Source organism: Prunus dulcis, chromosome 4, assembly GCF_902201215.1.
Source record: "Prunus dulcis chromosome 4, ALMONDv2, whole genome shotgun sequence".
NCBI lineage: Eukaryota > Viridiplantae > Streptophyta > Magnoliopsida > Rosales > Rosaceae > Prunus > Prunus dulcis.
The window spans coordinates 19,332,942-19,392,193 of NC_047653.1; the positions used below are offsets into that span (position 1 = coordinate 19,332,942).

Genomic DNA, 59,252 nt, shown 5'->3' on the forward strand with positions numbered 1-59,252 from the left:
AAAAGTAATGGAAACTTTAGATTCCTTTGCTGATTCCAGATTTGGAACTTCAGAACCTCCTGATGAGAAGAATAATTTTCACATTAATTTATGCAGTTGAGATTTGAATTACTAAATTCATAGATTACAGTTAGCCAAAAAAACAAATAACTTAATGATTTATTGTATTGAATGGGTAGAAAGGAAGGGAGTGCCGATGGCTATAAATAAGGAATCATTGCAGAGAACTAAATCACCTGTTTTGGCATGCGATATCAACAAAATACATGAGTTTACCCCCAAAAAAGTAGACACACACACCTCATAAAGTCAAAATGCTAAAAATTGAATATCAGGCAGTTCCCCTAACCCTCTCATCCTTGGGGAGTGCAGCCTTAAAGATTAGATGAAGCATGATGCATATACAAGTAAACAAAAGTTCTCCCGAATAATAAGGTACACATGAACCTACTCAAGTCAAAAATCACAAAATTTAGTGAGCATCAGATAATTTTTTTTTATGAACAAGTCATTGAGGCAGCCAAGAGACACGTGAAGAAACTCATAAGTTCAAAATTTAGAATCAGGAAATTCCTTATAAGCCTCTCATCCCTGTTGGCCACGGGCATAAATATTGGATCAATCATGCAGTATAACTCTCTCTCTCTCTCTCTCTCTCTCTCAAAGAAAACTTGTTCGATGCCCCCAGATTTTGCAAATTATTTCTCTATTCTGTCATTACTCTGCAAATTGATATTTTGTTCCACACATTTGAATTCATTGAGAAGCTAACTGAGCAATAAAGAATTCAACTACAAACTAAACTCTTTTTGGATCAATCATGCAGTATAACTCTCTCTCTCTCTCTTCCCCCCCCCCCCAAAAAAAAGAAAAAAAAAAAAAACTTGTTCGATGCCCCCAGATTTTGCAAATTATTTCTCTATTCTGTCATTACTCTGCAAATTGATATTTTGTTCCACACATTTGAATTCATTGAGAAACTAACTGAGCAATAAAGAATTCAACTACAAACTAAACTCTTTTTCCATTTGGTCTCAGACAGTAGGTAAGGATTATCACCCAACTCCACTTTGGCAATTCCCAGGAAAAAACCTGCTTCCCTGAACAGATTGGACCATGGCTTTGCATCCACAAAACAATGAAGAAAGACATGATTGGCACTTTTTCCCTTTTCCCCAGATATAACACACCAGCTTGGAGACAAGCATGCATTCATTCACTTAAAGTCCTGGACATGACTTCAAGTCCCGTAAGACATGAGGACAACATCCAAATGGATTGTGCAGGAAGCATGTACGAACTAGCTAACCATACCAACAACACATTTAATAATGAGGTCTGGCAATAGATGAAGACGCTGGTATATTTATCAAGTACTAGAGCACCGACTTGGCAGATGACTAGGTATTTAAATTCATGGGAAGAGAGGGTGGCCTACATCAAGCATCCTGCTATCCTGTAACATATTCTAGGCCTACTTTCATTGTGACAAAGATAATGCATGAAGGGGACGTGCAACCTCAATGCCAAAAAACAGAGGAAACCCCAAATCCTTATCTTCAGAAACTGGTCCAAGATTTGTCTTCGCTTGAGAAATACCAGCTGAGGGAAGCGGAGAAGTGTCGGGGGTGGGGGAGGTTGGGAGGTATGGTGGGGCTGGGTTAATTTTTTGTTCCAACTTTTAATTTTTATGTTATTTTATTCTTTTATATATAGGATTTTAAATTTTTTAATTAATTTAAAAATAAAGAACTTTTTTTATTAACTGGAGGCCACATCAGCTGAAAAAATGGGACCTATGTTGCCACGTCAACATTTAACGGACTTGTTAACAGTAAAAGTAGCAGATGTACCTATGTACGTTTTTCGTGAGTTTGTGTATGAATTTGTAGAGTCCTACAAGTTTGGGTTCCAATTTGAAACGACTGTCAAAGTTTGTAGGGTTTATGCAGTTAACCCTAACAAATAATTTACTATGTATTTTAGGTTCATTATCTTTGAGTCTTTCTATGTAAAATGATTAATGTTTTAGGTTGCATGATTCTATCTTTCCACATTTTTAAGTGTATTAATTTGGGTCTTTTAAATGATTCTGTATCAATGACTACAAAGGGAACTACTTTGTAGGGTTTGAAAGTAAGTTAACGGTTAAAGAAATTAAAGTTCTCACTCATATGTGAAGAGTATTTATCAGGTGAGTGCTAATGGCTGGGATGCTAATTTTTTATCTAGTGACTCTTGTCACAAACCGTGGAAGGGCACCTCTAGTGGTTATCCTGCATTTCTTCAAGGCTGTGAGTTTGTGGTTGGTGGAGGAGATAGGGTGAGATTTTGTGAGGATGATTGGTGTAGGGGAGGTGTGCTCAAAGAGGTTTTCCCCAGACTCTTCATTCTGTCCAGTAAGCAGCATTCCAGTATTTCTTCTGTTGTGAGTTCCGGGGCGTATCCCCAGAATTGGGATTTCGGACTTAGAAGGCACCTTACTGTGTGGGAGATTGATGAGGTGACTAGGTTACTGGTTATCCTGAATGGCGTTAGATTGATTCCCTCTAGGAGGGACAACAGGTGTAAGTTGGATCACTCTGGGTTATACTCATGCCACTCTTTTCGTTCCTTCATTCAGGATAATGGTTCTGCAGAGAAGTTCCCTCCTTACCCTCAAATTCCAGTAATTCTTCTATGGCAGGTTGCCATTGGAAAAGTAAATACTTCTGACACTTTGCAGAGGCATCGCCCCTTTATGTGCTTATCCCCACTGGTGCACTCTTTGCATATGGACAGGGAAAGCACGGATCATCTGTTCATTCACTGTTCCTACACCTTAAAGGTGTGGTGGTTACTTCTTCGGGAAGTTAATGCTGCTTGGGTTATTCCTAAAGGCTGCTTTCAGCTGTTATCCTACAAGATTGATGCGCTGGGTAGGGGGAAGAAAGCTAAAGTTCTGTGGGGTTGCTTGGTGCATGCAGTGTTTGGGAACTTATGGTTGGAGCGTAACAGAAGAATTTTTTAGGACTACCAAGGGTGTGGGGGTGGCTGAGATGTGGTATAGAGTGAAGTTTCGGGCGGCTTTATGGGCTTCGGTTACTCCTGTTTTTAAGGATTTGGCTCTCTTCTATTATGCGAGATTTGTTAGCGGTTGTGAAGTGATGTGTTGCTCTTTTATTTTTTCATGGGTGGCCTTTTTGTTTGCTTTTGTCCTCTTTTCCTTTGTTTGTTTTGGTCTTGAGGTTGCTGTTTACTTTTGTTTTGCTCCTGTGGATTCCTAATCCACTTGCTTGTTTCTTTGTTTATCTCTTTGAATTCATAAAGTTTCTATTCAAAAAAAAAATATGTGAAGCATGAGTTGACTAGGAGTGATTCCAAGACACCTTTAGTGTGATTCTAAAGGCTAGTGTGACATGGAACTTTTTTAATTTCTGTATTGGAGTAATTCCAATACACCTCTGGTGGGAAACAAAAGAAAACCTCATTTTGAAACTCTTTGATTTTACTCAAAGGAACTTGGAAATCCAAGGTTACATTAACGGTAAGTAAAAAATCCTCCCTGTCCTTTCCGTACCAGGAAAAAAAAAAAAAAAAAAAAAAAGTGAAATCAAGAGTCTAGTACTACTTTTTGATGAGGTAGGAGCCAACTGCAAATTCAGTTTTGACTAATACTTGTAAGAGGATGGGAACCCTAAAGTACTAACAAAAGAGTTAAATCAGAGTCCTCAAAATCAATATAATCCTATTTGTAACTTGTAAGAGTATATAACCCAAAAAGAGGCAAAAGTCTGAACTTTTTGCAACTTCCAGAGTCCAATTACAGTATCTAGCAGTATTACTATTTGTGAACAGTTTTTTCGGAACCTTTTTTAGGACCATCGGGACACAACCCAAGAACACGAAGTATACAGGACCTAATTATGAGAAGAAACAAATGCAGAAAATAAAAAGAAACAATATCCTCAAGGACCACTCAAATAGACATCTTAACAGTCAACCTCCCAAGTCATGAGTAAGAAGCACCACATAAATAAGTTGTGAGAACAAGCTTCTAAAGAAAAAGAACTAATTTCTGAGAAGTGCTACCTTAAAGACCTTGGGTTCCATAACCATAACAACTATTTCACGATTATCCTCTTCCATTCCATTCAGAAATTCTCTTTCGAGTCGGAGATATAAGCCACGTATTCTATTTTAGTATAAATATTTACTTAGACTGATCTGTAGACGGAGCAGAAAACCATCTCGCTTAAAAGTCTACTTACCTCTAATACAACTGCAAGTGGTAAAGCTGAACCCCTGAAGGGGACTTAAAAGGAAAAAATAGCAAACCAATGGCATTTTAAAGTGTATATGCTAAACAGAACTGCTTATTCTAATACGTTAATAGAAAACATGCAAAAACAAAAGGGACATACGTACCCACTAGATTTTCAGCAGCAAATTTCAGGCAAACGGATTTTAGATCCATAGCAGAAAAACGATCAGCCAAGGCCAGAATATTGGCAACAGAATTGACAGATACATCCTTGCAGAGAACAGATTCACACATCAGGGCAAGCCTAGCTAAGCCATATTTGTCTGCTGCAGCTAACAACTTTGCAGCTAATTTGTCTGATAAAGATGGCATGCAAGATGAACTTGTTACTGAGAACTCTTCATCTTCAATAAGATTATCTGTATAAATGAAGTGCAGCAAAGCCTGCTCGGCAAACATGAAATAAATTATGAAGAAAACCAGGATAAATTGGTAAATTACATCAACTTAAATAAACCTTAGTTATTTCTTCTCGAAAGGCTTTATTTTAAAGAAAAATAACTAATTTCTGAGAAATGCTACCTTAAAGACCTTGGGTTCCATATCCACAACAACTATTTCATGATTATCCTCTTCCATTCCATTCAGAAATTCACTTTCGAACTCAGGAGACCGAGCAGCCAATACTAGCTTGTGAGCATGAAACTTTACGCCACGCACATTGAAAGTTACATCTGAACCTTCCTCATTCTCCAATAACATACCAAAATGAGCTCCAATATCAGACTCAGGGACATCTATGGAGTGCAATCTTGAACTGTCTATTGCAGAAACCACAACACCAACAGTGCAATTAAGCTTCAAGCAATCGTCCTTAAGGAAAGTCGATGACTCAAGCATAGTGCGTCTGAAAAAACGTTTGTAGCCCCTAAATGAAACATAAGCAAATAAGCTTTTTGAAGGGGAAAAAACATATACAAGAAACAAGTTTAAGGAATCTTATGAAAAATCCTTTAGATCATTTCTGGAAGTCTTGCATGTTTTAGATAACAGTGATGATGAACAAATAAATGACAATGCAGATGTTACACGCATTCTCCAAAAGTGCACAGTAGAGTGAAGGAATATTGCAAATATGCATTCAGATGTTTAAAATATTACAATACTTAAATATATAGAGGCCAGAAAATTCCATGTTAGGCCACAATGTGGAACTAGAAAACCTATGATGCATGCAAGGTCAAAAAAATGTCTATGACACTGGAAATAATGATAGTCAAAATCAACGGAATATTGGTGGAAATATCTATATAAATCATGAGAATATGGAAATTTTGAAGTAAAACTTTCAGGAAACATGAAACTATTCAATAATGCACCTATTAAATATGGCATTTAATAGGTGCATTATTGATGGAGGTTGAGGCTGCTGGAGGAGGTGAGATTATTTCCATACAAAGAAGATGCAAGAAGATGGTCCTTAAAGCCTTCAGGGCAATTTTCTTGTAAATCCTACTTAAATCGATTGAAAAACATACCTGGTAGTCCACCTTTTCTCCCTTAAAGTCTGATTTGGAAATCTAAGGTTCCTCCCAAGGTTAAGGTTTTGGCTTAGTTGGTGGTACAAGGGAAGGTTAACACCTGTGATTACTCCAAAGACGTAGGCCAGCATCATCTTCATTACCACATTGGTGTATTTTATGCACGAATTCGGGGGAGAGTGTGGATCATGGTTTCTTAGCTTGCCCTTTCTGCTGGAGGATATGGTTCTTTTTATTTAATGAGATTAATATTTGTTGCGTTGTGCCAAAAGACTGTTTCTCTTTGTTGGGTGAGAAGTTTAAAATATTGGGTGGTGGAAAAAAAGGCTAAATTATATGGGGGGGTGCATGGTGATGGCTATCATTTAGGTTATCTAGTCAGAAAGGAATCAGTGGGATCTTTGAAGATGTTAAGGAGATGGAAATGGAGGTGTGGGAGAAGGTCAAGTATTGGGCAGCGATTTGGTCATCCGTTTCGCCTGTTTTTCAGAATACTTCTCTATCTGATATCATTCTAGATTGCAAAGTTGTAGTGTCTTCATTATTTTTGGTTTCTTAGATGTAATTTGTCGAATTAATGTTCTTTCCTCTTCTATCCCTTGTGGAATACTTGTCTACTTTACTGTACAGAATCTCTTATGAAATAAAATTTCATCTTTTCATTTTTTTAAGAAAATCACCCATTAAATATGTAAACTTAATAACTAATCTATCTACAACAAATATATGGCATGTAAAGTGAAAACAATCCGTGTTGTGGACTTCAAACATAACATAATTTCCTAAGTTAGCTAATTGGTGGACTTATCAAATATGACATAAGTATAATATCCATACTAAAGGCAGCAAGCATGTAATGTATGTGCAATATAATGGAAGTTGTTGTAGTGTGTGAAAGTTATAATACAAAGAGAGAGGGTGAGATGTGAGAGATAATAAAGGGTGAGATACTTCAGCCGTTTTTTTCTAAAACAGAAATATTTTAAATTTTTGATTCTGTACTATTTTATCCTCTTTAATGTGATTTTCCTTCAATGGTTTTCTTAAACAAAGGATTATTTTTAAAATTTCACCAAACTTGAAGTTCTACCTTATGATTATCGTATAGAATTATAGATACTTATTAAACGAAATTAAACTTGTACAAAATTAATTGGTATAAACAAAATTAATCGTTACAATCAATGTGTAAAATATTCATCGATATAAGGAGCTTCCATCGAAATTCCATGTTTTGATGCCACTGATATCAATAAGTGGTGGACTGAGATCACCCACATCTTGATATATGTCACTGAGATATCGATGGATTTAAGCACATTGTGTGAACTTTTAAGATATTCTCAATAGTTTCTGTTCTGGATACTATTCTAGCTATGGCTTAGTGATAGCCTTTCAAAAGAGCCACCCTTAATAAGCAAATTTGGTAGTAGGAATGCTAGCCGTGTACTCTAATCTTGACTTAATTTGCAAATAAATTGTCAAGGTTTGTGTGGCGTAAATAAAAAATAGCAATTGTACACAATAGAATGCATAATGAAACTAATAAGTTTTTGCACATTGATTCAAGTTTGGAGAACATATATGTGTCTAGACGTTATTACCATGCAGACGTTATTACCATGCAGACACCATTGTAAACAGGGAGGAAAGCAAGGAGGGGTAGTAGAAAATACATGGCGTCCGCACGGTAATAACGTCCGGACATCTACATAGGAGAAACTCTGTATATATATATATATATAATATATTATCATGGATGTAGTATTATATGAAATTTACTAGTTTAATTTATGCATTATTGATTTGTTTAGCATTGCCTTAAGTTTCAAGCAAAATATCTTCCCTCTAAAAGTTTATACAAAACCTTCATGTTGTCAAATTAATTTCCATTGTTACCCTAAATTTTACCAATATGTCAATCAAAATAGACACTTCCACTAATATTTTTATCAATATGATTATGAACTGCTGGTAGTGACGTTTTGATTCTTTATTTTAAATATCATAGTAGCTAGGAAACCTTTAAATTAAATGTAAAATCCTGAATCCAATAAATGAAAAATTAGTGAAAATTTATTTGTATTTCTAATGACAATAAGAATATTGGATGAAATAGAATTTCCCTTTCAGTCATTCCATATTCATTACCTTCTTCCTTTAGTGAAGCATGTAAGATAGGTGAACCTCATTAGCCTAAAAACTATCAAGGCCTGACGTGTGACTTCACCTTAATTGAATAATACAAGCCAGCTACCCTCAATCTTCCCCATTGCATACACCAGATTTGTTAATTACATTAAAATTTTGTATTTTGATATTAGGTTCTCGATTGATTACACAACTTATCTCCTCTCCAATTTCCTTGTTTAGAAGATCAAGCCCCTCTCTCACTCCCTAAACCCTTTTTGACTCTTTCATTTGCAACGGAACAATGGCAGCGAAGAAAATTGAGAAACAGTCAATCAATCCTCCTATTCCTTCAATTTATGAAAAAATTGCTCAACTATTTTACATTTCACTTATATCACTTAAAGCACCATGCCCGCCACCGCCTATTCAAAACTCTTTTACCAACCTCCCCCCCCTACTCTTATAAATCATTAAATAAGAACCAATTAAGTACCCTGCCCCCTTTGTTACCTAAAGAGGAAAAGAAATTGAAGCCTCACTCCAATGTGTCAGAGGAGATGTACTGTGTAGCACTAGGTGATTGTACCCATATGTGGTGAGCTGGCAGTTGGTTGTATTAATTAGGAATTGGTTGTGTTGGATTTGTTTTCAACAAGATTATTTTGTGAAGCTATTTAAGTGGAGGTTATGGACACTTGTATTATTTAAAGGCCGAAGTGCAGCACATTTTGCCCAAGTCTTAAATCATTCACAATCCTTCTACTGATTTCAATTTTTAATATATCTTCTTCAACTTCTACCTACCAAATAAGTATGAACAGCATCATTAAAAGATACAAAAAAACTTGTTCTGGTCCATACACACAGACACACACACACAGAGAAAACAGAAACAAAACAAAAAAACAAAAAAACTCAAAACGTCAGATATGAAGTGTGCTCCACATGCATTATTTTACCTAGACAGGCATTCCACCCATCCAACTACTACATACTAAAAAATACAATCACAAATTCACCTTTTCAGCTCATTGTCACCAAATCCATCTCACCCTGCATATACTATAGCGAACACGGGGTTCGAAGACTAAATTCATATGATTTGTAAGTTGCAATACCAATTCAATTATTTCGAAGTGTATGTGAGCACATTACTTCTAAGTCCTAACCTACTTCAAGATGCAAAGTTTGGAAGTCTTTGAATTCTCCTTCTCAACAGTTGATACTTTCAGGAAGTGGTCCAGTAGAATAAATAAAAAGTCTCAAAGGTGTGGGCTGGATAAACCAGTGTAATAATGAGCCTACTAGTCATGCTGTTCCTTTGGAGGTTTTGACATGAAGGAAAATAGAGGGTCCAGTCTTTGGATCTTATAGTATAGGGGATGAACAAGACCGCTAAAGAAAATAAAACAATATATGGTATGGTTCTATCATTCCGAATCAGGTGTTCCACCCCCTGGTACAGTTTGCAAAAGCTTCAGAATTTTTCTCTTATGGAGATCTCCAAATCGATGAAAGTTGGACTTGCAAAGATAGGATGAGGTTCTAGAGCTGAGCTGAGTTTAAATTAGCAATTGCTACATTTATGTAACAAAATGCTTAAATTCCTCTATTTCTTGTAAGTAATAACATCCAACAATCACTACTATCAGAAACAAGCTTCATATTTAAAAATTCCAAGAAAGAAAATATTCGATCTCCAAAAAATTCCAAATAAAACCCAGAACCAATCGAATTATGAACAAAAGGAAAAGCAAAAATTCAAAACTAAACCATAAAAAACTACCCAAAAAAAATACATTTGATACTCACCACATGCTACCTCTATACTTGAGCGTGTAGGGCCCGCTTTCCAGAGAGCGATCGAAATGGCTATGGACCTTGTGCTTGCCATGAGTACCCTGATCAACCAGAGTGAGCTCGAAGAGAGCTCGCACGTCGGTGCCTTCGCTAGCTAGAGCAATGAAGACGGAGACATAGGCGGAGTTATCCTCCGGGTTCTTCCCATCTGGGTAGAAATAGATGGCCCATTGGAAGCCTCCAACGGTGAAAGTCTCACTGGCAATGTGTTTGCCGACGCCAATTCCTTTGGCCAACGAATAGCCTTTGATGACGAAGTTATGGGAGCCGTTGACGGTCTCCGTGACGAAGCGCGAGCTAGAGGGAGAGACCAGAGGGCTCTTGTGTCTGTGTGAGAACATTTGGGGTTAGGGAAGAAGAAGAATAAGAAGAATAGGGTTTGCAATTTGAAGGTAAGTTAGGTCAGTTTGGAGATGGAAGACATCAATTTGTTCGATCGACTTTTGCAGAGAAGAAATTTGATGGTTTTTGTTGTTTGCTGGTAAATGATTTTCTTTTCATTTGCAGGTCTGTTTTCTCGATGAGCGAAGAGTTTCAGGTGAGAGAGAGGGATATGAATTCGCCTATTGCCCAGGGACCTGAAAATGAAATGTATTGTCTTGAATGCCCCGGGAATCTAAATTTTTGCCATCTGGGGCCTGTCATCTACTTTTTTTTTTTTTTTGTCGAATATATATTTAGAACATTTCTTAGAATATATATTTTGTTATATAATAACTGGAATATGTGCGAATATTAAGCTGCACATAAAGTAAATAAGACACAACATTTAACTGGAATACGTGCGAATATTGAGCTCCCCCCGATATCTTCATGATTATCTTTTGGAGCGAAAGTCTTTCTGACTGAGTAAGGGATGTAGTCATCAACAATTCATGTAGTTGAGTAAGTAAATATATTTCCAGTGAGCTATCTCTATGTAAATCATACAAATTTCTAGAGTCCGCGTATCCAATAAAACTCCGGCTATTTGTAAGTTTACTTGAAAAGAAAATGCCCGTATATGGTGTTATGCGGAAATAGCATCAAATATGCTTCACATCATCCCAAAGTGGTGGTGATGGAGCTGAGCTATATCTAGAAAATGCGATGTCCGGTCCAATATACTTCTGGAAAATCCTTTAAGTGCCTATTTGACATTGCTTATTGTTGAGACCCAAAAAAATTCATGATTGGGCCCAAATAAATTACCAGCCCGAAACGCCATTTTATTAAGAAAAGGCATAAAAAAAGAGAGGTACTCGAAAACTTGCCACATGCGAATTGAAATTCATGCGCCATGCTAATTCACCATGCTAGCTCTACAAGCCCATGCCAAAATTAAACATCAAGGATGATAAAAAAAATTAAAGCACGCCAAGCGACATGCCATGCCAAGCATGAAATCGTTGTTTCACACCCAAACACACTACAAGCCTAAGTGGGCCCAAGCCACTCAAAATGCCCGGGGCTTGCTTGAGTGGGTTGTGGTATGGATGGTAATAGGTCGTCATGAGGCCCATTGATGGGACGAGAAATGGAGGTTCCGGGTTGCCTGGGAGCCTCGGGACCCAAGCCCATTTCTTAGGCTCAAATATATGGGTGAGCAAAAAGGGGAAAATAACTCAACCAAAATTAGCCTAGTCAAAGGATAGCCCAACCAAAAGCCCAATGTTTAAATAGCCCACTTATTTAATGAAGTACCTTAGCCCATACAAAATTTCACAATAAGCCACAAAAGCCTCAGCCCTTTGCTAGAAAAATAGAAGCCACGTAGAAGAGGTCTGCAGGATCACTAAACAGAGCTGCTGGAAAGTGCCAGCACATGGGAATGGATCAAGTTCCAAAACAAAACACCAGAGAAACCAAGGGATATTAGCATGTAAGTTATCAGGAAGAGGAGTACCCTTTCAAACCAGCATATACACCCAGTTGTTTTCCTTTATCAGTGCTGGCCCAGGAAAGAAAAGGGAAAGAAGAAGAAAAGTAGCCAAGAGTGGAGCTTCCTACTGAAGCGGCCGCGGGAAAGGGGGTCTTGAGCTCCAAAACTCCTGATTTTGTGCAAATAGATAAGGGGAAATCTCACCCAAATAGGAAAGTCAAGAGAGGAGAGGAAAAAAGGATGGGAAGGTTTGCCAAGATTGGGAAGAAACCATCAAGGGTTTCTTGGGAAAGGATAGTTTCCCGCAGCCTATAAAAGGAGGTCCCCTCCACCTAGCAAAAACCAACCCAGGCTGAGAGAGCAAGCTTCCTCTCTTACTAGCAAAATCCAGTAACCTTATTCACCCTTCTTCTTCGTTCTGCTTTGCTTGACAGATTATTTTCAGAATCTGTCAAGCTGCCGGAAGAAGCGATGTTCATCTTTTACCTCATTTTCAGCCAAGATCACCCTGCAAATCTGGTTTCCCTCATTTTAAACACTCACATTTCTCCTTAAGAAGCCTTATTTTCCTCTTTGGTGCTCAACTCATGCTAACCCTGCTCCCATGCCACAAGCTCTTCATGCTAAGCCAAAATCTTATCTGAAAGCAAGCACAAAACACCTGTAAGCAGCCCTCATTTTCATTGGTGAAGGTAACCAGAACACTTCCTAAGGTTTTGCTGCCCTTCCGAAGTGCTTTTGGGGCTTAATTTTCGAACTCCAGCACAGGGGGCAATTTCAGTGATTTCCCTTTTCTGGCGGCCTAGCCCATTTACAGCTGCCGGGAGAAAAAAGACCCCCACATAAATTGGCGACTCTGCTGGGGATTAAGCCACTATCTTCATCAATGCCTCCAAAGAGGAGGACCAGAAGCAACAACATGACTTCCCAAGATGGGCCTAGCCATGGTGATTCAAAATCAAGGCACAATGCCTCATCCAGAGGAGAGGAACGTGCAAGTGAGGGAGCTTTCACCCTCGCAGACCTTGTTACAGCCATCCATGCTTTGGGAGAGACTCAGAGAGAAATGGCGGAAACTATTAAGGGGCTGAAAAGTGCTGCCAAGCCAAGCGAAGAAAACGAGAGACACCCGCAAGAGGAATCTGCTGCTGCTGCCGGAAAGGGGTCTGAACAAAAGGGACCATCCTTTGTCACCCAAGAAGATGTCATTGCCATGCTGGAAAAGGAGCTGAGTCGGAGTCAGGAGGATTGGAAGTATCTTCCTCAGCCACCATACCCATCAAGCTTACTTCAGCAGCCCTATCCTAAGGGCTATGAGGCACCAAACTTTGTTCTCTTCGATGGAAGGAAGGGGAGCCCGAAGGAGCATGTCAGCCGCTTCATCGATGCTTTAGGGCCACATGCTAGAGATTATAATCTCCGACTTAGAGAATTTTCGAAGAGTCTTACCGATCGTGCTTACACGTGGTATACGACGTTGGCACCAGGCTCCATTCGCTCTTGGGAGGATTTGGCAAGCAAGTTCTGCAAGAAGTATTTTCAGAATGAAGAAAGGGTTACCACCACTCAACTCAATAACACTCGCCAAAAACATGGTGAGGATCCCGTGGACTTTGTGCGTAGGTTCCGGGACCTGGCGTTGGATTGCTATGATGAAAAGGATGAGGAGGCACTTGTCGAAATTTGCATCAGCAATATTGTGGCAGATTACAGAGTCTATTTGGAGAATATTGGCATTAGTCAATTTTCTCGGCTGCTGGAAGCAGTAAGAAGGACCAGCATGTCTGTCAAGCCAGCAAAGACTTGGAGGAGCGATAGGAAGGAGGCACACCAAACATTAGCCATAGATGACAAGCCATCCAACGACTACAATTCACGCAAACGGAAGGATAGGGAGACATATCCGCCGCTACCATGTAAGGATGAAGAGTTTCATGCCATCCTTGATACAATGATTGCTGACGGTGCAATCAAACCTCTTAAACCCTACAAAATTCCTACTAGGGAGGAGAAGAATGATCCTAGGTACTGCCGTTATCATCAATTTGTGGGGCATCCAACTACTGCCTGTCAGAGTCTAAGAAGGATTTTACATGCTAAAATACATGAAGGAGTCCTTGAGCTCCCTTCTAGGAAACAAACAATTGATGAGGACCCCTTGCCGAAACGAAGGGGCAAAGAGGTAGCTGCTGTCATTACATATTCTGAGGATTTACTCGATGATGACGAATTGTGCCACCCATGGAGGAATGACCCAAAGCCGCTAGAAGCTATGTGGGAACCTTGCGGAAACATGGAGAAGGCATACTGGTGCAAATATTCGAAGCCTTCAAGTTATAACACGCCATGGCCGCTCGCTGATGGATGGGATGACGACTCAAGTAATCAGATGTTTGTTCAAGACATGCCGGAAGATTGCTACTCGGGGGCTTCATTGGGACAGCAGGAAATAGCTGCCGTAACATTTCATAATGTTACGGAGGCGAAGCAAGCGTGTTGGGACGTTACCTAAGTCTGAAACAGGGGCCCACAGCTTCACAGGCCCTCCAAAGGAACCCAAAGTTCAAGTCACTCTTTGACCAACTTGGCTTTGGGCCTCAAGCAAGAGAAGCAGCTGCTGTAGCTCTCATGAGCATCTCTGCGGCATCTGACCCTCATTGCTTCACTGTTCAACCACAAAGTTCATTTTTGGGAAATGACAATGCTATCATCTTCACAGACGAGGATATGGAAGTTCCTTACCCGGACCACAGGAGGCCGCTTTATTTGGAGGGGCAGATCAACGATGTGTTTATAAGGAGAGCCTTGGTAGACACAGGTTCCTCTGTCAATATTTTACCCCTATCTGTGCTTACAGCAGCTGGCATTCCGCTATCTAAGATCGTGCAATCTCAAACAAGCATCAGCGGATTTCGGGAATAAAAGTGAAGTCACAGTCGGGTATATGCAAGTAAATCTGAAGGTGGGACCGATTCGAGCACTTACTAAATTTTATGTTGTGGACGTGGATGTGGCTTACCATGCTTTGCTTGGAAGGCCTTGGCTCAACAAGCATAAGCTTGTGGTCTCTACTTATCACCAATGTGTGAAGGGGAGAATTGGGCTGAGACCAGTACGCATACCCGAAAATCAAGCACCATTCAATAAAGATGAAGCTCACTACTCCGAGGCAGAGTTTTATACTGAATGCACAGGTGCTGGAAGCAACCCATCAAAGAATTTCGGGACCTACCTTCCTTCGTGGACTGAGATTCGTGATTTAAGCAATGAAGAGCTTATCGCCAGCATTGACCGAGAAAAAGAAAAGCATCCGGAAGCTAATAATCAGGTCCACCATCATCCCCAATGCACAAAAGTGACGCTGCCAGATGGGCGCACCATGTATCGCTTATGACGGGATTGGGGGCTTAACCGTATTCTACGGGAAAGCCCCGAGTACGGAGGAGAAGCAATGCAAGCAAACAGCCAGGAAAATCGAGAAGACCAGGCGCCCCAGCCTTGTACTTTCCAGGAACCAATGACAGCACCTAAACACATGCAGGATGGATTAACAGCGGTAGCTGAGCAGCTGGAGACAATTGATTTAAGTGATGATTCCTTTGCCCCAAGGCCCATCTCCATCAGCATCCATTTGACAAACGAGGAGAGGGAGGCATTGGTATCTTTGTTGAAGGAATTCCGGGATGTGTTTGCTTGGAGCTACGAGGAAATGCCCGGCTTAAATCCAAGCTTGGTAAGTCATACTTTGAATATTGAGCTTGGTACGAAACCTGTTGTACAGCCGAGGAGAAACTTTCATCCTGAGATTGAAAAGCAAATTAAGGCGGAAATTGAGAAGCTGTTAGCTGCTGGATTCATCAAGCCAATCAAGCATCCAACGTGGCTAGCAAATATTGTTCCTGTGAAAAAGAAGACCGGAGTAATTAGAATATGCACGGACTACCGAGACCTCAACCGAGCTTGTCCAAAGGATGAATTTCCGCTTCCCAACATGGATATCTTGATCGATTCGACCTCGGGTCAAGGCATGCTGTCATTCATGGATGGGTTTAGTGGCTACAATCAGATCAAAATGTCACCCAAAGATGCGGAGAAAACAGCCTTTCGAACGCCATATGGGAATTTTTATTACACGGTCATGCCGTTTGGTCTAAAAAATGCTGGTGCTACCTATCAAAGAGCCATGACAGCAGTGTTTCACGACATGATGGGGAAAGAAGTCGAAGATTATGTGGATGATCTTGTGGTGAAGTCCAAAACCAGAGAAGGCCATCAGGAAGTTTTGAGGAGGGTGCTGGAAAGATGCCGGCTGTACGGATTGAAGATGAATCCAAAGAAATGCGCATTCGGAGTGTCATCCGGTAAATTCTTGGGATTCCAAGTACACCAGCGTGGCATAGATGTGGATCCCGAGAAAACTAGAGCCATAAATTCTCTTGTGCCACCTAGAAACTCAAAAGAATTAAAAAGCTTCATGGGAAGATTATCGTATATTCGACGCTTCATTCCGGGCCTTGCCGCCACTATGAGTGTTTTTACTCCCTTGCTCAAAAAGGGTAAGCCATACGAGTGGAGCAGGAAGTGTCAAGAGGCCTATGAGCAAGTGCAGCAAATAATCACTAAGCTGCCCACCATGAGAGCTCCTATTCCGGGACTCCCACTCAAACTTTACTTGGCCGCAACAAACACAGCAGTAGGGGCCTTGCTTGCTCAAGATGATCACAGTGGAGAGGAAAGTCCTATTTATTATGTGAGCAGGCAACTAAGAGGAGCTGAAGCAAGATACCCGAAGACGGAACTCTTGTGCCTTGCTCTTGTCTATGCTGCACAGCGCTTGCGACATTACTTCCTTGCTCACAAGTTACAGCTCATAGTGAAACCTGACCCTGTAAGATATTTGCTCACGAGGCCAGTGTTATCGGGACGTCTTGCGCGTTGGTTGTTACAGTTGTCCGAATTCGATATCACATGCACCACTCCTAAGGCAATCAAAGGACAAGCCGTGATTGACATGCTGGCTTTATTTCCTGAAGTCGAAGGATCAACTATCTCTCAGGAAGTTTCGGGGGAACTGCCGGAAATGGTTGCTGCCGTCATGAAAGCAGAACCATGGACCCTTTATTTCGATGGGTCCTCCACAATGAAGGGTGGAGGAGCAGGTGTAGTGCTCATTAATCCTGAAGGGCAAGCTACAGCCCTCTCATTCAAGCTGAATTTTCCCTGCACAAATAATATGGAGGAGTATGAAGCTTTTATCATGGGAATGTCCACAGCAAGGGAGATGGGTGTAGAGAAAATTAAAGTTATCGGAGACTCGAATCTGGTGCTGAGTCAGTTGCAAAGGAATTTTGCTGTGAAGGAATCAACATTGGCACCATATCGTACAGCTGCTGAAAGGCTTGTTCAGTCTTTCAAACAAGTAGTGTTGGAACATATTCCGGGGGTTACCAATAGGTACGCTGACGCATTGGCTACTTTGGGGTCAAAGCTCTCATTTGTTGAAGAACAACCCAGCATTGCTGTGATCAAGAAGGATATGCTAGTGATAGAAGTAATGGCTGAAGTGGAGCAGCTAGAGGAGAATGACTGGAGGAAGTCTGTAAAAGAAAAGATAGGTAAGGGAAGTGATATCAAGGAATTAAAAGATTATGTGATCATCTTTGGGGAGCTGTACAGGCGCCTTCCAGGAGGTATTTTGACCCGCTGCATAGGGGCAACAGAGGCACGAGTGAAGCTCCAAGAAGTACATGAGGCCACTTGCAATTTGGAACCAATAATCAGCTTGTATCGACGTTTGCAACGCAAGGGTTATTACTGGCCAGAGATGAGAAAACAAGCAGCTGAAGCACAAGCTAATTGTCCCAAGTGTGCAACGATGCCCTCCACCGAAGAATCATTCACCATCTCGTTTACAGAGGATTGGAGGGCTCCGTACTTGGCATCCTTCATCAATGGAGTCCTGCCAACCAATCCTAAGCATGCTCGCAAGCTCAAAAAGACAATGAGAAGATATTTCATAGATGGGTCGACCCTCTACCGTAAAGGATTCAATGGTGAGCCATTAAAATGCTTGGGAGAATCAGAGGCACAGCAAGTTATGCAAGAAATTCATGCCGGAGAATGTGGTGAGCATCAAGGAATGAAGAGGCTTTACCGGCAGCTGTTGAGTATTGGGTATTATTGGCCTACAATGAAGAACGACGCATACAATTTTGTGAAGAAATGCCACACATGCCAAGTTCATGCCAATTTGAGTCACAAGCCTCCCACGCTGCTGCAGGACATGCGTACTCCTTGGCCCTTTCACACTTGGGGGCTTGACTTGATCGGCACTATTCACCCACCGTCCGACGGCTATATATGGATCCTCACAACCACTGAGTATTTCACAAAATGGGTTGAGGCAGTCCCTCTTCGAAAGGCCACGGGGGCTGCCGTTGCAAATTTTATCCGTGAAAATATTGTATGCAGATTTGGGATCCCATATAAAATTGTCACCGACAATGGCACCCCGTTTGTCAACAAGCAAGTAAGTTCTACGCTTAGTGGATATGGTGTCAAGCATCGACGCTCCACGCCCTATTACCCACAAGGAAATGGTCAAGCGGAAGCCACAAATAAAACTTTGTTGAGAATCCTAAGCAAAATGGTGCATGAGTACGAAGGAGGTTGGAGTGTTCACCTGCCGGATGCCTTATGGGCTTACCGCACCTCTCCAAGAAGCGCCACAGGCTTTTCACCCTATTCACTTGTCTATGGGTCCGGCGCTATATCACCTGTTGAAATCACCATTCCCACCGCTAGAGTATCGGCCGTTAATGATCTCGAGTGGAATGCAGTGGCATGCTCAGATTGGCGCCTGCTGGACCTTGAAGCCTTGGATGAAAAAAGAGCTGAAGCAGAAAGGAGGACATCACTCTACCACGAAACTGTAACTCGAGCCTATAACAGGACAGTCAAGCCTCGTGCCTTCAAAGAAGGAGACCTCGTGCTAAAAGTTGTGGAGCATGTAAGAAGACAGATATCGGGACCTTCCAAGTTTGCCCCACAATGGGAAGGCCCGTTTGCAGTCAAGGAAGTTTACAGCAGCGGCTATTATCGCTTGGTCTCTGTCAAAGAAGGCACGCTAACAGATCTCATTAACGGAAAGTGGCTCAAGCTTTACTACTGCTAAGTTAACTTCATTCCCAGCACCTTTTACTATCGTATTTCCTTTTTTTTTTATTTTAAAAAAAGATGAATTTCTTCTGTCTTACTTTCATTTTTTGAAAAGACACTTTTGTATGATGCACCATCATGGTAGCAGGGGCTTTGCAATGAGAATGAAGGAATATTTTGAAAAAAAGGGGTCTTATCTTGAAGTTCTATTATTACTTACATGTTTTCAAACACCTTTTACTAAAATAAAAAAAAAAGAAGGGGGGGCATGCACTTAGCAGTAGAACATGCCGAACAAAGCCACTTGAATGGGGTCCTGAATTGTCAAACAATTACCATGCCTAAATAATGCAAGGAAGACAAAGCCTTACAAAAAAAAAAAAACACATGCAATCTTGAGGTGCTGGAACGACGTGATACGCATAACACTTGGGAGTTGTATAAAATCATGCACATGCTAGCCCGACTCTTTTTGTGAAAGGCAAGAAGTTGCTATTCAAGCTTAGAGGCTAGATAAGCCATGCAAAGGAAACTTTAGAAAATCGGCTCCTATCAAAATTTTGGCAGCATATACCTTGTTTTCAAAAGATACCCAACCTGTCAGAAAATCTCAAGCAAACTCGCAGAGGCAATTTACGTCTAATCAATCAATATATATAAAGCATGCAGGTTACAATACGTCTCAAAGCATCCAGAAAATAATACAAGCTTTAGCGGTTCAATGTTACACCACAAGGTCATAGTTGCTAGAACATTCGAAAGAAAATACACAGTTATGACAAAATGAAATAAAACTACACGTGCTGAAAAGGGGTATGTCCCATGGTCTCGAGAAAGTATGTGCTGAGATGATGGAGCACCAGGCCAAGAAAGGACAACCTGCAAGATGGGAGAGAACATGTCAAGACTGAGTGGTGCTGGAAGAAGAAGGGTGAATAAGCACGTTAAAATATATATATGTATATTACCTTAAGAGCTATGGAGAACGCCTGAAAAGAACAGAAGAGGCTCTAGAAGACGATCTAGCTGCTGCCTCTGACACGCACTCAGCGTTGTCAGCAGAAATACCCTTGGCGAGAAGAAGGGCGTGCATTTCCTGACGCTGGTCCTCCAGTTCCTGCTGTTTAGTGTTCAGGGCAGTAGCGGCAGCTGTTACCTCATCAGAACCACGCGATGATTTCATGCTATGAATGGCCCGCGCTCCAAAGACAGCCCGTGCTAGGCTCTTCACAAGGTCAAGGAGGAAATCCACATGAAAGCCTAGAACCATGGCCTCACATATCGCGTCCCGCCAACAGAGTAGTCTGTGATCAGTAATATCAAGTAGCTGCATGGTGTCTATCCCGTGAAGCACTAAGCCAAGGGCTCAGAAGGCAGTACACCTTGAGAAGGAGGAGGTGACACTAGTAGCTTCCATCAAATCCCCATATTTATCCATGAACTTCTTCAAGGCCTCAACTGTCTCTGGATACACAAGGGCACCTTGGAATGCCACGTAACCGTTAAATCGGTGGCAGAGAGGACGGAGCTCGTCAATGGACCTAAGGATGGTGACCCCGCCATCGAAGAAAGCTTTGAAGGCCGTAAATGAATCCTCCCAGTCTTGCCAAGACATGTCTTTTTCAAATAAATGCCCCACATTGATGGAAGCATTGCCACCTTTATGGCTGTCATCAATGGTCTTCTCGAGAGGCAACGCTGCCGGAAGCTGTGAAGAGGTACCGGCTGCCGTGTCAGGTACACCCAACAAGAAGGAGTGCAAGGTGATGCTGCTGGAAGCTGTAAGGAGGTGCCGGCTGCCGTATCAGGTCTACCCAAGCCGGAAGGAGTGAGGGGCAATGCCGCCGGAAGCCATGAAGAGGTGTCGGTAGCTGTGTCGGGTGTTCTTAGAGAAGGATGAGCAGACGACTGCGCTGCTGGAAGGTGTAGAAGGGTAATGGCAGCAGTGCTAGGGGTCCTAAGGAATTGGGTAGGAAGCGTGGCCCCTGCGTCTGGTAGGACACTCCCAATCTAAAAAAAAAAAAAAGATGTGTGAAAGGAAATAAACAGAATAGCTAAAGGCACGAGAAAGGAAGAGCAAGACTAGGAGAATGAACCAACAACAAATACCTCGTCGGCAGCTTGTGTGTTGTCGATAAGAGCAGCTGGAAAATCGAGGATAGTCTCTGAGGGACGATCTGCGGTATTTTCAACAACGGGCACAACCTGCATGAAAGTAGCAAGGCAAGAATTGTGAGATGCAATGGCAAGCATACAACGTATCTGCACCAAATAAAACAAGCAAAGTAATGAGTCAGTACCAATTCCACATCAGCATGCTGCACATAATCGTTAGCAAGTCCTGAAGGGATATCTGAATCGGCTGACTCTTCCTAACAGGTGGCAGGGCCTGTGTATGTACCTTCGCCACGGTTGTGGTGCTGATTTGCACCAAGGTCCTCGTCTTGGCTGCTGCCCTCTTGCTCGCAGCTGCCGCTCTTTTGCTCGCAGGTAGCAGTTTCGAGCTCCACAATATTATCCACATCATTTCCGTTATCATCAACTGTTACCACTACCTTGGGTCCCGAGTCTTCACCCTTGTTCTTGCGGGTATTGGCAAACCTCGATTGGAGAATACGCATGCTTCGGCACTTCGAGATCACAGGAGCTTCTCTACCTTTGCCTTTGTTTTGGGAAGCCTCTGTAAATAAAGAGAAGAAAATGAATGATGGTAAAAAAAAAAATATACATATACGTATGTAAAGCAAGAAGGAACAAAGGAATGACGGGACTTACTGCTAAGAGAGAAAATTTCTGGCACTGTGCGTTTGCTGCCGCCGGAACCTGCAAGTTGTTGCCGCGGTGAAGACTCCGGAAGGGCATCCTTTTTTGAGCTAGAGGGGCCACTTGCTGCTACTTTGGGAACGAACCTTTTAGGTTCAGTAACAGCTCGCTTTTTTCCTTCAACACTGCTGTTTTCCTCTCGTTTTCGCTTCACACGAGTGGTACTTCTTTCGGCACTATGAGAGGCTGGCTTCTCCATTTTCTGTTTCAGCCTTGAAAAGTCACCAACAATTGCTCCACTTTTTGAAATGAAGGGCAGATTCCGCTTCTCACTCAGGGAGATGGCCTTCTCTTCCGACACCAGGCGAGCATGATAAATGACGGTAGGAATCAACCTGTCACAATGAGCAGCATGAAATCGGCTAAACGAGGCGAAGCAGCGATTCCAATAATTCCGGTAGGCCTTTGAGAGACCACCAACGCGCCGCCGGTCAGCCAAAGCAAGGGCAATAGGTCTGCCATCTCCCGGCACCCTGTCCTCAGTCCAAAAGATTCTATGCAGTAGTGAAGAATCTCCATGGTTAGGGCTGGAAGGTACGCCCTGGTCAAACCCAAGCTGCCGTCTAACCCGATAAGGGGAATAATGTACAGAAACCTCCAAGTGGTCGTCACCAAGTGTGGGCAAAGGGAGGCATGCAGCACTTAACAGCGCCTCTCTGCATACTCGACGACCTTGCACCGGTACTGCCAGGGCCTCCACCAAAGCATCAGAATCGGCGTAGAGAGGTACATTGCTAAAGCCCTCTGATGAAACACAGAAGGGGCGAAAGTTGAATTTCTCAACATCATCTAGCAACTCTAGAAAATTTTGGCCCTTCCTCTGCATTCGACGGGACCATCTGCAGACCAACGGAAGACTATCCGGCACATAGGAACCTTCGCTGGAACCAACAAGCAACTTAGCCTTCGGGTAAGGAAGTGGGGATACCTCTATCCCTTTGAAGCGCTCCCATAAGAAGATTTGCAGAAAGCTGGAATTCACAAAGGTCTCTACAGCCATGGTTCCTGCCGCCCCTTTCTCAAGAAATTGGATCTGGTCCAGCAAGCGGTATAGGTGCCCTAGAAACATGGGGGCTAGGGGGAGCATGCTGCCCCGCGCTATCGCCAAGGCCAACGGAAACACTCTCTCATGTAAGCAGTCTTGGGAGAAATCACAAAAGAGGAACCTCCCGAGCCATAATGATATGAAGGCAGTAAGATGACATGGCGTGTCTCGGTTCCCATCCCCGAAAAACTGAATCCAGTTGCTGAATCTCAGAGAAGTGCTAGGAGAAGTCGGTGCACCTTTCCGCAAGACCCCAAGCTGTAGTTCTTCTTCAGGGGTTAGCGCAATATGGAATGGATCTACGCTGCCGCAAAAGGGGAGATGAAATATATTGGCTACGTCTTCAAGTGTGGGAGTGAACTCTCCCCATGAGCAAATAAAGGTGTGTGTCTCGACGCTCCATCGCCTGACCACATGCCGGAGCATCTTGGCTTCAATATGGATATCGCAAGCTTTAGAAATAAAGATGGCATCCAGTACCCCTGCTTGACGAAGAATGTCACAAGTGGACGGATTTCTCAACTCTTGGTCAACCCACTCTGACCAACCTTTGCTGATACTGCATGGATATTGAAAGAACAAAGGGACTGCCGGAAACAGACCCTTTTCTATGCAGCACCTGGATATGGTCGCAGGATCAATTACGGGAGTCGCTTCTGGCGCTAGCTCTCCGTCAATAATTATGCCTTCATCTGCACCCTTAAGCAAAGGAGGAGGCCTCCCTCTCTGTAATCTGTCCTCCACGGAATAAAGGTGATCCCTAATAACGGGTGACGGATCGACGGATGACATGGCAACCGTTGGCAAGACGGTAAATACCTGCACACGAGAAGACAGAAAGAACGCAGGATAAAATTAGCATATGCAAGATATATATCAAGCCCGTTTAGCTGAACTCATCCAAGCAAACATACAATTTAAAAGCTCAAAAGTGAAAGTCTCAAGCAAGTCTCCTATAATCCGCAGGCAACATAAAAGCATGCGTTCTGTCGTCATTCCTCTTTGCAAGCAAGAGTAAACCTAGGCCAAGCATCAGTCTACATCTATCCTAAAATGCCCAAGTCAACAGATTTGTTTACCAAAGGGGTATATTAGAGTCCCGAATAGAGAGTCAAGGCACTCGAGGTTCCGGCAGCAGAAAAGTCAGAATTTCCAGCACCTACCTTCGGTTACACCAGATGAGTCAATACCTGCACAGAATAAAGAATGGAAAACAGGGGCACATTAGGTAAAGGGCAGTCTTTTCTTTGAAGCACAGGAGAAGTCAAGACAAAATAGGGACAAGAAGAAAAGGAAGAAGGGGAAATTCATACCGCCAGTCGATACCCCCTTTCCAGCAGCCGAAAAGGGAGACAAAACAAGAAAAGAAGGAACTCAGAAAATAGCACAAGCCTCTTTTTGCAAATGACCACTCCGTAAGCACTCCCGTTGCAATAATAATGAAGTGGGTGAAAGGGGGTTTGGTCCTTGGCTGCCAAAACAGAAAGCAACACCCATGGGTATAAGGAACCCAACAAATTCTTCAAATTTAAGAAAACAAAAGTGTACCCGGTGGGATTTCCCAAGGGATGACCATGAACGTACCGAGAAGAGAAGAAGGATCGGGGTTTTGGAGGAGAAACCCACACGAAGAAGAACCCTCCCAGCGGCGGCGAACGGGTTCTCTTTGAACGGAGGCGGAACGATGGGGCTGAGTCGCGCTTGGGTCTTCTCCCCAAACGGCCGAAAGCAGGTAAGTTCTGCCCGATCTCTCTCTTTCTCTCTCACTTGGTCTGAGTTCGGGGAAGAAGGAAAGGGAATGAAGAGAGAAAAGTTAGAAAGGAGCTTTAGGTCTGGTACGGAGAAAGAGAAAGAAGGGGCAATGAAAACAAAAAAAAGAGAGAAAGAAATAATAAAAGAGGAAGGAAAGAACGGTTGGCATTGGAAAACCGCGAGCAACTGAGGGACCAATCATGACGCGCCGTCATTTTGGACGCGGGAAGAAGAAAAGATCTCCAAAATACAAACCTGATTTTTTTTGGGTTGGGTTTTAATTATTCGGCCCATTACCACACCTGTCCATGGCCCTTATAATTAAGGGGGCTAATGTTGAGACCCAAAAAATTCATGATTGGGCCCGAATAAATTACCAGCCCGAAGCGCCATTTTTATTAAGAAAAGGCGTAAAAAAAATTAAAAAATTAAAAAAAAAAAAAAGGAACCCGAAAGCTTACCACATGCAAATTGAAATTCATGCGCCGTGCTAATTCACCATGCTAGCTCTACAAGCCCATGCCAAAATTAAATATCAAAGATGATAAAAAGAGAAACATAAAGCATGCCAAGCGACATGCCATGCCAAGTACGAAATCGTCATTCCACACCCAAGCACATCACAAGCCTAAGTGGGCCCAAGCCACTCAAAATGCCCGGGGCTTGCTTGAGTGGGTTGTGGTATGGATGGTAATAGGTCGTCATGAGGCCCATTGATGGGACGAGAAATGGAGGTTCCGGGTTGCTTGGGAGCCTCGGAACCCAAGCCCATTTCTTAGGCCCAAATATATGGGTGAGCAAAAAGGGGGAAAATAACCCAACCAAAATGACCCAACCAAAATAACCCAATCAAGGAATTAATAGCCCAACCAAAAGCCCAATATTTAATAAAACAGCCCACTTGCTTAAGAAACCACTTTGGCCCATACAAAAAAAACCCAAGATAAGCCATAAAAATCTCAGCCCTTTGTTGGAAAAAGGATAGAAGCCACGTAGAGATCTGCTGAATCACTAAACAGAGCCGCTGGAAAATGTCAGCACATGGGAATGGATCAAGTTCCAAAACAAAACACCAGAGAGACCAATGGATATTAGCATATAAGTTGTCAGGGAAGGGAGTATCCTTTCAAACCAGCATATACACCCAGTTGTTTTCCTTTATTAGTACTGCTCCAGGAAAGAGAAGGAAGAGGGTAGCCAAGAGTGGAGTTTTCTACTGAAACAGTCGCGGGAAAGGGGGGTCTTGAGCTCCAAAACTCCTGATTTTATGCAAATGGATGAGGGGAAATCTCACCCAGATAGGAAAGTCAAGAGAAGAGAAGAAAAGGGATGGACAGACTTGCCAAGATTGGGAAGAAACCATTAGGGTTTCTTGGGAAAGGATGGTTTCCCGCAGCTATAAAAGGAGGTCCCCTCCACCTAGCAAAAATCAACCCAGGATGAGAAAGCAAGCTTCCCCTCTTACTAGCAAAGTCCAGTAGCCCTATTCACTCTTCTTCTTTGTTCTTCTCTGTTAACAAACTATTTTCAGAGTCTGTCAAGCTGCCGGAAGAAGTAATGCCCTTCCTTTAGCCCCTTTTAGCCAAGATCATCCTGCAAACCTTGTCTCCCTCATCTTAAACACTCCCATTTCTCCCTAGGAAGCCTTATTTTCCTCTTTGGTGCTCAACTCATGCTGACCTTGCTCCCATGCCACAAGCTCCTCATGCTAAGCTAGAATTTTATCTGTAAGCAAGCATAAAACACCTGTAAACAGCCATCATTTTCGTTGGTGAAGGTAACCAGAACACTCCCTAAGGCTTTACTGCCCTTTCGAAGTGCTTTTGGGGCTTAATTTTCGAACTCAGGCACAAGGGGCAATTTCAGTCATTTCACTCTTACGGCAGCCCAGCCCATTTGCCTCTGCCGGAAGAAAAAGACCCCTACACCATGTTTGTCCTGTCTAGCTCTCTTCCATAAGGTAGATCGATCAATTTCTACCCCAGGCATGGTTTCCTCCAATTGATCCTCCAAACCAGCATATCCTTTTCGAGACAATCGATGATTGTACTCAAGTTTCTCCCTAATCTGTGCATGTTGAGAATGCACAGACTCAAAATCTTTGGATAACCTTGAAGCTACAAAGGCATCCCATTGTGCTTTCTCTATGAATTTATATGTTTTAGGGGGTTGGCTTAATCTCTCCCTGTCATTGGTGTATGGAAGGATATAATGCCTCGTTAGTGTAGACTTGAAATCCTTCCATTTCTTGGCAGCATAAGCTAACACAGAGTTCTTGCCCCTTGACCTACCACAAAAGCAATGTCAACTGCTTCCCAAATCTGCTCCTTTATATCCTTGGGGATTTGAGCCCATTTCATGTCCACAAGTGGAACTCTGGAGCGTGCCAACACACCAATGTAGGACTGCATCTCACTATGTGCTTGGCCAATTCCTAACTCAATTTTCCCCATTCATCAACATTACTATTTTCCCACTTTTTTATAACAAGGTCAAGACCTCCATCAAAGAGAAGAAAAATCATGAAGAAATTGCAAAACAAAACTTGCCCCAATTAAACAGCATGCTGTTCAAAACTATCCAAATTTTGCTATTTTGATGGCTACTTCACACTATTAACATCTCAATGTATATACAAACAAGTCTACAATTTTAACATAACAAGTAGCCTGTAAAATATGTTATTACTTATTTTGTAAAATATGTTATTACTTATTTTTTTGCAACTTATACTCCCTTAGTTAAACATAATGCTATAAGTTAAATCTCATTATATATATAAACAATCTTACTTTGTCTACGTAATTTCAAAACCCGCAGCATCGTGCGGGCTTTTCTGCTAGTAACAATGAAAACTGACACAGCAAATGGAATAGAATTTTATTTTCTTTCAACTCAGAAAGATATCGGTGAACCAAAAATTAATTCAAAATATTCACAGATTAAGAAAAAAAAAAATACACTAATCATTTGAGCAAATAAAATAAAAGCTGAAAGTAAATACCTGATTTCCGAAACCACCCATTCCAAAAATCTTGTGCGCCCTGATGCAAATATATATTTTATGAACGGTAGATGGAGGTTCTTAGTTGCAGATATAACAGCAAATCCCTTTGAAATGGTAAACATGATCACTCCAAATATGATGATCCTCCCAACCCAAGAATCTTTTCTGACCCACTGAAATTGATAAAACAAATATGAAATCAATATTTTTATCTTCCTTTTGGTCATAAATCCTGCTGTCAAACTAAAAATTAAAGAAAAACTTACCTGACTTTTCTTTCTGTGTTTAGACTTTGGCCGCTTGATGTATGTATGAGGTGAAGGATTAGAGAGTTTTTCCTTTCTAATTTTATAGCCAAAACGATCACCAAAGAATTAGAGACTTCTAAATCGATGATGAAATCTGATGGGTGTAAAATATGTTGCTTTATGTTTATATAGCAGAGGTTGTGTGAATTTTTTTGTTTTTCTATTTCTTTTCTTTTTGAACTTTTAGAAACTCAATAGTGATAAGGAGTCACGTGCTCTCTGCAAACTACCTCTCTCATGTTCATATCCCAATGGATGGATAGACACAAGACTTTTTTTACTCGTTATCTGTCAACTGTCAGTTATTTTTTTGTTTTTAGTCTGAAGAACTAATGCACTTGCTGAAACGCAATGGTAGGTAGCAATTCAAATGCTAACCCCAAAGACATGGACCAGCCTCTAGGCTTGGCTTGGCTTTTACCAAAAAGTTGAAGACACCAGTCAATTGGCTATCACTTTTTCAATCCTGCTCTGTTGGTAAGATTTGTAAAAAGATTTTGTAATGTCCCAAGCACGAGAAAGTTTCTTGATAACGTGGAAAAAAGTACAAACTTCCAAACAATTCATTTCAATCGTAATTTTTTGTAAAAAACATGTATGTATCACAAATTAATCACGTTTGCCACTTATAAGGATTTTATTCTATACAGTGAAACACGATTAAATGAAAATAACAAGATAGTGCAATTTCTTTTTTAATTTCTTTGGCCTCTCCATTGTAGCATGGAAAGTCACAACTACACGACAGGATAGTGTTTGTCTTCAGATATGCATTCTAGGTCATCCTCACCTTTAGAGTTCAAGAGGAGAGTTCAGGAGGAACTTTCCGGAGCTTTAAATTTAAGGTTTTTTTTTTTTTTTTTTTTTTGGGGTAAAAGGTGTGATAAGATGATAAGGTGGAGTCCATATGTTGGAAGGGGATTTCCATACACCTTCCTGGAGTCTTCTATTTACCAAATTGTTAGCCAATGCTTTGCCTATAAAACTATGGCTTCATTCTCATTTGCACGACAGAACAAAAGATCCAATGAAAAACATCAGTTTCTATGCTTTCTCTATACCTCAGTTTTCTCTACAATCTCTTGATTTTATAACACGTTATCAGCATGAATATCTTTAAAATACCATTTGGGATATTCGATCAAAAGACTCTGCTTCATTGCTTTTCTTTATTGGTTTTGATTGCGTTGCTCATGCTCTTCTGTATATCGATGTAGCTTCTGTGAAACTTTGTTCTCACTGTCTCAGCTCTTTACTCTCTCTCTCTCTCTCTCTCTCTCTCTCTTTGTCACTTTATATAGCTTCAAACAGAAACCCAACAAAACAAGTTCTTGAGAAAGATCAGACCCACAAAACATGATAAGATGATCTCTGCCCTTTTATCTTCTCCTTTAATTTTATTAATATTATTAATGCCCTACAAGAACAGCACCCACCGAAATGATGAACTTCCCATCATCTTTTCAATTATTATTATTATTTTATATTATTTAATATTAATATTAGTGCATGTGCTGGTGGCAGGTCAAATGAAAAGACTGTGTCAAGCATGATATTGATCACTTTCTTTGCCTGCTTGATTATATATTTTATATAACATGCTATATAGCTCACATATTAGTATATCAATATATTATATATATTAACAGTTACTTATATACTTTATATATATATATACAATAATTCTATGGATGGTTTCACATCCTATATTTTTTTGTGGTGGTTTTATCCCCACATTTGTTTTATTTACTATATGGTGTAGGTTCATTGCCCAATACAATTTATTTACCGTATGGTGTAGGTTTATTAACCATACGATACAATTTATTTGTTGTATGGTGTAAGTTTATTGCCCATACAATAGTATTTATTTAAAAGAGTGGCGTGGGTTTATCGTCCACACAACTGCCTTTACTTTTATTTAAAAGTATGGAGCAGAATTAGTGTCCATACAAGCACATGTACTTTATTATTGTATTGTGTGGAATTAACCCTCATACAATAAGCAATTTACTTTATTGCACATTTATTTTTTTTAAAGTATGGTGCGGGATTAACATTCATACATAAGGTAATTTAATTTATGAATTTACTTTACCGCACATTTAATTTTATTTAAGGTATGGTGCGGGATTAATGTCCATACAGCAAGCAATTTAATTTATGAATTTATTTTACCGTATATTTACATTTATTTAAAGCATAGTGCGGATTTATCATCCATACCAGCAATTTATTTGCAAGCAATTTATTTTATGGATTAATTGTGCGGTATGATGAGTTTTTTTAAAGTATACAGATCAGAACCAGAAGTTCCTTGATCCTCATCATACAACTACATCAGGACTTGAAGATCCTTCATAATGATATTGATGTGAGAGTTGGTAGTCTTTCCGGTACTATATTTATAAACAAGAGATCGGACTGGAAGATCCTTGATCCTTGATATGTAAATAAGGACCTAGAGTTCCTCGATGATGTAACAGTACCGTACTGGTTAAAAGTGCCATACACATGAATAATAACTGTACTGGAAAATGTACTGTACACATGAATAGATACGTATTCATGACCTAATGAATAGTATAGTATACATGAATAGTGACATATACATAAATATTAACCATTTTGGGTAAACCGTCACTATATACAAAAGGGAACCTATAGTTCCTTAAACTCATGGATGAGCAATTATGTAAATAAGATGCCAGAAATTCCTCAAAATGCGGACACAATCATGTAAGGGCTTGAAGTTCCGAAATATGTACAGAAAATTATAAAAATGTTCATACTATGAGAATATGTGATTTTGGCCCGAAGTTCAAAATCTGACAATATTGAGAGCTTGAAAGTTCCAACAGTTAAATGGACAACCCTTGAGGTATTATTGCAAATTGTGGTACACCACATATTTCTTTGGCATAAGAAAATGATGAATTTAATAAAGTTCGATTATGTTATATTCGACACCTCAAGAAAGAAATATATTTTGTGAATTTCGGTTGTTAAGAATACACAGTGAAATTAATAATATCAGGATAAACCTCAAAGGATGAATTGAGGCTCCCCACATATTTTGTCATATTATATGATCTAGGTTGGAAGCCCATGTATCCCAATATATGAAAAGTCCTAAACCTGAAGTTTTGAGGATAAAGTAGTTAATGCTCTTCACTATTATATTACAATATTATCATGACTCTTCCTCAATTCATATTTCATGCCTATTTGAAAAAGGCGAATAAATTCTGAGTCGTGATTAACCCAGGCCAGAAGTTACGGGCTCACATGTGTTCAAATATGTAATTTGGGAGATTTGATGTGGTTACTTGAATCCATAAGGTATAAGGTTCCAAACCGTCATTTTGAAAAAACATAAAAACCACATGTTCAAGTTTAAGAATTTGTGCAATTATTATAGGAAAGGAGCATACAACGGATAGATTTGTTTCACCTGGAAGGAAAAGCAGGCTCTATCTATAAAATTACCTTATGTTCTAGAGGCCTCTGAAGGAAGAGGACAATGCCTCTTAAGCTTAGCCATGAGCCTCTCGTGGTCTCCCAGAATCTTTTCATTGAAAACCTGCAGCATGTCTAGCCTTCTCAGTGTATCAATGGAGTACGAACTCACCAGTTTCAATAATGCATTATTTTCTTCTTTAAGTTTCTCAACCTCCTGTTGAGACTCATGAAGCAATCTCTGAAGAGACGAATTTTCAGTGGTCAGCTCTTGAATCTCGTTTGCTATGGCCCGCAAACGAGCGGCCATGTTAGATACAAAAGCAGAACTCTGAATGCTAAAAGCCATTGAGAACATCAATAGCCTCTTCATCAGACCTCACTGATAATAGCATTTCATCCATTGGAATAAGAAAATTCCTAGCTACTATGACGGCAGTCGCATCATTCATCATCACAGAATCATTATCCGTTAGATGACGATTTTGGGGGAGAAAGGATGGACGCCAGACTTCGGCATCATGAGTTGTGTTGGAGCAATATTTAAATCAATATGGTTTGGGTAAGAAGAAAAGGAAGCCATTTTAAGGAATGTTTCAGGAAAGTTGTAAGAGAAGCTGAATTCTCAGAAAATGAAGGGAAGTTCAGTTGAAACGCAATTACTCCAATCAGGTTTTGCAGAGGCAATATCTATAGGCAAAAATATGGCAACAGTTTCCAGGATCCCAGTATTCTCTTTTTCTTTCCCAGATTTCAAAACTTCACACGGCCTCCATTAATGTTTGTCAATACTTTCGGCATTCTCAAAGATTATTTTCATCAAAGCCGATCTTGCTTTGTGGATTTCACGGAGCTACTTTTTCAAAAGCATCCCGAGAATCTAGCAAATTTTTGTAGTTAATTTGAAATTTACCGGTTCTACCTATTCCTCTTATTTGTGTATAAATATGTTACTAATGAAATTTTTCTTTGTAGAAGACATTCAGTTTTCTCCATACCTATTGATGCGATATCCACTTGTTTTTCCTATCAGTGAGCACTCGATGTGCTTGAGAAGCAAGACTATCTCTGATCATCCATTCAGGAAGCGAGACTATCCCTGATCACGTTTTTGCTACATCAGGGAACTGTAAAGACGACCACATGCTCTAATCTCCTGAAGTTCTTCTATAATAGGAGAAATGAGAGTTTGTTGTCTGCTCTCACCAGCTTCCTTCCCTGATTGCTTACCTTACCTTGCAATCAATATCACAATTTTTGTATCTTTTCTTTCTTTTATAACTCTCTGTTCATAAGAGATTTTATTTTGTTAAGAACAAACATCCGAAGAAAGAATCCATGAAGTGATCCTAACTCTGAGGGTTATTTGTTTTGACAGAGACAGAAGAGTTGTAATTTTTGCTCTTGCAGGATATAACTAGATCATCAAGCATTGCATTGTATTTGCTGAGCCGATACAAGCTTGGAAGATATTTGAGCAAAGTCTCTCCCACCTAAGGATGTAAGCGATACTTATGTTATTTCATACTTGTATTCTTATTTTGATATTTTGTACAACATCCTTAAAGGTAACCAAATGGGGAGATAAGGCTGTTCCAGAAGAAAGCCATGCAAAATACCATTCGAAAAGAATGGCTTGTATCATTTTGATATGTATTCAAGAGTTATTAATGCAAATTTCACAGATTGCAAAATTAATACATTAATGATACACGGCACAGATTAAAATCTCAAATGAACAGAACATGGGTATAGCAGTGATCAATATGATGCACGCCTGTTGCGTAGCAAATGATATGGATTGAGGTCCCAAAAGGACAATCCTTTGACATGCCAATATTGATATGGTGCATGCCTAATGCATAGCAAATCATATGGTTTAAAGTTCCAGGAGGACAATTAATTGACATGTATGTATTAATTTGTGGCATGCTTGCAGCATGACAAATATATGGGTTCTAAATGTTCCAACTCCCTAAATGGAGATTATCCACGCCTTACTGTAAAATAACGCTCTATTGGAGGTTATGATCCACATTCTCACATAATTCATCTTATAAGAAATGTCTGTCTAGAAAGAGACAATAAAAGCCCCATGAAGTGGCTTGGGTACCCAAAAGCAAAGAAATGCTTATAATTGATGCACATGAGAATGGTGGGATCATAAATTGATGAATGACAATTTTTGGTTCTGGAGTAGCTACTCAAATCATCAATGGGCTGTGTTGATTGGAACCACGTTCTATTACTAAATGTCGACAATATCATTGGCCAAAATGGAAAGAGGCAATTCCATTACAGATGAGAATAAACGTGAAAGAACAAACCCATAGTACGAACCCCAAAAGATGTTAATATTGAAAGTTATACTTGGGTGTTCGGAATAAAAGGAAATATACCCACTTTGTATGACACAATGTTTCTGGCAGAAACAATAAATGTCGGGTTTCTCCATATTTACAAATGCAATTGTGCCTCTTTATTCCACATTTACCGAGGCCAACATGTTATCTTTAAGGGTTCTTACATGCATGGAGCATATTGCCAGAAGCGATTCCCTAAAGATGTATAAATAGTAGGGTTAAAGCTATATAATGTGTCATAAAGTTTAATCGCTTAAACAAAATCCCTGAAAGGATTGCAATTGCATGAAGCAAGTCCCTAAAGGACATGTGCCAAAATCACAAAACCTGTACTCAATACTAATATGCATAAATTGCCTTAGTGAGTACATTGATTATAATATGTTTGTAACATATTAAAACTCCTGAAGAGTTCAAGAAATTTTTGTCTCCACCTGAAGATCGAGCATTATGCCAACGAGATTCTTGCTTATACTGAGAAAGTATTGAAGCATTTTTATGTGGGTTAGCTGTTTGGCACTTAAATATTTTTCTAGAAGTATATTGGACTGGATATTGTATTTTCCAGATAGAGCTTAACTCCATCACCATCATTTTGGGATGTTGTAAGGCATATTTGATGCTATCTCCGCATAACACCATATACGGGCATATATTTTCAAGTGAACTTACTAATAACCCAAATTTTGTTGGGTATGCGGATTCTGAAAATTTCTATGGTCTTCTACTGGAAAAAGTTAGTCATGAAGATTTTAGGGGGTGATATTATTCAAGGGGAGCATATAACAATATTACAATATTGATTCACAGAAGCAATGCCAGCTATGATATTTAGAAAGATGATCAACAGTTTAGCTTAAAGATATTTTGCCAAGCATTAAGGGGAGTGTGCTGTCAATAAAGATCTTCACACACTGTATTCTTTTTCCTTCGTCCAAGTTTTTATCCCATTGGGTTTTTCTTGCCAAGGTTTTAATGAGGCAGTGTCGCACGAAGGAAAAACCTTGCCAGTGAAAACCTAGTGGGACAAAAAACTGGTCGAAGGAAAAAAGAGTACATAACCATGTGTAACGAGGCATATTCCATACATTGTGGTCTCCAAAGGGGAGTGTTGTAAGATGATAAGGTGGAGCCCACATGTTGGAAGGGGATTTCCATACACCTTCCTTACCAAATTTTTGGCCAATGCTTTGCCTATAAAACTATGGCTTCATTCTCATTTGTACAATAGAACAAAAGATCCAAAGAAAAACATCAGTTTCTATGCTTTCCCTTTACCTCAATTCTCTCTACAATCTCTTAGTTTTAAAACAAAAGGAATATTATATTAAGAAGAATAACACAACAGTAGAGGGTTACAAACAACAAAGACCAACCAGAGAGGCTAGTCACAAAACAGTAAACAAAACAACAACAAAAAAAACTGAAAGAAGAAAGCTTAGAAAGTATCAAAGGAAGTTGAGTTCCACCCCAAAACCAATTGGCAATGGGGGGAGTAGCCCAACTCCTTATAAGCCCTTGCAGGTTTTCTAACTTTCCAATGTGGGAATCTTTACCTTCACATTCTCACACACCCCCACACGTGTAGTGAATTTTTAAGCCTAACACGTAGACAACATATTTTGGGTGACGTGGAGCACGTGTGGTCATTGGGCTTTCACATGTGGGCAACCTGGCCCTGATACCATGAAGGAAGTTGAGGTTCCACCCCAAAACCAATTGGCAATGGGAGGAGTAGCCCAACTCCTTATATGCCCTTGCAAGATTTTCTAACTTTCCAATGTGGGACTCTTTACCTTCACATTCTCACAGTTCGGTGGGCAAGGTAAACCATGTGAAAGTATGAAGACCAGGGCGATTGGCGGTCGAATGACCCAAGCCTCAGCGCAGAACCCCCTTCTTGTTTGCAAAGCCACCCAGTCAGCTGCATGGTTCGCATCTTGAGGAGTCCATGTCCACCAGAAAGAGGAGAATGAAGCTTTTAGCATTCTAATGTCATAGAGGGTAAAGAGTCCAATTTTAGACAGAAATATCTCCCTGGACAGCAGCAAAACAAACCTTGGAATCAGTTTCCACAATAACATTAGTGAAGGCTCTTACATGGACCAGCTCTAATCCACTTCGGATCGCATGACACTGAGCCTGCACAACTGGTGATGACTGAAAACAATGCGCACTGCCATCAAGCAGACTACCAGTATGATCCTTTATCACCACCCCTGCAGAGGATTGACCCACAGATGACTGTCCAAAGGTGGAGAGTTGAAATGGTTTCTATCATATTTCAATCTCATATGTGATAGGAATTCCACAACACTTCTATCGGCCAATGAGGTCGTGAGCTCTGGCCGTGGTGGGCAGAAATTTGATTTGTCATACACCAAATTATAACGCGTTTTCCAAATAGCTGAGCTAGTAGAGGCAAAATGAGTTATAATCCATCATTTCTCTCCTCCGAATTAAAGGTCTCACACAACCAAAGATCATTAATCCACCTATCCAACTAAGTGAAAGCTTGAGGCAGAGGTCTGTAAGCAATACAAGTGGCAAACCACACTCTGGCAGCCCAAGGGCGAAGGAAGCTTGTATGCTCAGCGGATTGTCCATGGAAAAAAGGCAAATAGGAGACTGGCAGAGCTTGCGCCTGAAAAGGACCTCAAAAGTGGGAAGGAAACCATTGACTGTGCACCGTAGAAAAATTTTTGATTTTGGGGAGCGTTTGGCAATTATGAATGCGAAGCCAGACTTTAGAATAAATCACATGGGATGAGCTTGCCTTCATCACAACCTGATCCTTTTTATACTCCATGAGGTAGTAATATCCTGATTTGATTATCTCCCATTCATAGTGTATGGCCAAATAAATCTGTTAGGGATATCAAAATTGCTGATAGGAATTGCCATGATTGCTTGGACATCGAGCGGCGAAATAAACGCCTTGATTTTAGAGAGGTCACAAGTATGACCATGTCTATCCATCAGATCAGCAACAACAATTGGAGCATGTTGAGGCACAGGACAAGTATCAGACCACATATTAATGCAATTACCATGCATAACTTGCCATCTTGCTCCTCTAAAAAGAAGCTCGCGCACCACCGAAAGGCTATTCCAAATGTGTTCAGATCCTTTGTCCATGTTTTTTTTTTCTGTCCCTCCCTCTCTGTAACACTCCGACCCTTTTGTAATTATTTTATTTACTTATTTAATTGTGAAATTACATTTTTGTTCTTGGAGTAGGGGCACTTTAGTCACTTTTTTGGGAAAGAAATTTGGGGAATTGAGAGGCATCATTGCGTAGAGCTTGTTGATACGAGTCCGTAGACAGGTGGCATGCTTAATTTCGAGTTGTAACGAGAGCGTAAAGGTCTAGAAACGAAAAAGACATATAGGGAATTTCTGGAAGGCTTATTTACTGTAGTGCCCCCTAAAACTTCAGTCAAATCTCACTTTACCCCTGTAGGGGCTTTTTCGTTCCAGCAGCTACTGATGGGCCTGGGCTGCTGTAAAGAGCGAGATGGTTGAAATTGCACCTTGAGTCTGAGTTCAAGGATCAGACCCCAAGAGTATTTCGAAATGGTAGCTGAGCCTTAGGAAACACCTTGGTCTTCTTCACCAGTGAAACAACAGTCGCTTACAGATAAATTCTTCGCTTAGCATGAGAAGCTTGTGGTATAGGAGCATGAGTTTAGCATGAGAGAGAGAAAGAGCTGCGATTTCCAAAAGAGAAGATGGGAGGAGATGGTGGAATATGGCTAGAAATTGCAGGGCTTTCAGGGATGAGAGATAAAGATTGCTCTATGGATGTATGTTTATGGAAAGAGAGGAAGAAGATGGAAGCATGGGTGGCTTTAGCATATTTCCAGCAGCTTGACGAAAGCTTCGTCAAGCTCCTGGGTTGCACGACAGAAGAGAAAATGGGAAGAGATGGAGGAGTAAGGCTCGAAATTGTAGGGGTTTCAGTGATGAGACATGATGCTTGCTCTCTAGATGTGGGTTTTGAGAGAGAAAGGAGGAAGATGGAAAAACAAACCATGAAATTGAAGGGTTCCAGAGGGGATGCTTGCCTCGATGAATTCTCATGGTTGCTGGGAGGCTTGCAGCAACCAAGGTGAGTTGTTTTTGCTGGGTAGGAAGTGGCTCCTTTTATAGGCACTGAAAACCTTAATTTTATCAAACCACCCTCTCCCCTTTTGCTTCACTTTCTTCCATGCCATCTTATTTGGTAAAACTTCCCTAGCCTGAGCATGTATGCATGAAGCTTTTTGGAGTTCTAAGGTCCTCAGGCAGCTGGACTTCTCCATGTGGGTGAGGAGCCACCCACTTTTGCTTCTTGTTTTCTCACCAAAGCTTGAAGAGAAAAGAATGGGGGTATTGGCGATAGTCAAAAGGTGATCAGCACATGGGTTTGCTTGGTTTTGATGGTTTTGACAGATATGCTGGATATTTTCCACAATGCTGGGCTGGGCTATTGGTATCTTGTTTCCAGCGGCCTATGAGTTTGCTCAAGTTGCTGGAAATAGCCTATTTGATCAAGGTGCTGGATATTTTGGCTGATGTGGGATTTTTCCAAGTGTTTGCAAGCCATTGGATATTTTCCTAAGCTATTGGGCCACTCATTCTCTCTCAGACTTACCCATATGTTTGAGCTCAAGGAATGGGCTTGAGTTTTGATGCTCCCAAGTAGCCCAAAACTTCCACTTCTTGGCACATCAATGGGTCTCCTAAATGCTCGTAACCATCCATACCACAACCCGCTCAGCAAGCGCCAGGCATTCGCGTGGCTTGGGCCCACTTAAGCTTGTAGCGTGGCATGTTGCTTAAATAAGGATTTTCCACTTGGTATTGTACTAGGCCGAAAATATATTAGGGCCCAGCCTTGGATTTTTTTTTGGGCCTCAAGAACCCCCTCAAAGTTAAAGTGGCCCACCTAACCTCCTTGACCATGATTTTGTGTTCCTCTTTACCCCTCACTGTTGTCTCCATTAATAACTCAGTCAATTTTTATGACATGGCATGACTATTTTAGTCTTTTTGCCACAAGTGATGATGTGACATGTGAATGTCCCACTTTTTTTTGTTTAAATTGATTTAAATATATAATAAAATATTAAAATAATGTAATTACTTAGAAAAATTAATAAATAAAAATCTTTTTTCTCTATGCTTTAAGACAAAAACCTACCCAGATCCAACTCTCCCCAAAGATCAATCTCTATCCCCAAAGAATGGCCTTATCCTTCCTCATTTCTCCTCTCTCTGCAGCCAACCACTGTAACATCAATTATAACCACACCCCCATCCCCACCAACCATACCATCAGAGGACCTGCACTACACGATCGAGCTTGAGACGTTGACGGTGAGCGTTGTCACCGCACTCTCTTTCTTTAAAAGTAGTCTGCTTCCTCTTCCACACTTTGACCGTCCCGTCTGCAGCCCCAGTGAACACAAACCCCTCGACGCTGGGGACAACAGAGTTGTCGTCGTGGGCGTGGATACATGAAACGGAGTCGGAGTGCTTGATCCAGAGGGTTTTCTGTCTTTTGTTTTGAATTATTGTTTAAAAAGCTAGTGATTTAGGGTCTGTCCATTTGATTTAAAGTAAAAATGTTTCAATTTAGGTATACAATGAGGGAATTTTGTGTTTGAATCTAGGGATTGAAGGTAGGGATTTGGGGATGATTAGATTGGAGACGGTCCCTGATAAAACCCAGAAATGCTTTGGTGGAGTGAAAGAGAAAATGTCCAACAACAAGAAGAGGAAGGCCAAAGGAAGGCGCAAGAGGAGTAACAAGTGTTTGGCTCTCAAGAAAGTGAAGGAATTGTCATTTGCTCCTATGTTTAGAATTTTCGAGAGATTCTTGTCTTGCTCTACTAATGTAGATGTTTTGAATTAAGTTTCTTAATTAAGTTTTTTTCATATATAATCCAAACAGTATGGTTGTTGTTTGTGCTTTTTGTTTATGTAATTTTGTGTTAGATATATAAAAGCTAAGAAGGGGAAGAGAAAATAGGGCCCCATATATATTTGGTTCTGCAATTGATATTTCTGTATGTACATGTTTTTATTTTAGAAATTTTCATTTGTCCCCCTCTTAATACTCTAAAAAGAAAAACCTACATGCTAGAAACCATGTAAATTCAAGACATTTGATTATTTCATAAAATAAAATAAAAACTATATTTTTTTTATGAAAAAAGTTGAAGACTTGAACAAGAAGAAGTACTAGCTAATGTTGTTGTTCTTCTTGTTGTTTATATTCTATTTCATGTTTTGGAAATTGGAAGGAAGAAGCATAGAGGAGCGGAGAAGGGCTGGTGAAGCCACCTCGGCTGGTGAAGCCACCTCTGCTGGTGTTGCTGGGAAGAGTTGGATCTGGGTAGGGTTTTATTTATTTATATTTTATTTTTAAAGCATAGAGAAGAAAAAAATTTATTTATTAATTTTTCCATTTTATTTACATATATTTTTAATTAAACAATTAATTACATTATTTTATATTTTATTCAATTTAAACAAAAAAAGTGGCCTATTCACATGGCACATCATCACTTGTGGTAAAAAGACTAAAATAACATTGCCATAACATCAAAACTAACAGAGTTATTAATAGAGATACGATGAGGGGTAAATTGAAACACAAAATCACGATCAAGGAGGTTAAGTGGGCCACTTTAACTTTGAGGGATAAAGTGAGATTTGACCAAAGTTTCAAAGGACACTACAATAAATAAGCTTTTTTGGAATTTGTTCAAAAACCCTAGAAATACCCTAGCGCTCCTTCTTCTTCGCGGGCGCTTCTCTCTACTCGCCCAACTCTCTCTCTCTCACCTCTCTCGCATCACACACTAGGCCAACCACTTTGGCAAGCAATTTCTCCCAGCTTCGGCCACCTCTGGCAACCATCCACCCCACAAACATAGGCCCCTGCATTTTTTTGGTTTTAATATGAAAATACCATTTTGTCCATGCATTTAACAGAAAAAGTTAACAAAATTGACGGCAAAACCATTTGTCCTAATGAAAGTGAAGTTAAAGGACCATGAGAACGATTTTGGAAATTGAGGGACTCAAATGCAAATCGGGTCTAAGTTCAGGGACTAATAAAACGATTAACCTGAAATAAAACCTTTGAATTTTATTTGAAGTCTTAAGCATCAAAGATTCTTTCACTAGCACCACCCCAGTGTTCTAGTAGCTCAAACATTTCTTTGATGGAAGGTCATTCAAGTCTTTTAATTTAAATTATGGAAATTCAGGTACTTGCTTCTTTTTATTACAAATGGTTCTTGAATTTTACGAAATTATCATATTTAGTCCTTTATGTTTTTTTTTTTTTTTTGGTGATATGGCTGGTCCTTAATGTTACTCCATGTACATCAAATTGTCCCTCCGTTAAAATTCCGTTAAATTAATGATGTGGCACATATGTAGAGCCGACACGTCTAATTAATGATAAAAAGCCACGTGGCTTTAAATATAAAATATTTTAAATATTGTAAAAGTAAAATTCATAAAACATTTTTAAAAACAAAAATATTTTAGGAAAAAAAAAAACTTGTAGCATCCCTACCCTCCCCCCCTCCTCTCTCTCTCTCTCTCTCTCTCTCTCTCCCCCTCTCTCTCCCCCCCTATGCGTTCTCCCTCTCCTTATGTTTTATTTCTCCCACACCCACAACCCACCCTAGCCCCTCCCACAACCTCCCACCCCACATCTCTGAGCCTTACACGTGACCCAACGCCCACACCCACAACCCGTACTACCCACTCCACACCTCCGAGCCTTACCTCTCTACCTCTCTCGCTCCCCCCTCTTCTCCTCTCTCCCTTTATCTCTCTTCCCTTTTCTCTCTCTCTATCTCTGGTTATTTTTTTTATAATGAATTTTCAAATTTTAAAACTTTTTATTTATTATGGATTTTAAGTTTTAAAATATATTTAATTTATTATGTTTTATATATAAGGTCACGTGGCTTTATATCATTAGATGTGTGGGCTCTACATATTAGTCACGTCAGCAATTTAATAGATTTTTTTATGGAATCTCAAGAACTATTTGTGATATTACACTTAGTAGCGTTAAGGACCAACCATGTCACAAAAAAAATAAAGGACCAAAAATGATAATTTCACGAATCTGACCATTTCTGATAAAAACCCTAATCAATATTATAGTGAATCATTTTACCTAGAAAGGACGCTGTCAACATTTATTACGAAATGTGAACAAAAAGAAATTTATTTCAAGGGTTAATCATTTTATTAGTCCTCCAACTTTGACCGAATTTGCATTTGAGTACCTCAATTTTCAAAATGGTACCCTCGGTCCCTTAACTTTAGTTTCGCTTGAACAACTAGTCCCACCGTTACTTCTGTCAATTTTTTTGTTAAATTTAAGAGTAGATGGGTCTTTTTAGGTTGGTTTTGAGGGACCAAAAAGACTTTTATCTCTAGAACAGAGTAATTGGAATTCTCCATGGTCACCACCACTGGATTAACCTTACTTGTCTTGCCCTTTGCCCACCACCTGGAAAAATCCAAGCTTGGAGCCATTTTTGCTTTAACCTCTCAGTCTCAACTGAACTGTTATGAAGTACAAAAGTAGGTTACCAAATCCAACTCACAGAATCTTGAACCTCACTGTGACCAGTAAATCTGCAGAAATTAGATCTCAGCATTGAAATGCTCAAAAACCCATTTCAGGTATAAGCACATAAAAACAGAGCCAACACTAAAAATTGAAAATTTAGCAGGAAACCTTCAAACTCAGAGACCAAATTAAGAAAACTCACAAACCCATTTGAGGCCTGGTTAAAAGAACCAGATCCAACACTGCAACAACTTCACAAAACCAGTTCAAGCCTCAGCATTTCAAACCAAATGCAGCAAAATAGAAAGACAGAGAGAGAAGTGTGTGGGTGTTTCTTACGAGGAATTACCATTATGGGGAAATGTTTTTAAGCATTTGTTCAACGGTTTTAGTCACCTGATTAGCCCATTAAAGAAGCAAACACAGACCCCATATTACCTTTCCACATATTACCATTACTGGTTTGGAATAAAAGTGCCTCTAAATCCATAATTCATTATGAGAAGTTGTCGTCGCATGTGTGTTGGCTTCTCCTACTAACCTAAAACAATACAAAAAGTTATCAATTGAAAGGAACACTGGAACCACCACTAGAGCCTACAACCTACAGCCATGGTGGTTATGGTCTTCTAACTTTCAGTTTCAAAGAGAACCAGGAAAAACCCCTGGGCGAAGACGCTCACTTTATCTGCAATGATGCCCAGACCATCGGAGTGGCGGACGGGTCGGCGGCTAGGCCAGGAAAGGAGTCGAAGCAGGCAAGTAATCTGCTCTCCAAGCTTCCAATCTTGACGATTCCAACTTTTACTCAACCAATATGCGAGTTGCAGAAGCGGATTGCAATTTTTGGTTCTTTAAGTTTTTGGCGGCAGGCTCTTCAATTTAGAGAGAAGACAAGTTGCAGAAGGGAGATAATAAAACCAACCTAAAAGACCCATCTACCCTTAACTTTAACGAAAAAATTGACAGAAGTAACGGTAGGATTAGTTGTCCAAACGAAACTCAAGTTAAAAGACCACGAGTACCATTTTGAAAATTGAGATACTCAAATGTAAATCCAATCAAAATTAAGTGACTAATAAAACAATTAACCCTTATTTCAATGATATCTTATATAGTTATAATTATTAAGTTGGGGCCATGCATGCATGCATGCATGTTTGACTAGTAATAGAGGAGTGGGTAAGAAGCCTCTTTTGTTTAATTAACCATAATTCAAACAATATGTTGCTTTGAATAATATCTTATTAGTTGAGTTAGAATTAAGGTCATTACTATTAATTGAAGTAAAATTGCCCTTTGAGCAGTTGAAATAGCCATGCCGTGAACTAAGCTTCTCCCTAATCATGGAAAGCCCAAACAATTAGTTTTCGTTAAGTAAGTTAACTGTGCTTGTTTTTTTTTTTGTTTTTTGTTTTTCCTTTGTTTGCAAGATAAAATGGCTTGAGAAATACTGTTTGTCATAGCACAAAGTTATACACTTTCGGTTCATAATTTTGACATGGATATGGACCAAACCCATTTTATACTTGATAGTAAAGTTAGAAGAACTGCGACTGGTGCTTGCTTTAGTTATCTGAGTAGTACTTGTTTATTATATTATAATTATTATTTTTTGTGGTCTTAGAAACTGGAATTCATTCAGTACTTGTTAACTAATTAGACGAGTAATATACGATGCTATGGTAGCACACTAAGAACTGTACGGCACACTAGCATTAGTATAGTATGTGTAAATTTAGTATATTATCGCATCTCTAAATAGAAAAAATTCTTTAAAAAAAAAATAAATACTGTACAGCACATAGTTAGTACACTAATGCTATGCTATTGTGATCTTAACATGTAAAATTTGCGATTGGTGCTTATTACAGAGAAGACTCTTCCAGATTATCGATAGATCCCTCATTTGTCCATGTAGGAATTAAGGATAGTTTAAGTAGTGGGCCCAACACCCATCGGATGTCCGTCATGCTCACTTCTCTCGAGTTTATCCAAACGGAAATCTGAGAGTGGGTCTTGACAAATAGAGTACAACGTACATATTAATAAAAACAAAATAGTAGTCTATATATAGCAACACTTTTCAAGGCATTACGAATGTATCTGCTCATTCTATTGTTTATTTATTTATTATTTTTTTTAAGAGAGCATATTCTATTGATGTTAATTCAAAGCTTCCTCCAGACTAGCTTAATGCGGTCGCTACTTACAAAAGCAGGAATGCATATTCTTATAAAAATGCATTAATTATCCTCATATTCGGACTTACTGAATGCCATTTCTTCTGTTTGGTCCGTTATTGCATCAACTCCCAACCTAATTATTATTATTATTTTTTTTTTACTTTGGGTTTTCTTTTACTGTTTTTTACGAGGGGCATTAATTTTGTACCAACTCATTCTATGCTTTCTTGGAGGAAGGCAATGTGATTGTGACTCAAGTAGTTAAGAGTGTTTACCCTTGCATTCGAGATTCTAGGTTCAATTGTCTCTTCCCCAAATCGCTCTTGTATATCAAAATAATATTAACAAAAAAAAGAAAAAAAGAAGGAACATAAAAAGTTTCAACATATATATATATGGGATAATGGAAGATTTGAAAGAGAAGAGATGTGGCCAATGCGGGGTTACTATAGTGGCTGTGACCCTCCCCCTTCTCCCCTGCTTGGCACCCATGATAGAAACTCTAGGTTGTCTTTCCTCCTAATGTAACCACAAAAAAAGAAAAAGAGAAGAGAGGTGTAAACACATAATATTTAAGTTAATGGATTAACTTGAGTTCCAAGGAAGAGAAGGGCATAACAATATAGCTAGCAAAAGAACCGTACATTTAAAATAAGGTGCACATACAATGAATATTGGAAGCCATGTGAGGGTTAACTATAAGCAACAACCTACCTGTACGTACAAGAAATAATGAAAAGCATATTATATCCCTTCCTCATGTAATATAAGTAGCAACCTAAGTAAACTAATTTCGGCGCCCTTTGCTTGCTTTGTCATTTTCATTAACAAATTCATTAGATTTCAAGCCTATAAATATAAACAATCGCATCGTCAATCTCCAACTCATTAACCTCTATCTCTATATCTCTATTTCTCTCTTACTTCTATCACAAAAAAAATCGGAAAAAACCAAGTCCTGGTGTTCAAATGGCAAACTCCACAAGCCTCATTGTTCTCTCACTTGCTTTTGTCTTCATGATTAACTCAGCCTTAGCCGCTAAAGCCCCATACAATGTGGCCAGTTTAGGAGGCAAAGGAGATGGGAAGACTGAGTCAACCAAAGCCTTCATTTCTGCATGGGCCAAAGCTTGTGCCTCGGCGGAGCCGGCTGTCATTTACGTGCCGAGGGGGAGGTTCTTGCTGCACAATGTAGTGTTCGCCGGGCCTTGCAAAAATAACGCGATCACCTTCCGCATTGCCGGCACTCTTGTAGCCCCATCCGATTACCGGATCATTGGAAATGCCGATAACTGGATTTCCTTTGAGGATGTGGAGGGGGTTACTATATCTGGTGGAATTCTTGATGGCAAAGGCACCGACTTGTGGGCTTGCAAGGCAGCAGGCAAGAGTTGCCCCAGTGGAGCAACGGTAATTAATTAACTAGTTTAACTATCAAGTTAATGCATGTGCTTTTAGCCTTATATAATGAGCATGCTTAAGAATTGATTTTGCGGCTAATAAATTTTGTGTGCTACATCACATGCGCAGACATTGAGTTTTTCTAACTCCAACGACATCAAGGTTAGTGGCGTGATATCCCTAAACAGCCAAATGTTCCACATAGTCATCAACGGCTGCCATAATGTGAAAATGCAAAGTGTTAAAGTTTATGCCTCCGGACAGAGCCCCAACACTGATGGCATTCACGTCCAGATGTCATCGAGCGTCACGATTCTCAACTCGAAGATCGCAACGGGTGACGACTGTGTCTCAATCGGTCCCGGTACTTCAGATTTGTGGATCGAAAACATTAAATGTGGACCCGGCCATGGAATCAGGTAGAGGATGGCAAAATTATATGCATGAATGATTGAATTATATGTTCTTTATGTTAAATTAAAATTGTTTTGGTTGGTGTTTCAGCATTGGGAGTCTAGGCAAGGACCAAGAAGAGGCTGGTGTGCAAAATATAACAGTTAAATCGATTACCTTTTTCAATACTCAAAATGGTTTGAGGATCAAATCGTGGGGGAGGCCTAGCACTGGATTTGCTAAGGACATTCTTTTCCAACATGCTGTAATGCTCAATGTCCAAAATCCGATTGTTATCGATCAAAATTATTGCCCGGACAACAAAGGCTGCCCTGGTCAGGTAAGATAATTCGATTACAACTAAATATTCTTTTCTTTTATGCGCCCAGCAGATAGTTGTTGAATTTTTTATTTTTTATAAACAGGTCTCTGGAGTTAAAATCAGCGATGTGACATACCAAGACATCCATGGTACATCGGCAACAGAAGTTGCAGTTAAGTTCGATTGTAGTTCCAAGTACCCATGTAGCAATATCAAAATGGAGGATGTGAAGCTCACTTACAAGAATCAAGTAGCTGAAGCTTCATGTAGCCATGCAGCTGGAACATCTCAGGGGACGGTGCAACCTACAAGTTGTTTGTAGGCACGAAAAATGCAAACAAATTTATTTATTGTTTGTACAAAAATATTATAGCAAGATTTTTAGTGAATTACGTAGGTCAATTAATGAAGTAATTGCTTGGTCCTGTGGCGTTGGCAGCCCACATTGGGTTTCCTTTGAGCCTGGTCTTGCAATCAATCTATGGGTATCTGTATCATAAAAGTACCAAGACGTATTATTGTTGAGAGTATTTTTGCTCATCACTTTAACTTAATGTGTATCTTTACCACCTTTCTCAAGATTTAACTCATATTCATGAGTATAACAATAGTTAATTATTTACTTTTTCATTTATTTTTCCAATCACAATATTATGAGAAAAACAATACTTTAATCATATATTCCGGGATTTACCCTTCTTCACTTGTAGCACAACTCACTCTTTCATTTTCCTTGAAAAGCTTTAATCCAGACAATAAACCCCATTTTTTCCTGCGGCCTAGCGAAACCCCCTAATGTAATGGTTTTCAATTTGTGCAATTTTTATGCAAGGATAATTATTGAATGATGACTTAAAACATAGACAGTTCGTATATTATTGGACGACTTCTTCGGAAAAAACGCCAGTTACTGTAAAATTCATAATGGACCCTACAAGATATCCCTCAATAAAAGAGGATTATATTATTTAAGAAAACAACGGCATCTTATTTGTGAAGTGTAATCTAATGATTAGAAGGGTCTAGTTGGAGATTATATTTCAAAGATAATCCAAGCAAAAAATGGGATAAACTATAAATGGTTTAGCCATTTAAATGATAAAACAATTTTCTATTTGAACCATTTTCTACGAGAATGACCCTTGAAGAAGAACCTAAAATATGAACTGTCTCCATCATTAAATTGAAGAGATATTTAGCCATATACCTATTTTTAGTACTAATAATATAGATAAACCCTACACAATTTAATTTCTATAAACAAACCCCAAAAAAACCCAACTAGCCCCATTGAAATTAATTTTGATTATTAAATTACTTTGATGCCCTATTGAGTGTTTTAGGTTTTTTTAATGAGATTTTGAGGTTGGGTTTATTTTAAGAAATTAATAGCAGTTTTGTAATTTGAAAGAAGTTAAAAGTCTTTTTGTTATGTTGTAAATAAGTATGTGTGTTTCTAAAGTTTCATTTCATATAGGGGTCTTTTTATTTATAATTTAGACTCCTATATTTGGTATAATAGTGAATCTCCATAAATTGAATTGTGGGATAGTCTTAAGAAGAATGTTCTCTTTTTTTTTTCTTTTTTTTTTCTTTTTTTTCTTTTTACGAAATTAGGTATATATAGACCCAATGTTAGAAAAAAACCCACGTAATTTCAATTTTTTGATATAAACCCATTGACTACCATGACACGTCAACAAACTTCTGTTATAACTCTTTTCTTTTTATTTTTCAAGATATGTACAAATCCCATACTGATCTGATGGTGTGCATATATACATAACGGTCAACCCCAATCACATGGCTAAACTTGCGCGAAACAGGGAATCCCTGAAACAAGCAACCTGCATTCATGAGTAATATTGTTGCATAGCATATACATGTGCATCCCAAAAACACTGATATATGTTGTATCTGTATATGTGCATGCTAATTGTATTATGCATACATATGAAAGAGGAGACATTATTATTTTGTTTTGGTGCCAAAGATAGGAAGGGGGAAGGGAGATATTCTCACACACGGATATCACGGGAGCGTGAAACTAGAACCAACTGAAAGCACTACAAAAAAAAGTGGCAATAATTACCATTTTGTCATTAATTTTGGTGGCTGTTGTGGGGGTTACTAAAGGCTTTAGTCACTGGAAAAAACAAAAAAGGTGATTGAAAGCCTTTTAGTCACTAAAAAAGTCAAAAAAGGTAAGTAAAGTCTTAATAACCCCTACAACAATCATCAAAATTAGTGACAAAATGGTGACTGTTGTCAATTTTTTTTTTGTAGTGAAGCACACCAAAGATATGAACCAATCCAACTAACACCTCATTAGTAAAGACGAGACATATTTATGTGCTAAAAAAAACTTCAGGCCAAGACAAAACAAAATGTATTATCGATGGTCATGTGAGAATCCCAGCTTAAACGGAGCAGATGCAGATGCACTAGTATAAATTACTCAATATCTCTTCCTTGTGATGATATCTCATCTTCAAAAAGGCAACGAGGCAATAATTGAATTGAAAATAAATTAAAGAGAAAATTAAATTCCTTATCTTAATAGTACACCGTACATATACACCAACAAAACATATAGTACATTTTTCAACAACAACTATAGCAATCATTTCACGCCGACACCACAATGCACATGGGATTTGCATGTTGAATTTTGACATTGATAGCTACTTGTTCATATGACAATTGCGTAGCTGATCTTCTTAATTTTCCTCATCATATACATGTATATCGATTATGGGTGGGTCGGCTATGAAATTTTGAGAATCATGTGCGAAACTTAACATTCGACCCTCACATGATGTAATACGAGAATACTAAATTTTTTGAAAAGGGATTGAACCTTTAGATCTAAACTGTAAAGAGAATAATTATTTCGTTGAAATCAACATATGCTAAGCATAATAATTTGGCTCAAGCCAATTATATATACAAGCATTTGTCAAATAGAATATGCTGCTCTTTAAAAAATTGTTTGATCAAATATATTCAACAGTTTATCCAATTATTATTATTATCATAACATGGCTTTGAGCCCCAAATCATGGGGGCTCACATTTGGCGTGTATTCTGCTTGATTAATTATTTAACACATCCGTATTATTAACCAACAAAGTTCTGACCTTGAAAAGCCCCAAATCATGCCCTAAACTAATGAAAGCCGGCATGCAAAAAAATACTGAGTTAATAGTATGTTTATAAACTTGAGATCGAAGTTAACATAAATCGGAGTGAACATAAATCGAAGTGAGTATGAATTGGAGTAATCTGGAAGCAAAAAGAAAATGGAGTTGATTTCCATTAAATTGTTAACTAAATTGTCAAAAATCGAAAGGAAAACCATTGTGTCTAACCACTACCCCCTCCTCCCATCCCTACAAAAACAAAGCATTATGTATTGATGTTTTCAAACCACGAATTGTTAAATAACGAAATATTTATGGGAATAAATTATATAAATAATGGAACACCGATGCTATAATCATGTGGATCAATGTAGAAGATGTGGTGTGTTCAAATCAAACAACCAGTTTTTCTTGCATCTTATGCGCTAGCCCACACTTTGCACAAGAAAGGGGCGAAAAATTAAAAAAAGTGCAATATATGTACGACGTAAGAAGCAGTTCGTTAGGCTGTACTTTATTAGAATCTTCAGAGACGTCAAAGACAAATTATGTCTGAATTAACAGTAACTAACTAATTGACGTCAAAGACAAAGACTCCCCAAAAACCCACTAGTCCTTTTTTCTTTTCTTTTTTGTCAAAGTTAAGAAAGAGAGGGGGGGAAACTCACACACACAGGTACCATGACTTGAACTTAGGATTTGTTGGAAGCACACTAAAGACCTGGACCAATCGAACTAACACCCCATTGGTACTCACTACTTACTAGTCCCATTTTAGAGAGACTAAAGAGGGGTGCATGTGAACAGCAAACTAAAGGCAATGGATTAACTTGTGGTTCAAGGAAACGAAACACATAAAATTAGGATTAGCACCGTACCCTAAAACATGATTCAAAGAATGAGGATGGGAGGTCATGTCATGTTTTGCTAATATTATTTGTACAATCTACGTGGCAAGTAGCAAGCTACGTAAGGTCATTTTCGTAAAAGAGAGCTTCAAAATAATAATGAAAAAGGTCATTTCGGCGCCACTTTCTTGCTTTTGTCATTTTAATTTGCAACCTCATTACATTATTTGAAACTCATAAATACCCCCTCAAACCGTTTCAACTTCCTCACAACCACATTTCTCTCCACTCCAACTCATTTTGCTTCTTCATCTCCATATATCTCTTAAAATTTCATCACAAAATCAGTGGAAAAACCCAAAGTAGCGCGCAAATGGCAATCCCTCGAAGCCTAATTGTTCTCTCACTAGCCTTTGTGTTCATGATCAACTCAGCCTTGGCCACTGCGGTTACATACAATGTGGCCAGCTTAGGAGCCAAAGCAAATGGCAAGACTGACTCCACCAAAGCCTTCCTCTCTGCATGGGCCAAAGCTTGTGCCTCTGTGAAGCCTGTTGTCATTTACGTTCCGGCAGGGAGGTTCTTACTTCGCAATGTGGTATTCAGCGGGCCATGCAAGAACAATGCCATCACCTTCCGCATTGCTGGAACCCTCGTGGCCCCATCCAATTACAGGGTCATTGGAAATGCCGATAACTGGATTTTCTTTCAACATGTTAACGGGGTTACGATATCGGGTGGAATTCTTGACGGCAAAGGCACCGCCTTGTGGGCTTGCAAGGCCTCGGGCAAGAGTTGTCCCAGCGGAGCAACGGTATTTAACTATATTACTTATCAAATTATTGATGACATGCAAACCATTATCTCTCTGATTAAGATAATGAATATAATATGCTTCCCATGCATGTGCTTATTGGCCTTATATGATATATATTAGTAATAATTTTAAAGGTCAACGCAGGGACCGTTTGGGTTATCTTTGTTAATTGCTTGCATCACGGGTTTAGAGATATAAGCAAGCTCATATTTCGTAAAGTTATTAAAGACACATGATATATGTAATCAAGAGCCTGATGAAGTATGTTTGTGCAGACATTGGGTTTTTCCAACTCCAACAACATTAAGGTGAGTGGCTTAATATCCCTAAACAGCCAAATGTTCCACATAGTCATCAACGGCTGCCACAATGTGAAAATGGATGGTGTTAGGGTTTCGGCGTCCGGCAATAGCCCCAACACCGATGGGATTCACGTTCAAATGTCATCCGGTGTTACCATCCTCAACTCCAAGATTGCAACTGGTGATGATTGTGTCTCAATTGGCCCCGGAACCTCAAATTTGTGGATCGAAAATGTTGCATGTGGACCCGGTCATGGAATAAGGTATGAAGTCAAAATATGCATCTATGATTGATAAAACTAACAAGCTGCCTAGTATGCAATAATATATATATATATATATATACACTTCACAGAATGTACATTTTCATTTGTGGGCTTTATATTTGTGAAGGTAACATTTGTTTTGGTTGGTGGTTCAGCATTGGGAGTCTAGGCAAGGATCAACAAGAGGCTGGTGTGCAAAATGTAACAGTTAAAACGGTTACTTTTACTGGTACCCAAAACGGTTTAAGGATCAAGTCTTGGGGGAGGCCGAGCACTGGGTTTGCTAGGAACATTCTTTTTCAACATGCCGTAATGATCAATGTCCAAAATCCAATTGTTATCGACCAAAACTATTGCCCTGGAAAAAAAGGGTGTCCTGGTCAGGTAAGATATCAACACAACGCCATTTTCTTTGACAAATATAGCCATCAAATGATTATACGTGTCTAATTTTAGAACGTACCAAAAGCATTCATAACCACTTGCTCTCATTCGATAATTTTTGTGTTCGTTCAAGCAGGTTTCTGGAGTTCGAATTAGCGATGTGACATACCAAGACATCCACGGTTCATCGTCAACAGAAGTTGCAGTTAAATTTGACTGTAGTTCCAAGTACCCTTGCAGCAAGATCAGATTGGAGAATGTGAAACTTACTTATAAGAACCAAGTTGCTGTAGCTACATGTAGCCATGCAGGTGGAACAGCTGCGGGCATGGTTCAACCTACAAGTTGTTTGTAGAGGGCAAATACAAATTTTTGTATTAAGTCTGAATCATCGTGAATCACATAGACGGAAATTTAAAATTTTGTCTCTAGTACAGTGGACAAAAAGAAGTAGAATTGTACGAAATTATAGGGAAATTTTAGTGTTAGGTCAATGAAATTGAAGTCATTGCTGGCGATGGAAGCACATTATTGGTCTTCCTTTGACCTGGTCTTGTAATCAGCTAATTTCTCCAAACCCCTCGAATTCGATGGGTGTTTGTATCATGGAGTATGAAGATGCATTTCTATTTTTCATTTCTAGCTTTTTATGATATGATTAAATAAAAGGATAAACCGTATCGAAGTGCAAGGAACAAATGAAATTGACCTTCTTCCTAAAAAATATATATAACTTGTTCTGTTCTCTAAAACCTCTTCCGAGAACTACGACTACAAGCCAAGTCAGAAGCGACTCGCTTCTATTCTCATCGGAACTATGACTAAAACCTCTTCCAAGAACTATGGCGGGAATGCATGCGATGCCGGTTTTCCAATCCCCAGTCTCATTGAAAAGACCCTCTTTACTGCATTACACAAGGTCCTACCACCACAAATATACTGCAGTCATTAGTCAAATGTGGCAAGCAATAAACTGAGTAATGCCTTATTCTGTTTTCATCCAGGACTTAAAGGCCTCAGTAATGACAGACTTAGAAGACAAAACTTTGAACAATCAAAATAGCCGAAAAAATCATTGCCTTTGAGAACATATATTGAAACAGATAACTCCACTTGATAAAAGTGCCTATCATTGAGGAGAAGCAACCCCGTCAAACAATCCATTTCAGTTTGTGTACACATCAGCTTAACAAAGCTCACAAAATTGATAAGTCCATAAATTTAAACATTTATGTACTCTTTATACTTAGTTTTTGTAGGATGATTTGATTTAAAAAGGACTTATTACTTCATTTTCTCAATTTTTAGCTTTTTGGAGCAAGTAATTGGTTTTCAATGGAAATATGACTTTTTGGTGGAGTTTTAGTACATGACCAGATAGAGATGAAAGCTATGATGTCACATCCCGGGATTGGCTCCGTCGTAGCACGATATTGTCCACTTTGGGCCCCTCTCTCTACCCTCACGGTTTTGTTTTTAGGAACTGTTGGGGCCTTTTTGTTCCAGCAGCCTGACGAATGGGCTTGGGCTGCCGTAAGAAGAGAAGCGAGCAAAAATTCCCCAAGTGCCTGGGTTCGATACCAAGCGCTTGGAAGAGTGTTTTTCACAGAATCCGATGAAACTGTTACGCAAACACTCTCAGGCTTCCTTCGCTAATAGCCCAAACAAACTTAACCAGTTTTACAAAAGAGCCTGGCTTGGAGAGCATGTGGCATGGGAGCTAGGCTTTCACAGGTTTAGCAATTTTGAGAGAGAGAGATGAGTTTTCCTATGGAGGAGGGAGGTTTAGAGCAGGCAAAGGAAGATTTGGCTGGTTTCCTTCCTAATGGAGGAAGAAAAAACGAATGGAGGAGGAGATGGGGTGGCTTGAGTAGATTTTCCAGCTGCTTGACAATGCTTGGTCGAGCTCTGGAAAAAATGGGTTGGTTCTTCTGGGTAGCAGAAGTCCTCCTTTTATAGCCACTAAGGGTTCTAATTCCGTCATACTTCCCTCCCTCTTTCCATTGTTTTCCCCCACTTCGTCCTCTTTTATGAATTCCGTCCGCCCAAGACATATGGGTAAGGAACCCATTTGTGGTTCCAAGGTTTCGGTCTTGCTGGCCTCCTCTCAAAGAGGTGAAGAGCCGCCTGCTTTTCTCTCGATCTTTCTTATGCAAGCTGCCAGGACAATGGAAGGGAAAGGAGCTGTGCTTTACTCGACGGGTAAACCCCTTACTCATGTGGATTTCCTCTGGTTTTTAAGATGGTTGCTGTTGACTCTTGGATAGGGACAAGACGTGCTTGGACAGATATTTTACAGGGAGTTTGGGCTGGGCTTTTCTGTCCTAGGCTTTGAATTGATGATATGTCGTTCTGGTCAATCTACTGGGCTTTTCGTCAAGCTGCCGGAAGCAGCCTGCCAATTGTGCCTTAACAGCACGTTTAGTTCTTCTAATTGTCCCAGCCTTTCCTAACAGGCTCTACGCTTTTTTCTAAGGTATTGGGTCATGCTCTCTCTTCTCTCATGCTAACCCATGTGTTTCGGGCCGAGGAAATAGGCTTGAGTTTTGGGTCCCCCAAGTGATCCGAAACTACCATTCCCTTGGCTCGTCAATGAGTCCTGTGAAAGCCCGTTGCCATCCATACCACAACCCGTTCAAGCAAGCCCCGGGTAATTTTGGTGGCTTGGGCCCACCTAAGCTTGTAACACATCTTGGTGTTGGCATGGCGGTTCCGACACCTATGCTTGTGCTTGGATTTTTATCCTATCATCATAGGCCATAGCCGAGTTCAATAGGAGTGAGCATGTTTTTGTAAAGTTAGCATGTTTTGGGTCTCCCCGCACGTGCTTGTTTGACGTAGCATGTGGCCCGTAGCTCGTATTAATTTGTTCCCTAAATTTTCTTGTGTTCATTTGGTCCCTATTGGGCCAATAATCACCTTGGGCTTAGCCCCTTGGATTTTTGGGCCTCAACATTAGCCCCCTTGATTATTGGGGCCATGAGCAAACGGTGAGATGGGCCAAATAATCAAACCTGGCCCAAAAGGAATCAAACCTCTGTCACTGACGTGCCTTCTCGTTTCCCGCGTACGTGCTGCCATGATTGTCTTCCAGCAGTCTCGCCTATTCCCCAGGTACGCTTCCATCACATCTGTTTTATTTTTTATTATTTTCTTTTTTCTTCTCTTTTCCCTTCGACTTCCTTCTTTTTGCAGGTGTGACACCTGCATCCCTCGTTTTCTTCTCTTCATCATTGCTGGCCTTCGTTCACGCACGGGTCTAGAGGGTTTCGAAAGAAGATTGCAGAGGGGTGCCATCCATAACTGCCGATCGGTTACGCCTGGAGAAACCGCTTGTACCCACCGGGAGAAGTCACCGATTCGCTTTAAAATCCCTCATTCCTCTCTAATTTCTTCTTCAATCTGATAGAAAAGAGAAAGTAGGTTTGGCAAAACCACTTTGCAAGACGCGGAGCCGCTCCGAGAGCAAGAATCGCTAGACAGCCCCTCTTCGTTTCGATTTCGGCTAGCCGCTGGAAAAATTTACCAAGGACAGTGGTAAGCACTACTCCTCCTCTTTTCTTTTCGTGTTTCCCTGTTCTGTTGCTGCATACACTTTCGCACATCTCCCATACACGGACATCAGGGAGTGAAAATCCCTTCCTTTTTGTTTTTTTTCGTTTTCCGTTTTCTCTCCTTTTTCTTTTGGAGAACAGTACCCCCTTCACAGCCCCTCTTTTGCTGCGTGTTCGTCCCCTTTCTTATATTTCAAAATCGGGCCACCGATTGGGGATTTTAAACTTTTAACCGGTAACAACCATCCTTATGCACATTCAAAGTCTTTAAGTTGTATCTGACCAAAGTGGAGAAGCCGTAAGCACTTATCTTGGCCCCGCAGTTTCCTTTCCAAGTAATTGTTCTCTTGTGGCTTGGTTTAATCTTGCATCGAATAGCCCCTCCGCATGATGATATTGTATTAGTTCTGCTGTTAGCGTATTCTTGGCATGAAATCCTGTAGATGTATGTATGCCCAACGGTCGTGAAGGTGCCGGAACCTACATGTTGTTACGACTATTTCCTTATTCCTCTCTCTTTTTTTTGCAGGTATCTGTAACCTTATTAGCTTTGACATGGCAGCCATCCTCCCACCAATTATGCTGGACCACCTCTACTCTGTGGACGATGGTCTCAAACCAGGAGGTCCCCTTCTGTTGCTCGAAGATGCCCGTGAAACTGCTGTTGTTGGTAATGAACCAGCACCTGACTCCGCCCCTGTGATCGAGCCTGCCTCCATTTCTAGGTGCTGCATCGAGAAGGGCCTGTTTCCAGCAGTTCCGCTATTTTTCCAATTTCCTTGTAGCATCAGCAAGGGATGGTCCGAATGGGTTGACCGCGAGCTGCGGGATCCCTCCACATGCGACATTTTGCGCAGAGCACAGGTCTTGGATGCCATCTTTCTCTCCAAGCTGTGGGACATTCATATCGAAGCAAAAATGCTTCGCCACGTGGTGCGGAGATGGAGTGCTGCAACCCATACCTTCATATGTCCATGGGGAGAATTTACTCCTACCTTAGAAGATGTAGCAAATATTTCCCGTCTTCCGATTTGCGGCGACCAAAACCCCTTCAACATTGCCCTTACTCCGGAAGAAGTAGACAAGCTCGCAGTTTTACAGAGAGGTGCCCCCACTTCTCCCAGCACCTCATTACGGTTCAGTAACTGGATACAACATTTTGGTGATGCAAACAGACAAGGCTCTCATCGATTGGCTGCATTCATAGCATTATGGCTTGGGCGGTTCGTACTTTGTGATTTTTCTCAAGATTGCCTGCATGAGCGTGTGTTTCCCTTGGCTTTGGCTATAGCTCGGGGTGATACAATCCCTTTAGCCCCCATGTTCTTGGGTCATCTATACCGACTGCTTGATCGGACTCAGCTCTTAGAGAAGAACGCGTCCGGAACCATGGGTGTGGAGACCCTTTTGAATTCTGGTTTTCTGCAGGTGTTTCTATGGGAGCATCTCAAAGGGCTGGACGTATATTCACTCCCGCACTCACATGCCCTGAAATTGGCTGACTGGGGCAATGGTTCCTTTATGCCCGACAATCTGCCCTTGGTTTGCAGATGGTTCAAAAGGATGCAGCGGAAAGGCCAAGACTTCTTATCACTGATGGACAATATCGAGAATTTCATTTTTCGCCCTTACGGCACCTCAGCAGAGACCTTCACCTTCGTGGCTTTTTATGCTGATGTCAATGATACCATTGAAGTTCCAGCAGCAGTATCGTATGGTGGCCAATTCAGAAAGTATGTCTTGTTGAACATTGCCCCCATCCCGTTACCTACTCTCGGAGACAGCCGTTCAGAAATTTCGGTGTCCTATTCGCCGCATCGAGTTAGGCGACAGTTTGGACTTGATCAAGGAGTACCGAGTAATCCTAATTATGATGATCCTTTCGCGCTGCACAGCATTTTCTGGAGCAATGGCCACATACCAAACAGTTGCAGGCCTCTTGTTCTAGCCAGCAAGGGGAGAATTGGTGGCTTCTCACGAGGTTACCAATCCTACTGGAACCGCTGCCTCGCTTCTTTCCGTGAGTTCCAATCCTTTCCTGGGGATAGACTGCCCCCCACAACCGCGCGCCTCGCAGGCTTAATCACGGAGGAGAAAGCCATCCCTCTGAGCCAAAAACGCAACCTCCCTTTTACTTCTAAGAGTGGTGACATCGTTGGGGGATTCTCCAAAGTGAAGCCAAAATCGGGAACACCAAGTCCTCGCAGTTCCGGGAAAGTCGCAGCACCAACATCCAGCGAAGGGAAGCAGGTGGAAAAACAAAGTGCAGGGAAGAAGCAAGCTGCTGGCAAGCCTAGAAAGTTTATCCCGAAAGTTGCACCGAGTGGTCCTCCCCGAACCAGAGAGGCTACTCCTCCAGAACATTCGCGCCCTGCGAGGCTCACTGCCTCTGAGAGCCGGAGTCGTACTGACAGGGTGCTGGAAACGCCCCCTCTTCGCAGTGAGTGCCACTTCCTTCCCTTGTTTTGTTTTATTTATTTATTATTTTCCTTCAACTACATATATTTACGTATACATATATACACATATATATATATTTCAGGGAAGATGGGTACTGCACCAAAGAGGAAGAGAAGTAGCACACCCTCCGCGTCTCCACAAGCAGCTTCGAAGCGTCGCAGCATGCGTGTTTTGCAGGCAAGATTTTTCGGAGCTCGCGCAAGTGGCAGTGGGGCTTCCGGGACCAGGACGGTGGTGATGATTGATGATGACAGCGATACTGCTGAGTCGGAGGCTAGTATTCCAGAGCAAGAGAATATTGATGCCGTGAGTGACATGCGTGAGGATTCTGACAGGGAAGGCTACAATGACCGGGACGACGGTGGGTCCGCGTATTTTGACGACTGTCAAGGGGAACAAGGTGGCCTGGTTCCTCTTACCGGCCCTGCTGGTAGCAGCATGCACCCTGTCAGTGTTGAGCAGGTACTTGGTCTATCCTAAAACTGGTTCTCCTTTGTTTTGCTGCTGCGTTTAATTTGTCAATTATCTCATGTTGATTCTGACGTATGCATACGTTTTTTTTTTTAGTTGCAGGCTAGGGACGTTATTCAGGAGATGGCAATTGTGCCTGTGGTGCCTTCTTCCTCCGATACATTTGACACACTGATTGAGGCAGCTCTTGCTGAGTCGCCTTTGCCGACAAGTCCACGAGACGAGACTCCTGTACTTCGAGTCACCAGCCCCCTGCCTTCCATCTTCCAACACTTCCTTCGAAGAGACCTCGAGCCTACAATTCCTCCAGCCTTTCCAGCAGCTCTCCGGAGCAACACTTTTGCCTTCCATGGGGCGTTGCCTACTCCATCCCACATTCAGCCAATCCTTCGAGCACCAGAGCCTTGCCCCTTAGCACTCCTTCCAGCACCTTCACCTAACGACACAGGTGTTACCGGAGGTGTCCAGGCCAGCATTACTGTCGCTAAGCATGCTTCCTTTAGCGCGTCTTGGTCGGAATGGGAGAATTCCTTCACCACATTCATGGCCTTTTTCGATG

General features: G+C 40.5%; 5 protein-coding genes across 5 annotated transcripts; 4 read left to right on the forward strand and 1 right to left on the reverse strand.

Annotated features, from left to right (window-relative positions):
- Window positions 1-1,789: 1,789 nt before the first annotated feature.
- Window positions 1,790-3,010, forward strand: LOC117625571. The gene is made up of 2 exons (XM_034357111.1): window positions 1,790-1,933; window positions 2,195-3,010. Exons 1-2 carry the CDS (start codon window positions 1,790-1,792, stop codon window positions 3,008-3,010), a joined length of 960 nt encoding a protein of 319 aa, XP_034213002.1.
- A 781-nt stretch (window positions 3,011-3,791) lies between these two features.
- Window positions 3,792-10,362, reverse strand: LOC117625044 (BTB/POZ and MATH domain-containing protein 4-like). Its single transcript, XM_034356609.1, has 3 exons — window positions 9,730-10,362; window positions 4,826-5,171; window positions 3,792-4,687 (listed from the first exon to the last, which is right to left on the reverse strand). Exons 1-3 carry the CDS (start codon window positions 10,116-10,118, stop codon window positions 4,361-4,363), a joined length of 1,062 nt encoding a protein of 353 aa, XP_034212500.1. The 5' UTR covers window positions 10,119-10,362; the 3' UTR covers window positions 3,792-4,360.
- Window positions 10,363-15,155: 4,793 nt separating this feature from the next.
- Window positions 15,156-18,812, forward strand: LOC117625572. The gene has a single exon (XM_034357112.1). The coding sequence runs from the start codon at window positions 15,156-15,158 to the stop codon at window positions 18,810-18,812; it is 3,657 nt and encodes a 1,218-aa protein (XP_034213003.1).
- Window positions 18,813-45,301: 26,489 nt separating this feature from the next.
- LOC117625923 (polygalacturonase-like) lies at window positions 45,302-46,770 on the forward strand. Its single transcript, XM_034357515.1, has 4 exons — window positions 45,302-45,742; window positions 45,863-46,152; window positions 46,238-46,466; window positions 46,552-46,770. The coding sequence occupies exons 1-4, from the start codon at window positions 45,302-45,304 to the stop codon at window positions 46,768-46,770; spliced, it is 1,179 nt and encodes a 392-aa protein (XP_034213406.1).
- Window positions 46,771-50,812: 4,042 nt separating this feature from the next.
- Window positions 50,813-52,563, forward strand: LOC117625945 (polygalacturonase-like). The gene is made up of 4 exons (XM_034357548.1): window positions 50,813-51,253; window positions 51,532-51,821; window positions 51,980-52,208; window positions 52,345-52,563. The coding sequence occupies exons 1-4, from the start codon at window positions 50,813-50,815 to the stop codon at window positions 52,561-52,563; spliced, it is 1,179 nt and encodes a 392-aa protein (XP_034213439.1).
- Window positions 52,564-59,252: the final 6,689 nt, after the last annotated feature.

Excerpts from the sequence above, each read along its gene's own strand:
- LOC117625571 (XM_034357111.1), top strand. The coding sequence starts at position 1,790 with ATGGGACCTATGTTGCCACGTCAACATTTAACGGACTTGTTAACAGTA. Across the intron at positions 1,934-2,194 it reads AATTTGAAACGACTGTCAAA|GTGAGTGCTAATGGCTGGGA; the intron begins GTTTGTAGGGTT and ends AGTATTTATCAG.
- LOC117625044 (XM_034356609.1), bottom strand. The coding sequence starts at position 10,118 with ATGTTCTCACACAGACACAAGAGCCCTCTGGTCTCTCCCTCTAGCTCG. Across the intron at positions 5,172-9,729 it reads AAGTATAGAGGTAGCATGTG|GGGCTACAAACGTTTTTTCA; the intron begins GTGAGTATCAAA and ends TGTTTCATTTAG. Across the intron at positions 4,688-4,825 it reads TGGAACCCAAGGTCTTTAAG|GCTTTGCTGCACTTCATTTA; the intron begins GTAGCATTTCTC and ends TTTGCCGAGCAG.
- LOC117625572 (XM_034357112.1), top strand. The coding sequence starts at position 15,156 with ATGACAGCACCTAAACACATGCAGGATGGATTAACAGCGGTAGCTGAG.
- LOC117625923 (XM_034357515.1), top strand. The coding sequence starts at position 45,302 with ATGGCAAACTCCACAAGCCTCATTGTTCTCTCACTTGCTTTTGTCTTC. Across the intron at positions 45,743-45,862 it reads GTTGCCCCAGTGGAGCAACG|ACATTGAGTTTTTCTAACTC; the intron begins GTAATTAATTAA and ends TCACATGCGCAG. Across the intron at positions 46,153-46,237 it reads GGACCCGGCCATGGAATCAG|CATTGGGAGTCTAGGCAAGG; the intron begins GTAGAGGATGGC and ends TTGGTGTTTCAG.
- LOC117625945 (XM_034357548.1), top strand. The coding sequence starts at position 50,813 with ATGGCAATCCCTCGAAGCCTAATTGTTCTCTCACTAGCCTTTGTGTTC. Across the intron at positions 51,254-51,531 it reads GTTGTCCCAGCGGAGCAACG|ACATTGGGTTTTTCCAACTC; the intron begins GTATTTAACTAT and ends ATGTTTGTGCAG. Across the intron at positions 51,822-51,979 it reads GGACCCGGTCATGGAATAAG|CATTGGGAGTCTAGGCAAGG; the intron begins GTATGAAGTCAA and ends TTGGTGGTTCAG.